Here is a 50,687-nt window from a genome sequence, read left to right on the forward strand (position 1 = left end):
GAAGGGGTGGGCACGGCCTGTGAATCCCCGGCCTGGGAGTTGAGGCGGTGCTGCCTGGGGTGCCGGGGAGGAGGAGGAGGAGGCAGGCCGAGGCGGTGCAGCAGCTGGCAGCGGGGCAAGGCTGCTCACTCACCGGCTTATTTTCAAACGCGTGCCTCTGTTTCCCGAGCGGGGAGGGAGGGTGGGAGAGAGGTGCTGAAAATCACCCCGGAAAGGAGTCGGGGAGGGCAGGGAGGGAATGCCATCCCCTGCTGGGAGGGATTGCGGGGGGGGGGTGTCCAGGGCAGTCCCAGGCCCCGGGAGGGAGCTCGGCCCTGCGGTGGGGTGCTGGGGGGCAAAAGGCTCGGGAACTTGTGGCAGTCCCGTCCCAAGACCGGCATCCCGGGGTGGGGATGCGATCCCCTCCCGGATGGTCGCCCTGTGCCCCGTAATGGGGGAGAGACCTGGGAGTACTTTAACATCTTTGCGTTCATGGCTTGTCTGTCATTTTCCTCGGTGCACAGATTTCCTGTTTTGAAAACTAGGCTGATAGCTTTGTTGGGGTTTTAAAGCCTGTAGTAGAAATAGGGCTCTCTTATAGCCGCATTTAGTATCCCATTAGTTTTTGAGGCTTGTTAGTGATTTGGGAGAGCAGTTGTAAATGCCCCCGGATGGATTCACTTTGCCCCCTGTAACTTGGATCTGCAGCGTTTGGAGGAAATGGCAGGGACAAAATGGACAGTTAATAAAAGGAACAATTGTATACTGCCTATTCTAGAGGGCACTTGCTGCCCTTCAAGAACTTTCCTCATCGCATATGCTCTTTATACAGCAAATCTTTATCTTCTGTCTCTTTTTTCCTACCTTCGTCCAGAAAATGAAACTGGAACAGACATTTCTGGAAATGAACTTGATTGGTGCAGTTGGGAAGATGTGATTCACAGTTATAATGAACATTGAAATTTGTCCCATTTTTTCGCAGTTCAGTATTCAAATTGTCTATCTCCTGATTTTTTTACCTGTTTACACAACTATGCTTTTTTTTTTTTTTTTTTAACCCTTCAAATAATGGCATCTGTTGTGTTGGATTGCCAAGAGATACCCCAGGTACATCCAGTATGTAGAAGCAGCTGTTATGCTAGAGGTATCTGATGCTTTACTCCATACAGTAAAAGGTTTAAACGAGCGTTATTTTCTTCTTATAATCCCTTTCTGTGCTTGGAAGAACCAAAGCTGTTGTCAGTGAAATCTGGAGTTCGGGGAGATCTAGTATTTCCAGGATTGGCCAAAAATAAATTATGGGGTAAAGAATGTTGCTTTTTTTTTCTCCTAGTCATGCAGCACAGATGAAAAGCTCTGAAGCTTTTAGTCATAACACTCTGGTCCCATGTTTTCCTTTTAATAAAGCATCCAGTGGGAGAATGTGGCATAATTGGTTTCTTGGATTTAGAGATCTTGAAATGGCTGGTACAACAGATAGAAAAGGAGACTCTCCAGCAGGGTTATGGTTTAAATACAGTAATATGGTGGCAGAGTCATGTTATTATTGCATGGTAATCTTGCATTTCTCTTGCAAGAAAATGCTTTCTGCATGGTTAAGCTGCAGAACAGGGACTTTCGAGTCTTGTCAGTGGCACAGAATATTAAATCTCTCTCCTTTCCTTGCATTGCATAATCTGAGTGTTCTTCTCCCATAGCAGCAGAAATGATGGAAGAATTGCATAGCCTGGACCCACGAAGGCAGGAACTATTGGAGGCCAGGTTCACTGGAGTTGGGGTTGCTAAGGTGAGTATAAGTACCTTTGGTAACGGGCATGACTGCTTATCCATCCTGCGCTGCACTTTGGTTTTTTAATTTCTACATTAATAATTTTGCTTTGCTAGCAGTTTTGTATCAATAGTTGTGTTTTGACCACTAATTTGCTTGCAGTATGTTTAAGAGGAATGAAAATGGGATCTCTATGAGCAGATGTTTTGCTATACAGAAGACTTTGGGTTCCAGTTAAGTTCCTGGGAGTTGCTCCATCTTAAGGTAGCATGTACGCCCCCAAAAAAACTGTGACAACTTTGTCTTTGGAAGTGGGAATCTCATCTGTCTCTTCCTTTCTCCAAGAATGCATTTGAGAACTGAATTAGATCTCAAGTTTACTGCGTTTGATACAGCATGTAACCAGACTTAATATACTCGGGAATTTGTTCAGTTCTTTGTGGGTGCAGTGTGCTAAAATTGTGTACTCGGTCGCATAGAACACACACACAAAAAGTATTTGAAGGTAAGCTCTCCTATATCTGTGATCCACAACCTGCTAGTAAAATCCCATCTTTGTCCTCACGTACAACTTCGTAACTGTTCAGTAGCTGCCTTTCTTGAGTGAGGCACTTAAATCATTGTGTGGTTGCTTCACATACTAGCATTAAGCTGTTAGTTCTCCAGATGTTGTTGGTAGTGTTAAATTAATAGTCTCTCTGAGCAATGAAATGGTGGCAGAACTCATCTGAAACTAGGTCAGTGATAAGGAGTTTACTTTTGAGGAAGATACTGAGTTTTGGACAACATCAAGGTAGATGGTAAAACAACATATTATTGCTAGATAATTTTCAGAAACCTCTTAGAATTATTTTGAGAAGAAACTTTGTACATGCTGTATTTCTTAGAAAAATTCAAAGCAAATCAAAACTTGAAAAAGGGTTTAGTTTGAGTTCATACTTTTCTCTCTGATCTGTACTTCAGCCAGGACTCAAACAAGGTTAAGTCTTGGAAGGGAGCGTTGAGTAAGTAAAATGTTCAGCTGTAAGGTAGTGTAGTGAGGAAGACTTAACACTTGAAGTTGTTAAGGGGTAACAATTTCGGTTACTGAAGTAAGAGTGTGGGGTTTTTTTGATCTTTTCACCCACTCTTAAGCTTTTTTTTTTTTAATCTTAAGACTTTTACTAGCATAAAAGTTTATGGTATGTAATGTATTTATGATCTTGAAAGACTTGTTTCATACAACATTACAACTTTTTATGTACTTTTTCATCTGTTTCTTGCCTCTTCTCCCCATGTATGTCACTTTAGCATCTTTAGCTGTACCAGTCTAGGTAAAGCCAAACAACTTTCTAGAATAGCTAAGACTTAGAAGTTTAAATGCTGTTGTTGCTTTAAAACAGTGCCAGCATATTCAGTGCTCACAAAGAATGTTAGGAACTATTCCTATTAAAGGAATAACCTTTTAAGAGATACAGGAAAGCAAGTCTTAATTACATTTTCAATACGTTTGGAGCAGAAAGTACACGCCCTTTCTCTGTATGGTGAATATTGAAAACTCATTTTTGTTTCTAAAGCAAATGCGTCATTTCTTGGAGGCTTTGCTTTGAACAAAGCTGTTCTGTTACTGAGTTTTATTTTTACGTTTAGTTATGCAGTATAGTGTTTTACTTTGTACTAGTCAGTAAACTGTTAAAGTGCATTACACTTATTTCAAGCAATATATATTTATTTACTTGCATACTTGCTAATTTGCAATAGGTCAGCCAACCATTGATATGAATTAGCATGACTCTACTATGTTGCAGCAAATCTTGGTTGCAATATTAATCTCAGATACTACATTCCCTCCCAGGTTGGTGCTTCAAATTCCCTCCCTACCCCCCCAAGTCTCCGTCCGTCATGCTCCGCACTGGCATTGGTAGGTCATTGTCTTAAAGGGAATATATTGGGAAAGCTGTGATACAATTTGTATGATTCAACTAAGATTTTTAGCTCTCTCCAATTAAATGTTTAAGGAAAGCTACATAGAGTAAGTTAGTGCCATCTAGTGGGACCGGGACTGGCACATCCTCCTGGGATAGAAGGTATTCTGTTGCTGTTTATTGCATAAAAGGAAGAAATGTCATCTTAGATGCTCTCCTATTGGGTGAAGGCAGCAGGCAGTTGTAACTGAGCTTCCTGCCTTCCACTGACTGGGTGTATCACTTAGTGTGTTTGGTTAGGTTTCTTTAATGTTTAAAAATACAGGGTGTATTTTGGACCTGCATAAAACTAATGCACTAGTTTACATCCTTAATAAAACTGCAGCTTTAAAGCCCACTTTCCCTCCATGTTTGCAAGTAAAGAACTGTACGTGTTTCTGAGAAATGAGTAAGACTAAGCTGATCTACAATAAATTTTTAGGCTGGAAACTAGAAGAAAAGCTTCTAGCCATCAGAGTCATGGGATTCTGGAAGAGCTTTCCAGTAACAGTAGTAGAGGACAGAAATCCTAAACTGTTTTGGAAACAGCTGTGTGCTGTCACCTCCTGTGGTAGCTGAAGGCACAACCCAGTGACCAAGGTCATCTGCAGTCCCAAATGCCTCAAAATTCTGTTGCAAGTCTGTGATGAATTATCTCACTTAGTAGCAGGAGAATATATTTCTCTAGAAGCTTGGAGTTAATACATGGAATTAAATTTATGAGCAAGGAATGTTTCTAGGCAACTGTTATACTCATGTGGTTCATCCAGGTCACTAGATAGCTTCAAAAAGCCAGTGATACTTTAGATGTCTATTCTTGCCATATGGTAAAGTGCCATTCTTCCCCAAATCCGCAAAGCAAGTCCTTGAATTAACACGTGACTATCTGACACCTACCAGTATTCCTGCTCATTTAGCTCCCGTTTATGTTTACTTACTAAGGGAAATCTAAGCCATTCACTTGAGGCATTATTCTGACTAGTAATCTCGGACATCTTCCTTGGGTCAGTAGGTACAGAAGACAAAATGTAGTTTGCTTCTCTAGATAACATTGTTTAATTTTGTCTGTTCTCATCTTCTGCCTCCCTTCCCCCTGTCTGGGTGCTGCCTTTAAGATATCGGGTGGGTTAACTCCAAAGGATTTGTGTCATTTCCACAGACTTTTCCTGGATAAGAATTGGAATAGGTAATTGTGATGGGTGAATCTCTGTTTGCATATGGCTTGTCTCAGGCTTAACCGGGGCGGATCATCACAGCCGCATGCATATCTTCTACAAGTTTGCTCTTTAAAAGATCTTCAAACGAAGTTGTGTGTGCCACTTTATTATAGCTAAACTAAAAAGGCTGAAGTATTTCTAGAGAGAGTAACCTTCTCTGTCGTGCTGTAAGAATCTTGTAGATCCAGATGACTGTGCTAGAACTGAAGAAGTATTGGTCTTGGTGGTAGCTACTGCTCCCTTTCTGCCTCTTTGAGGTATCGCGAAGAAGGAAATGAAAATGACCTGAAGAGTGCCACTGAGGCTGCAGAACATCTGCCTCCAAAAAGAGAATTGCTCATAAAAACGAACAGCATTTACTTGTATTATTTTTGCTTTTTACCCTTTGTCTGTCACTCTAGCAGTCTTGATCGGTTCAGTAACACCAGTTGTGTGGTCTACTTAACAGCATTTTTAGCAGCAAAGTTACCTAGTTGAGAATTTGTGTTTGAGAATAATCATGTCTTCCTTGGAGGGAAGTGGTGCTGCATAGCGATGGTCCTTAACAGGTGTCACATGCCACCAGAAGAACTAGTTTAATAAGAGTTTCAAAACTTAAAATTGAATTTATTAGCTGCCACAGAATGTGCTAGGACTTTATGCCAGATACTTGAAAATTGTTTGGCTGCTTCTGTGTGCAACATTACTTATTTCAAATGTGTTGTCTGGCTACTAGACCCCAGAAATAATTGCCAGACCTCAGTTCTATTTCTGTCCCGAAACTGAGGGTTAGGGTGAATTGTGTGACCCTTCTGTCCAGTTCGCCGTCAGTAAAATAAAAATACTGTTTTTTCAACCTGAGAGAACTCTTGAGGCATAATGGAAGCCAAGCAAATCCTGTTGCAGATCTGCTTACCCATCTGATATAGAGGAGGTTCCCTGTGAACATCTAATAGTAGATTACCTTCTCTTGGCAAAAAGACCTAGGTGATTTGGGGATTTCATTATTGGCTATAATACTGAGCTTTTCTAAAAGCCCAGTTAAGAAGCAGGCTATAATTCTCATACTTATATGATGCTTGAAATAAGATAAGAATATGTTAATTAAACCTGTCTTATACAGTAGCACTGGACCAGAGTAACTGGAAAACCATTCAACCATTTCACTTTGGTGTAAGCCTGTGTGGAGTCAGCACTAACTTTTAGTGGAACTAAGGATTGACTTTTTCCCTTTGAAATCTCTTGATTTGCTACAGAATTCGGAAGAACTCGGGTTACCTTGGCTTAAGGTAATGAAGCATGTCTCCGCCATTGAGCTAGCAAGAGAATTTTGCAATGCATGTTGCTCTAAGTCCACATTGGAGACTCTGGCCAGGCAGCTTGAATTCCTAGAGCTCTCTTTCAATAACGAGAAGTTGGAGAGCACAAAATGGAGACTGCCCAACATAAGAGTTGTGATCAGGCCTGAGGGATCATTTTTGGGAGCTTGGAGAGGCTGAGGAAATGCACAAGTTATGTGAGGCAGTAGACAGACTTGAAGAGGAGATGGGCAAGAGCAGTCTGAGTCAGGCCACTTTGTTATGGAAGATCCAATGGGAGCTATTATGGGGCTAAGTTGTTTCTACTGAAACTTCAGCCATTGTGCCTCATTTGTGGCCTTTCCAGGGCTCTTGTAAAGGGAGAAATGACTAACCAGCTTGTGTGAGTGGACAGATTTTACATTCTTGCCTTTGAGTAGGAGTCTTGAAAGCGCCTGCTACTGTTGCATCCACTTCTCAACATGGAGGTTTTGTTGTGCATAGGTAGGTCACGGACTTAGAAGCAGCAGTTGATAGGTGAATCACAAGGGAAAAGAGCATGCCAGCTTATCTCAGAAAGAAATTCCTTGCGGAGGAGGAAGTGTGTGCTGTTCTTGTGCTTGTCATTTGGGTAAACACTATAGAAACTATTAGCTTATTTCAGATGACCCACGTATTTTGAATTTTTGCTGAGCCCCATCACCAATTCTCTTGACAGGGTACAGTGGATGAGTGGGCTGTAAGTGATATCAGAGAAGTGCAGTATTATCCCGAAGTAGTCTATGCTAGAAAAGCCAGATGCCAGTGCAGATGACTTCTTCAGGAACAAAATTTATAAGCCCTTCCTGTGTAAACTATAGCATGTTTATTATTCCCTACTGCTACTTCCCCAGCAATATTCTGATGATAGTATTCTTTGCCATTGCTTACTTCCCCCCCCCCCCCCCCCGAAATTCGGGTTTGTTCCTTTAATTCGTTTTGTGTCATGACCACTTATAATGGTATGCTAAATTAAGTACTGACCATTTATCCAATGTCAGTTGCCAAGTTAAATATAAACAGTCAGGAATGGTAAAATATAAATTTGAAGGGTTTTTTTTATACACGCACTCACTGACTGTTAGTTGAGGGGGAGATGCTCAGATGTATAGTTTCTCATATCCATTGTCTAAACCTGTTGCTATAAGCAGTTGATAACATGAGGTTATGTGTGAAACTATGTATCTAGCTGGATGATGAGGAAAACTTGCTTTTTCTTTCTCTTGCATAACTATGTGAGAAGGGGTGCAGCTGAGGACTAGGCCATGTTCCTTAAACATCCTAGGTATTGCATCTTTATTGCTTCGAGTACAGCACGTTCTAATGAACAGTTTGTGTTTCCATAGCCAGAATACCTCAAAACAAGACTTTTTTGCCAGCTTTGACATGAACAAGATGCTTCACCTCCTTGCCTGTGAGATAGGCCTAATCCTTTACTGTAAGAGAAGTATCAGTGGAAGGCACTCTAGAAGATCATCAAGAGAGAGGAAAGCTCATGCAGTGGAAATGCCTACAAAGAGTTAATTCTGCATTTGTTCACAGTATCAATACAGGAGAGTGAACTTGCTGGATACTTACAGACATCTGACAAGCTGTTCTTTTCTGGTTCCATAACTAAGTAGTTAGTTCCTTTTCACCCTTTCTACTACAGCGTTGAGTTCAATTTTATGATTTTGTCAGTGTAGTTTCTAGAAGAAGTTTTAAAGTAAAGGGAAAATAGGGTTTGTGCTCTTCAAGAATCTGTGATGAGAACTGAACTGCTCTTTTATTGATGCAAAAAATGGATTTGATTCCAACAGCTAGGGCTGTAAATTTCCTACACAAAATAGTCGGTACAGGTAGTTGTGGTAATGGAAGTAAGAAAAACATTGTGGGGTTTGTATTAGGCATTTTTCCAGTTGCTTACAATCCAGAACTTTACATTCGGATGCAAACTGAGTGGATTTTTTTGTACTGGAGAGGATAAACTTGTATTTCTGAAAAAAATCTTACGATCATTTCTAACGATGGACAGCCTCATCAGTGTATTTCTCCAGGTGACCCTAGAATACAGGTCCATTGCTGAAACATTGACCCTTCATAAGCTGCTGATGTACCCTTTCAACCACAGTGTTCCTGAAAAGCTCAAATGTGGCATTTTGGGAGCAGCTGTTCCTGTCATTTGCTATCCATGTGCAAAATGGAGGCAGTGAGATTTAAGCAAATGTGGAAACAACTTTCATCTTCATCATCTCGGAACCCCAGCCTGTCCATCTGAGACCAGCAAACGCTGATATGTTGAGATGCTCCTGCACCTAATAAAGCTTTCACGCTTGCACAGAAGGTTGATGTCTTGGACATGCTGCTGGGGTTTGAGTGCATGAGAGGAAGTGAAGGATTTTAGAGGAGAGCATTTGTGCAGTTTATAAACAAGCTTTTTACATGGGTGAAGAGATTAACTTTCTGTTGCCACTTGCTGTAAGATACTACTTTTTTTGTTGTTTTTGTCAGTGAGGTCTTCATGTGCACGTAGCTAAGGCTAGTGTTGGTACTTCTCTTAAATCTTATTGGCCAAGGAATAAAACCCTCGCATAACCAAGAGTTGAACCTATAAGATTTGTGAGCCATTGCATTGGGTGGTGGGGAGCTTGCTTCTTTGTCTAAAAAGCAACTAAATTTTAAGCTTTTGTATTGCTGAAGAGATGAGGTAAAATATCTTTCTGGTTTTGAGCTATTTGTGTGATGAGTTGAAGGGGTAATGGTGTGGCTTAAAGAATATAATCTGCAATTTTTTCTTAAAGTAATTTGCTTTTAAAAGGGAATCCTAAATGTGTAACTTCTTGAGTTGTTCAAGTGTTGTTATTTTTTTTGTTGAAGCAACTGAGCACGTCCTTTTAGGAGAAACAGATTGGTAGTTAACATTCACAGTGTAATACAAAAGGTAAACAGAACTTTTACTTTCTGTGGGTGCCTGCTTGGAAATTGGGGTTAGTAATAGCTAGGTTGTGTCACAGGTTTAATTTCATGGTCGTCTTTGTCTTATAAATGGGGAAGGGAGAACTGTTACCCCCAAAAATAATCTACGGTGGGATTTCTCTGTGGTGTTAAGACTTCTCACCCACCCCTCCCATAAGTCTTCTGCTGAAGTATATAATGAGAAGTGGCTTTGCCTTGAGGAAAGATTGATGGGTGGGAAGTGGTTACTGCAAAAATAAGAATGCTAAAATAGATTGAATCTTTGGGAAAAGATGCTCACAAGTTATTAATGGAGAGGTGGCTTTATCATGTCATTCTTCCTGTTAATACATTCCATCAGTAATTATGAATCTTGTTTTTATATCTTTGTCAAATTTGTCTAGATTTCTTAAGTTAGATCTGTAGGAGGATACTTTCGTGTCAGAGCACTAGGCTAAAACACAGTGACTTAGCATGATTCACTTTTCTTTCCTTTTAAAACCAGGTTTGGTATGGATTTAAAAAAATAATTTTCAAAACTGCTTGGATACGTAAAAATGCAGATGTGGATCCAGTAGAGCCTGCAAAGATGCAGGCAGACTTCTGTAGGCACCTGGATACTATTTTGGTAACTCTTATTCCAGCCTCTTGAATTTGTGCTTTAGCTTGGTAGGAACAACTGCTCTGTTGGCAGGTCAGCCATGGGTCCATAAAATAGCCTAGTGGGAGAGATTGTCTTATGGGTGCCATTTGTACTGCTGTTGACACAGCTTTCACTTGTTCACTTTCTTAGTGTTAAAAAATACACATCTAAAAAAAAAAAAAAAAAATCAGTGGTACTGCCAGCATCTGATAACGGTAATTAGCTGCCTGGCCAGATGGAAGATGCCTCTGAATTCTTAGCCCAGGTCAAGCAGATGCTTGCCTGAAGAGCTGAGCTTGGAATGACTGCTACTCAACACATCAGAAGTTTTGTTTCTCAAATAGTTGTCTTAGACTTCTATGAATGCTGCCTTGGCTGTTTTGTGGATGTGGTTAAATAGAGCAGTTAGGATATAAATTGATGCAGCAATATCATTGCAAAGGCTGGATGAGTATGCTGAAAAAAGACTGTCCAACTGGTAGTCCAGCTTCATCTTGCTCCAAATGACTACTGAAGTTTTTTAGGGCCCCATCGTGTGTCTAGGTATTTGACCTGTGTTGCTGATTTATCCAGGTGACTTAGAGCAGCGTAGTTAGCCCAGAGATGCAATGTTTGATAGAATGTATCTGCCTTGTATGGAGGTTGTTTCTAACAGTCTTTGCTTGTTTTTCACTAGGGTCCATTAAACAGTGAGTCTTCCAACCAGAGCTTGTGCAGCGTGGGTTCCCTGAGTGATAAAGAATTGGAGGTAAGCAGGCACAAATCCTCATGGTAATCGGGTTTAAGGTGGACACGACTGAACTCAAAACATAGAAGGAATTGTGTGAGAGTGAGTGACAGCGTTCTTTGTTTTGGGGGTGAAAGGGACTAGTGGAAGTATTTAGTCTGGATCTTAACCGTACGGTCTTTGGACCATGCGGTGAAACAGTCATCCTTGAAGCTTCCCACCATAGCAGGCAGATTTTACCCAACCCCAAAAACACAGCATTCGTAAAGCTCAGCTTATGAAATTTTCAGCTGCATTGTGATTTATTTGCTGGTTTTGGATACAGTTTGGGCCAAATAAAAAGCCAAAGAGCACTAATGGAAAAGTTTGCTTTACCTATCAAATACTCAAGTTTGCAAAAGTCTGTACAAAGCGGAGCATTTTTATGAATTGCTCTGTGGAAGTGTGGGGAGGTGAAAATTGATGCTTTGTCCCTGTTTAATCTCACTGCTTTAGGATTAACTATTTCAAAACACTTGCTAAAGCAGCAAAATGAATTGTAGAGTTACATTTTTACTTTAAAATTCCACATTAATAAAGCAAAATCTCAAATGCATTTGCTTATGCATTTAAAGAACTTTCCACACAGTTATCAGGTAAGTTTTGGATCACATTTCCCTCTATTACATGACAGTACTGATATGATGTGTCTCGTGAAGCTAAGTATTTTGAGAATGCAGTATCTTAAACTCTGTACAAGTGAGTATAGTTAATAGTGGAAAACTGGGTATTTGTTCGCATTTTACTTGGGGTTTTTTATGAACTTCTGTGGAGTGATTTAAATTGGCCAAGCTGACATAATCAAAACTTCCATTCCTTGCTTTTTCAGTCTGTAACAGATAATGTTATGTGTAATTTTTGTTACGTAAATACTTGAATGGAAAAACAACTTAAACTGAATCTCATTAATATGGCTACAGTTCCATGGAGGCTGTAATGGAGCCTGTGGTGTTACAGTCACGCCAACGCTGTTCATGAGTTGCTCTTCACTACACAGTGAGGAGGCTATGTCACTGACTTCTACACATACAGGAGCTGGTACAGCAAGTCTCTAGATAGTTACGGAGTTTTCAGTCCCCTCATTCTAAGAGGTGCTTTGCAGACACAATAGCCACCTTTGTCTTAACATCCCCTTCATCCTCTTACCAAAACAATGACATGTCGGTGACTGCCCAGCTGGTAACATGGGACTGTAGATGTCCAGCATCCGCTGGGGACACAGCCAGGTTTAGAGTCTGGCTGTGTCAGCTTTATCCTTTTTATCCTATTAAAGGAGGCAGATTGATTTCTGTGCTTACTGTGTGCAAGTCTTTTGGCAGAGATCTTTAAACAGGGTACTTTGGACTTTGGTTTCCAAAGAGCATGAAGCTTAGGTTTACCACAAACTTTCTAGCCATCGTTTTCCCTCCCCCAGAGTTGTGTTTTGCACACTGTGGTTTTCTTCCTGCCCCCAGGCTACAGTTTAGTGGTGGCTGCAGTGACTGTAAAGCATATAGCTTGGAAATTATTTGGGAACCTTTGGAATAAGAGATGGTTTTAAAATGATGTTGGGGATGGAAATGACAAGGTATCTTTCTTTCCAGCAATCTCAGTAAGCTGCTTCTAGTGCAGTGCTTCCTAATGTTTTCAGCAGGTTTGGCTACGTAAGTGACCCTGGTGACAGGGAAAGCACCAAGCCAGGGTCTTCTCCACCCTCGCATCTCTAGGTTTGCTAGCCTTGTACAGACAGACAGGCCTGATGCTTCTGGAGGCTTCAAGCTGTCCACCTGTGCTCTGTATTGTGCCTGTGCATAAATATATTGCTGCCCACTGATAAGCTGCCCCTCAGGTCTCTGGTTGCTCAGGAAATGGCAGATGCAACTGACCCTTGACTTTAATGAGAGATATGTCCAGATGAATTGCTGCATCTGTGGCAGCGTTCTCCTGGCTGCCATCTTGGGGAGCTCTGCCTTGTTTTGTGTAAGGCTGCAGTCGTGCACCAGTGGACAGGATAGTTTTTGTAGCCATCTGCAAAGGGCTTTGGGAAGAACCATTAGCTACAGGCAAGATGAATTGTCCTGGTAGACTGTGAGTAGCTACTGGACTGCAAATTTGGATGTCTGTACTCAAACCTCTTGTCATTACTCCTCTTGTACCAGTACTGTGATTGCTGTGAAATGGTTTACATAGGTTTTTATAAGTGTTTGAACTTGTTCTGCTAACCATGTGAGGTAACTGGTCAGTAGAGGCTGGCTTGCTGCAGCTGAAATAGGAAAAAAAAAATTAACCTTACTCCTAACCATGTTCTCTCCTTTCTGCAACACATATATCAGAAGGTAGCAGCTATTTGAGAGCAGTTGTTTCTTTAAGTACCAGCAGTAGAAACAAATGCACCAGAGAAGTGAAATGGCCACTGGGGATATGGAGCAGATTATTGTGTTTTGGCATTTTCTTTAAATCTTGGAATAACTGCAGAAATGTTAATTTTGAAGTATTGTTTAACAGACTCCTGAGAAAAAACAGAATGACCAGCGGAATAGAAAAAGGAAAGCAGAAGCATATGAGACCAGTCAAGGTAATTCATTCTCCTGACCCTGCTGCAGGATTTCTGAACGGTTGGTAATTTGTGCACGTTTTGCACAGTCAGTGTCCTAGGAAACTAATGGCTCTTCTCAAGGGTGTGTCAGGCAGCTTGTTATAAACTACTCCATGATGGTCTAGTTCTCTTCTGGGAGCCTTGTTATCCTCACTGGCAGGAAAATACTCATCTTCAGCTTATTCGCACAAACTATTGCGTTTTTATGGGACAGACTGCCGAAAGGCTTAGTATGGCTTCTCTGAACTGTTGTTTTGGTCCCACATCACTACATATACAGCAGCCAGACTTCAAAATACAGGCTGTACTCTCTTCCTTGCTTTTTGAGACGTATGCCTGCCTTGTTAGAGTAAGTTCTCACCATAACAAATAGAGAACAAACTGTGCTCAAGTATAAAGCAGTCAGTACTGTCTCAGAGTACTACGAAAAACTCGGCGTGTTCAAGCCCAAGTTCAGATTTTCTAGCAAATGGTCATAGGGGCAGTTTTCTATTTCTTTCATTTTTCAACAAGGAAGTAATGAGGATTGTATTGACAGAACTGCTTTGATAATATTATAATAAGAGAAAAGGGTTAAGTTTTAACGAGCTGCTATTAAGCCACCACTAATTATCTCTCTAACTCTTATAGGAATGCTTGAGAGATCTGATATGCAGTAATTTACCTGAAGGCAGAGGAGTAAAAGTACCCTTTGCTCTGTCCTTATCTTGAAGGAAATTTTGGAGAACTATGCAACATTCAATGACATTTAGTGTTTTCTAAGTACTTTAGCAAGTGCAAATACTGTTTGATTGGATTTGACATGTTTGGAATTGAGAGTTAATTGAATTGTCAACTGTAAACCCTCCCAACAGCAGCACAAGAGCTGTAACCCTGGGGCAGTCTTTTGTTGTGCAGAAGCTTTTGTTGTCATAGGTGTTCCACCTTTTTACAGGGAAAGGAGTGTCAAAATATAGGAGTAGTTTTTCAGAATGGCATCATAACTTCTGCACTTAAAAATAATCAACTCTTATTTTCATCCTTTGTTTTCCTTTTTAGGAAAAGGCACTCCTAGAGGACATAAAATTAGCGATTATTTTGAGGTAAGCATCTTTGCATTATTTGAGAAATCTGCTTGAATTCACATTATGCAAAATCTGTAGATGGAAGTCTGTAATATGACTTCGGTTACTTGATCCATCATGTTAAATAATAGCTTGGAGTCATTAATTGACGATGTTAACATGATATGCTCAAATCTGATTAGGTAGAGGATATGAGATTTTTGGAAGTTGTTTCTTAAATTAACATTCTTTGAACAGTTCATAAAGCAATTTTTTGCTGCTCTTTTTAAAAGAGCAGCCACATAAGTGTATGTTGGAAGTTGACTTCTGTTGGAACCTGGATCTCATATGAAGGTATCTCCTAGTGTGCAAACCTATTCTGATACTGGTGCAGTGCTGCAAAAGAGCCTACTTGCAAAGTCCCGCTGATTTGAGTACGAAGTTGTTTACAGGGTTCCCTCTTTAGAAAAGCTTGCCATGGGAGGCTGGCACCACACAAGAGATGGAGGCCCCTCCCCAAAACAGCGATGGACATTCTAATAATCAATATTCTTTTTATCGTATAGTCCCTGAAGTTCTTCTAGGTCTGTGCAATCCAGAGCTCTAGCTTTTCTCTTAAGTTTGCTCTTTATTTACTGAGTAACTTAGAGTCAGAAATTAAGTGCTTATTAGTGCTTACTTTTTTCCTGGCTCAAGTTTTTTTATAAATGTGGTACACTGTGTGGCGCAGGAACATAAGAATTTGTGTACCAACTAGACCAGTTGCCCAGCTGTTTATCCATCCTGTCTTTAACAGTGACTGGCACAGATGCTTCAGTGGAGGTGTACAGTTCTTACCACTTCTGTGGTGCACAGTTAGACACATCTCATAGGGAATAGTATTCCTAATTCTTTCCAGTAAATAGTTGATCTGTATCCAAGTGTGCAGGTTTATATTTATTTGTGTTAAAATGAAAGATGTACTCGGTGCATATGTGAATGTTTGTCTAAAGTACTTACTTTTGCTGTTGTTTTTGAAAGCAGTGCATGAAATTTTAAGGTTTTCCTCTTAGCTCAACTTCAGTTTGTTTAAGTGAGTCCCTGGAGCCTGTAAGGCTTCATTTTAAGGTTAATGTGTTTCTTCTGTCTGTTAAATTTGCTTAAATATAATATCTCTGTGGAATTACCGATGATCAAATCTGTTCCTTTGGCCAGTTTGCTGGGGGAAGTGGCCCAGGAACCAGTCCCGGTAGAAGCGTGCCGCCTGTCGCCAGGTCGTCACCGCAGCATTCCTTATCCAACCCCTTGCCGGTAAGTGTTCTCCCTGGGGACAGAGCTGGTGGCATGGCATTGATTAGATTGGTGGCCGTGCTTCAGACGGGTAATAAAAGGTTCTGAAGAGAAAAGAAGTGTCTCTTGGTGAGTGATTTGGCTTATTCTCTATTCAGTTCTTTTTTTTTTTTTTTTTTTTTTTTTTTTTTAAGTTTAAACTGGGTTCAGGCAGCAAAGCCAGATGTCTAGGACGCTCTAACAGTGGCTAGTCCAGTTGTAACTGATATGAATATCTGAGCTTAAAGCATGCAAGATGAATGTTTTTAGCATGCTGTGTGGTTACAGATAGATCGCTGTCCTTAGTAAAAGGACATACTGGTTATCTTGTATTCCATTGTAGCTCATGAACTTCTCCATCAAGTTGGGAGTGTTGTATGTTTTTATAGCACAAGTACAATAATACTCTGATCTTGATTGGACCCTTTGGGTATACTGAAAAACATGCATACCATAATTATATTGGGAAGGTCTTTTACTTCTGTTTACATGCATGTGACTTGTAAGGAGCATTCGCAAAAGCTTGCAAAGAAATGTGTATAAATGCACATCTGTTGCTTTTTTGTTGTTGTTACGTAATTCCATTTTGCTGTCGCAGCATTTCTGCAAGATATGAATGTGAAGAAATAGCCAGTATTTTTAAGCCATTTTAGCACAGAGGAGCTAACGAAATTTCTTTCAACTAGCAAAGCAATATTCAGAGGCGCTGGTGTCTGAACTCTAGTTTTGATCAATGCCTGGGCCCCTTTTTAAAAATTTTCAGTATTTGTTGAGTGCCACGAAAGTATGGAGCATTGTGGGAAAGGTTAGTATTCCGAAAACCAAATGCAACGTCTTTACCGATTACATTATTCTGCAGAGACCTTTGCGCAGTTCGTGAATGTGTACTGAACTAAATCCCAACACTGCATGCTCTGCTCGGAATTCAATATGCGTTGCTAGATTTTGGAAGCTTTGTAATGCTGCTTTAAGAGAGAGCTTCACATATGCTTCTTGATATTTTTTATGTTTATAAAAATTAAAATATATCTTGTTAATTGAATGGCCCTTCCTTCTATCTTATATTAATTCACTAGTACATCTCTTAAAGAGAAGTTAATGAAAGAAATACCATCTCTGAATGTTGCAGACACATGAGGTATTAGGGACAGTTCTTTAGCCCAGCAGATGAGATATACCCTACAGGTGTTTATAGTGGGACAAGTGGATTCTTCCTTTGGTTTTCTTCTTCTGCACTTGTATGTATTAAGTAGGTAAAAGTTTGAACAGAGTATTTCTCATGTGGTGAATACTGATATTGGTTAGTTTCAGCTAGGTCAGTTTGTCTCCTTACGCAGGTGCTCTTTGTGTTTCTTATCTTCTGTTCTTTACTCTTGCAGCTAAACCTGTAATGTTGGCTTATTCACAACAAACTATTATGTGCATTTGCAAGATCTATCCTCTTCTTACAAACTGAATATCAATGGTTTGAGCTAAGCCCCCAAAAATGGGGGAATGGGTGAAAATTGGAGAAGATTGAGTATCTTGCCCATTACAGATGTCAGTATGGTCCAGGAAGAGAGCAGAGTGTTAAAATGTCTTTCACAGTGAGACAAACCTCCTCCAAACCTGTGAGTTAATCTATACTGTACTGGAAATTTTCTGCAATCAGAACTTGCGGAGGAATTGTAATGGCTTCAGAATGTTACTTCTTGTCTTCAAATCTCTTGACTGCTTTGAATTGCCTTGCTTCTCCTTTGATCAGAATGATCTGCAGGTCTTCAGACTCTTGCAAGGTCGCTGTCATATACAAGCATTCTTTTGGGGAAGAAAGCACACTCTTGACATTTGTAATGTTAGCCAGAAAATATGCTTCAGGTTGCAATTTAGGTTTTTAAGAAAAACTGAAGCCTGACCTGACTGTTTACTTTCTATGTGGCATACGCCTGGCCCGGAGTTACGGCTTGGAAGGGCTTAGATGATTATTACCCAGACTGCCAAGTTTTAGCAGTGATGGGCTGGCTTTTAAAGCGAGGGCAATGGGATTCTGAGTGCTGTAATCAATGTAGCTCAGATGATTCTTGTTCTTATTGAACCCAGTTCCTGTATCACAGTTGGAAAATGAGTATACTGCAGGAGAAAAGAGCTGGCCTTTAAGAGATGTAATGCATCTTTAAAAGATTTTGGAAACGCATTAGTACTTTGCTTATCTTGCGGGAGATTGGTCCCAGCTATAATGACAGAAGTGAGCTTACTGTGACGTCTGGCTCCTAGACGTGGTTAGGCTGCTGACATTTAGCAGTTCTGACTCAGTTTATTTCACCAGAATAATGAATGTATCGAGACATTGGCTGTTCTAAAATGAGTCCTTAAAAAATATCAAGTAGTGTAATTTTGGATGCATTGACCAGAATCACAATGCACTAGAGTTTTTGGATCTACAACCTATTTTGTCCCATTGGCTCTGAAACACATGTGTTTGCAAAGGAAGGGTGTGTGTTAACTGACAAGGAATTCTGTCCTGTGTGTTCATTTGTTACTTTAATTGTTAACTTCATCTACTTTTTGATGTCTGCCATTGGAACAATCACTCCAGGAGTCCTGTTTGAGTTATCAGATCCTCACCATGCCTCCTGCCCATTCCTGAGCTGCTGCTTCACTGACAACAGTTTTGGCAGAGTCAGAGAATCACTTTAAAAAAAAAAAAAAAAGTTCATTGTATTTTTTTTGACTGTGTTACAGCGGCGAGTGGAGCAGCCGCTGTATGGGGTAGACGGCAGCACAGCAAAGGAACCGCAGGAGGAACACTCTGCTCTGCCAACGCTGATGTCGGTGATGCTGGCGAAACAGCGGCTAGAGAATGAGCAGCTGGCACAGAGGGGAGGTGGCCTCTGTTTTACTTTTGTCTCGGTGAGCAGCTCTGAAAAGATTTGAATCCTAAGGGATGTTTCTAGTTAAGGGATGGGGAATTTGAAGCTTTTCTGCTCAAAGACAGTGGTTCTAGTGCAGCCTGGTTTATTGATGACCAAGTCTACCATTTTCTGGTAAGTTCCTCTTCCTTGTGAAGAGTTGTAGGTCCCAGGCTTTGCTTGTTTAATGAAATGATGTGACTTTTAATGACTCAAAATCTTATGTAGATCAAAATAATAGGCTACAAGAGGCTAATCTGATAGATGCAAAAAAGCAAAAGAACAAAGTAGAGTCTTGCTGTGAGAAGTGTTTGTTTTAGCCTTGCTTAATCTCAGCTGACATGAATTATATCAGGCTTTTAAAAGCTTTGTCTTTTAGCAGGTTGGGCCAGGCTTCTTGAAAGAAACTGACTCTCTTGTTTTACTGAACTAAATCTCTAGAGCATTCTTAAACCTTAACATGAAAGTATGGTACCCAGGCTAGGCTGCACCTCCCATGTGAATAAAGATAAGTGTATCTGCATGGGCACTAGTGATCATGCTGAGGAGCATATAACAATACCCTAACTTTCTTTTACAGGCCCAGCAAGGCAGCCCATCTTCTACCGGATCAGGGAACACTGAGCATTCCTGCACTTCCCAAAAACAGATTTCCATCCAGCACAAACAGTCACAGGTATAGCTCACTAGACGATACATCTCTTGGATATGAGATTGAAGCTTGATGCAGATTGTCTTCCATGCCAGAGGGTGCCACTTGTAGTAGACATAATGTTTCTAGTGAAAAGAGCCAATAGTCCCAACTCAGTCTGTAACTACTGATTGAAGTGAATCACTCTGAACTTTGTTCCTTATCCTGTAAAGGATGCTTTCAGTTGCTGCTACTGGAGTTTGTCCAGTCTGTTACCGAGGCTTTTCTGTGTCAATACTGTGGACAGTTCTTCAGCTGTGTGCGAATGTGCTGAGGAAAGGAGCACCTTAGCTCTGTCTGCTTCAGTTCTGTTGTATCCTGAATGTTCTTCCTCTCTCTGTAAGTGAAGATGTGAAGGAAACCTGAGTGATAGTTGTGAATGCCTCTATTCAAGCACTGGGTCATGGGTGCATCAACACTGCTTACAGTACAAATATCCACAGTCTATCTGGAAGTCCTTTGACCTCTGCGGAGTACACCCATGGAATAGTTTGTCCTGTCAAGGAGGAACGTGATGTATTCCTGACAGTGCTTCTCAGCAGCTTCACTGACCTGGACTCAAGAAGAGGAGTAGCTCTTTTGACCGTACTGCTGTCTTTTTGGTGCCTTTTCAATTTTTAAGATTCTTCTTGTGGCTTTATGGCAAGATTTACTTTTAGCTGTGTCATCTTCTTCTGTTGCTTGTAAGGATGTTCAGCTTTATTTGCAATGCACCTTGCTTATTTCTTCTCCAAGCCTGCTTTTAATCTTCTTTTGATTTTCATCTCTGATGTCCCTGTGACTGACCCTTCCCTTGAGTGATTTTTAAACAATCAGTTTTGTGTCAATCATTTTCTCACATCGGTGTGTGTCAGAGATGATTTTAGTGCTGGGGGAAGTTCATTCTCCATTTCCCCAGCAGGTGGTACAAGTTCTTTGTGCATGAAGAAGAGCAGTTCTACCTCTGGGAATACTTACTAGCCTAAGTCTCTGAGCTGTTGTTACTAGGGTCACATTTGTTGTCTGTATTGTTAAAATGCTGGTCTGTGAAGATCCCTGTTTCTTGCTACTGCATGGAGAATTCTTGTGTGAGAATGATGCTATAACTCAAGAAACTGCCAGAGATATCTTTCAATCTTTGCTGTCCCAATACCCATGCTTAAAATAGTGGTCTCACCTGCAATGAGCAAGATGTTTTTATTCTTTTCTGTGCTTAACATGGTCCATCTTCTTTGAAAAGGGCAAGACGTTACCTGAGTGTGCTTTCTGCCAATGCTCAGTTTCATGATATTCTCCAGAGGTCTAGATGTAGCATACACTTCAGGCAAAGAATCCAGGAAGATGCTTGGCTGCGTGATGAGGATATGTATACATTCTTGTTTTTCCCTTCCAAACATGTTTGGAGTTGATAGGTTAAAAAAAAAAAATAATCTTCAGTGATTTCCAGTTTGAATCACTTCTGGCAATGACAAAAGCAAGTCAGCATGAGCATGATTTTCTTAGCATTTTCAGTCAGTGCTAGGGCCCTCCAAGTGCTCTGAGGCAAGGTGAGTTGTGATGAAGTCTCATGTGAGAGCATGCATCCTGAAACATGACTTCATCTGACACAGTGGAAGCATGTCTGTGCATTTGGCAAAATGACATAAGTCACTTAAGAAACTTTCTGCTGCTTAGGCGAGTGGATGCAGCATAGGTTTTCAAGAGACAGCCTTCTTGTTGCCTTCAGTGACAAAGGCTTTTGTCACACATGCTTCCTGCAGGCTGTCAGGAAGTGTAAACTAAGTTAAGGCAGAAGTGAGGTGACCTGCCCAGGCCTCCTCTTTGTCTTTTGGGATTTAGGCTCATCTTGCTTGATGTGCAATGCTGGCTGGTGTTCTTTTTGATCTTTCCCATACTGGGCATATGTAGAGAAGCAACAGTCAGCCAAGTTTGTCTCTTACTTCATGGTGTTGGCTTCCAGGCAAGCCTGAAATTTGGAGAACAGTTATATAACAACTCCACAGGTAAGTGTCTGCTAACTCTTCTCAGAACCAAGGTAGTTCTTGCTAGCCATAAATGTGAAATCTGTGTATGCAGTCATGGGGAGAGATTCCTTTGTGTTGACTTGGGTATTTTAGATGCTGTGTTCATGTACTTACTGACTTCTTCCCCTTTTCTTCTTTCTTCCCCACTCATTAATGAGAGTGCTGAGTTTGAAATATTCCCACTGCTAGAGAATGTAGTATATGTCTTTTGTCTTTTGTTCCTGGGTATGACTCTCACTTCATTGGTGAAGGTATTTGAGATGTGCTGCACCCCATAAAACTTTCCAAACAGGTTTCGCTCAAAAACTATAAAGCTTCTGTCCCTAGTGAGCACTAATACCTCAGTTTTTAGAAGCAAAGGCTTGCACCTAATATTCCTGCTGTCGATCTGTTATAATATTTTTAAAATGGAGACCTGTGTTTTCTGTCAAGACAACCTTAGAACCCACAGGTGTTGTCTTTTCTCTAGCAGGTGGTTGTCTGTGCCCATGAAAGATCTCATAAATTTGATATTCCAGCTGAGGGTTGGGATTTGGTGGGGTTTTTTTCCTAAGTGTTTTTCCTGTACAAGCTATGTTGCACTGCAGGAAAGGACAGTGAATATCAGAGACCACCAAGGAGTGGGCAGAACTCAAACTATAAAAACAAAATTTGCAGGACACAGAGGATAGATATTGTAGCCCTTTATGAGTTACCAGTTTGTGTTCTCCAGAGCAGCTTTGTGCTAGCTGACTGAATCTCCTATGCTGGAGGAGCCCACCATGCAATAAGAAAATGAAGAATGGAGAAAGTTCTTCCCCCGACTGCTAGGATGCAGGGGATCAGTTCCTCCTTCTTAGGCCTAACTGTTCAGAGGGGGTTACACTGTGATGTTACAAGCCGACTATCTGAAATATCATCTGTTTTTCTTAAATGTGGTTTATGGTGATTTTTTCCCTACAGTCTGACCTCACAATGGAAAAAATATCTGCACTAGAAAACAGTAAGAACTCTGACTTGGAGAAGAAGGAGGGGAGAATAGATGACTTGCTAAGAGTAAGTATTTAAACTGGGACAACTCTTCTAAAAGCTGCTATTTAAAGATACCTAGAATGCATGTGCCAGCGAGGCTGCAGAGCAGGATTTTGTATACCATTTGTAGAACCAACACTCGCAGGGTAAAACAAATCTGGTCATCCCTTACTTGCAAGATAATTGTCTGGCTTGTAGATACTCTGTTTGGGCCTGCTTGAATCCACAAGCAGTATAGCAATGAGTGTGGCTATACAGTGCAGAGTCATCATAGCTCAGCAGTGTTGTTGGCCTTTCTTTGATCTGTTGCACACTTGCGTATTTTGCTAGCTAACCTAATGTTTCTCTGCAGAATTACTCCCCTCTTCTAAGTACTGAGGAGCTGACTCTGCTTTTTGTTTAGCAGCGTGTTCAGTAGCCTCTCAGTAGACTGGGAAGTTGTATTCTGAAATGCTCACTCATGAGAGTCTGTGACATGTACAGAGATGAGGAGAACATTTTTTGGTCAAACCGAAAGAATAAAGCTTCTCTTAACCCATTAGTATTCTTCAGTAAAAGATAAATACCTTTAAATCAAGGATCTTGTCTTAATGGAGGAGTTCTAATTGATTTAGCTTTCATCAGCTGGAGAGGCATCTCTTGTGAAGTGTTGAAAAGGATTAGAAAACACATTAAAGGCAGAAGAGGGAAGGCTCTCTGTGTGTGTCTGGTCTCAGCACCTAAAAGAGCTATAACAAGCTCATAGAGACATTCACAGGGGGATGTGAGTTTGTGGAAAACAATCCATGAAGCAGGAAATAGATATTTTTATTTATTTATTTATTTATTACCATTTGCTGTTTAATCAGAAGCCAGTCTATTGGTTGGAAGGGGGATGGTTAAATTTAACTTTTTATCAATGAAAATGGTTGCACATAAAATCGAGAATGCAAAGGGAGTTACCCCGTCCTTTTCCTCTGCCAGTATTGTGGCTAAAGAGGGAGGATAGTCCAGGGATGACTAAGCTATTTTGAGACTTAGTAGCTGTGACAGTCTTAAATGTTTAAAAAAACAAAAATAAAAAAATCCTTGCACTTGTGTTTAGTCTCTTTGTACCTTAGTTCCTTATATGTAAACCAGGATGATAGCACTCTCCTGTTCTAGAGGGATAATAAGATTTGAGTGGGTTAAAAATTGAAGAGCTTGGCTTGGATGTTTTGCTAAGAGGAACCTAGTCTTTTTTTCTTATCCTGCTGGTTTGCTTTCTTTAATCTGATGCCTAGAGCTAGCTGGAGAAACTTCTTCCTCAGTGATGCTTAGTTTGGCTCTTTGAGTGATTTAAAGTCAAAGGCTTTTCTCTTCTGTTCACTTTTAGGCCAACTGCGATTTGAGACGGCAGATAGATGAACAGCAAAAGATGCTGGAGAAGTACAAGGAGCGGTTGAATAGATGTGTAACGATGAGCAAGAAGCTTCTTATAGAAAAGGTGAGCAGGGGACTTACCACATCTCTGCAGTCACAGTTCGTGTCCTTGAAAACTTTTCTATCTTCTTTTGAGCAGTGAAAAGCTGCTCCTATTGCTTTAGTGATAAAAGGCAACTAGAATTCTGTCTTGAATTATTTCTCTGCAAATAGGAATGTAATCCTAAGACTGAAGTGGTTCAGAATATTTTGGTTTGGTTACTTTCCACAGTCTCAAAGAGTGGTCTCCCTTGCTTAAGTGAAATAGTCAGCTCTAAATGCAGTAGGCATTACTTGATTTGGAAACTCATACACCTGAAAAGCAACATTGTCCAGCTCTGGCAATACAGGAGCAATATCCCATTGTGCAGTGAAACTGCCAGATACACTCTGTGACATGGGCAAGTGATTTAGACCTTTCCTTCTTTCAGATGGCAAAGTTGGGGATCGGTGCTTCGTATAACACTCAAAACAACACATTAAAGACACTGGGGAAAGTGCCAGGCTGCTGTTTACTAGCATCCAGCCTGCTTTGGTGTTGAAAGATTTCCAGATTTCCTGATGGTTAAACAATGTGGGGGTTTGATTGCTCTTTCACCTGTTGGCCAATTACATGTATTGTTTGTGGGCACTGGATGGGCAAAACTACCAGGGTGCTGGCCAGTACATGCAGTCTGTTTGAGTTGATTTTGTCACAGAGCTGATTGTTCTTGGCTGAATGGGACTCCTCTTTCTGGGAGGATTTGTAACTCTGGGCTAGGTGCTAGGTAGACCTGGCATTCAGGTTGGTGGTTTGTAGCTCCAAGGAGGAGCTTTGCTGGTTCATCTTTAATCCTAACTGAAACTTTGCTGCTCTCGTCTCAGGCCTTGGAAATTTTCTCTCAGTTACCGGAAACGCTCTGTGACAGACACCACCACCAGTTTTTATGCATGTTGGTGACCCAACTGAGATTGTGTCACTTCTGGGAGTGGTGCGAGTCTAGGAGTGAACTGGCTGATTGCTGTACCTTAGTCTTAACAGTGATTCAAGGTGCACTTTCTTCCTTCATCTCCTGTTTGTGTGAATAAGGGCCTGATCAGAGGCACGTCTGGAGTCTAGCTAAGTTACCGATTCAAAGGGGTAGTTTTAATCCTACTGCTAGACTGATTTCAACTGATCATAGAATGGGTTAGCTGCCCAAGCAGTAATGGGGAAGGAAAGGTGAGGCTGAAAAGTCACAAAGGAGGCAGTCAAACAAATGCCTGTCAGATCAGTGTGAAGCACCAGCAGTAATTTGATCAATGATTTTCAGCTGGGTTTCAGATAAGCAGGACTGAAACAATGGAAAGTGGTAAGAATTGGTAGTGATTTAAAACACAGCACAGCTCTTAGCTGCTAATTTATGGCTTCTATTTTTACATGTGTTTTGTTTTGTTTTCAGTCAAAACAGGAGAAGATGGCATGCAGAGATAAGAGCATGCAGGATCGATTGAGGCTAGGTCACTTCACTACGGTGCGGCACGGGGCGTCTTTCACCGAGCAGTGGACAGATGGCTATGCCTTCCAGAACCTCATCAAGTGAGGACAGAGTTGTCTTTAACTTCAGAGGCAGAGACGGAAAAACTAAGCAGTTGTGTGTGATGTCTTGCATGTCAAAATGTGAGAATGATGTGACTGATGCATGAAAGGATCAGATAGGAACTCAGCTACTGACAATGGGGAATGTTTTTGCACTGAAGTGAGAAATACGTTTCCACTTAAACCTCCAGAGACTTGAACTGGAATCAAATTCTTTGAGTTGACCTCTGGGTTGGAAAGCAGTAGGCTGCCCTGTTGGGTATTCTTAGTGCACCTACTTGGCTGTGCAATGCTTAGGGTGAAGGGGTGGACCAGATTCTCACACTTATTGTGAGTCAATCAATTTGATTTTCATACTTGCATGTATTAGTCAAGGAAGGCTAATTAGCTGGTTTTTTTTTTTTTTTTTTTTAAGTGGAAAGTAGAGAAGCTTAAAAGAAAATCCATACTATTTAACTTTTTTTGCCTCCTGGTAACAGTGATCAAAGAGGCTGCAGAAACCTGGAAATGAAGATCAGAGACCCTTTTATGCAAGATGTTAATGGAAATATCCAGTCAATTCCCACCTGGCCTAGACCTTTAAGTAGGACTTGGCAAATTAATTGCAGTAGAGAACACTATGTTTGATCCTTTAAAATCATATCACTTCTCTGTAGTCTGATAGGGAGGTGCAGCTCTCGTTAGGCACAGATTAAGGAGTTTATAATTCTTCCTTAGTTCGTGCTGTAAGACATGGAAGAAATACTTCTGGAATATTTACCTGCAGTCTCAGTCTCTTTTAAAAAGTGAATTAAGTATGTAAATGCTCAAATCATTTAGTCTTGAAATTTCAAGAGTGCTTTTATCCCTGTAAAATGTTTTAAGCTGATCTTTTTATCTTGGAGGAGAGACTGTTTTCTTAGTGAAATTGGGAATGGTGTTGGTTATGTTTCAGAGAACTAAGGATAGTTTAACTGTACCCTTGAAGTATAAGGATACTTTCTCAGACAGCGCCAGACTTCAGAATAGTTTTAACAGGAAAGTCTGAGATTTAGAACAGAGCCTTCTAGGAAAAAGTGTGTGGAAAGTTAGTGACTTACCATGGATCGCTGGGTTTTCCATGAAGTTAGCGACTCCTTGGTTTTGGATATCCTCTGCATGAATAAAACCTTTCACTTACTGAAAGGTTTCTGTAGGCCAGGAAAAGAATCCCCTTTTATGTAAAAGTACCTTTAAAAATCTGAGTCATAATATTTGGCACATCCCCCTTTTCTGTACAAAAATATTTTGTTACTAATCTTACAAGTACAACTGATTTGAAATTCATTGCTCCAATCTGTTAAGAACAGATGCTGAAGACAACCAAGTACCTACCATTAGTTATCTGCTTCATGTTTTTTCTACTCTCTGCTTTCCAGGCAACAGGAAAGGATAAATTCCCAGCGGGAAGAAATAGAAAGACAACGAAAAATGTTAGCAAAACGGAAGCCGCCTGCAATGGGACAGACCCCTCCAGCAAGCAATGAGCAGAAGCAGCGCAAGAACAAGACCAATGGAGCAGAAAATGAAACGTAGGTTACGTGGCCTTCTTGGTGCATTGCAAAGCTGCATGCTTTGATTAGAGCACAAAATATCTACTGGGAAATGGAATCTTGCCCTTGCCTCTAGGCTTCACTCCATGCACAAATGAATATTGTGGAATAAGCCTGGCATTCAGCAACATCTGGCTGCAGTTCTAAATAGTTTTCATTGGAGTAAAACAAGGATCATTGCCGAGTCCAAACTTCGTATGAGCTTAACTTTTTTTTTTAATGCAGTAACTTTTTCAGTATTCCTGTTGCGTCAAGTTTGAAAAGTGATGTCTGTCTTACTTCAGAATTGATTTAAGTATCACTGTATGATATGTGGTGCTGTTTTTTTACGGAAGAAAAAATTGTATGCATTTAGAAGCCTTTATTTCCGTGTACTTTCTGGTGAGGCTTTTCAAACAATTGATTTGGTATACTGAAGAAAAAAATGTTCTCTGTAAAGACTGCATTAAGCATTGACCTGTATCCCCAAAGCAGTCCTTCGCAGATACCCGAGTCAGGGAAATTGAAAGGTAGTTGAAGTGCTACTCTTTCTTCTTACAGAAGATTCCCCCCGACCACCTCTTTTGACGTTACTGATGCTCTAAGGGTCCCAGTGTTCTTAGAGAGGAAAGCTGTGTCTCACAAATTTAGAACATTATTTTTTTGGAAGTTTCTGTGAGTTGGAAATACGTTAAGTCTTGATTTTATTGCTGTTGGCTAGTATCATAACTCTCAATGACACTTTTCTTTTTGCACTACTAAATCTCTTGGGCATGACTTGACCTCAAAGTTCCTGGAGCCCTTTGAATTCTTGGTCTTGATCTTTAAAAGTGCATATGAAGCAAAAGCTCCCACTGCCTTTTGCAGTCACAGCAGAGATGGCACATGACTGGGTGAATCGTGATATTCAGGGTACTCTCAGCCACCAGGGTGGTGCCCCCAAATAGGATGCTGGTGCCTGCAGATCAGATGTACTGTATTGGAGGGCACTGTGTGCTTTCTGCAAATAAGTAGCTTGAATAGAGACATTAACCCCACGTTCCGGCCAAATGAGCTTGAAAAAAAAAAAAAAAAAATTCTAAAGCCATCCTTTTGCACTGCAGCGTTTGAGTTGGGAGAAGTAAATTGAATGGCTGTGCATGGATATTTTGAAGTGTTGCTGTTCCTTGTGGTAACCTTTCACTTCTAAGGGACAGGATGACGCTTTCCCCACTTCTGTAAGGATGTTTTTCTCGGCAGACTGGTGCAGCTGTAGTGTGGCTTATTCTGCAGACATGGCAGCACAGGTCTTGATGTGCCTGGAAATCATGATAATGTCTGTGATACATAGTGAGCTTCTGTCTATGTTGTGAGCCTGCCTTGACGTAATCTAGCTTTACCTGGGTTTGCTAGTAAGTGTTTTTGTGCTACCAGGTCATTTTCGCTGTGTTTCTTGCTGGTTTATCATTCTTTGCTGATATATTTCAGGGTTTTATCATCGTGGCATTCTTGATAAAAGCTGCTTGCCAGTGTATGTATGTAGTTCATGTGGAGTGTTTTAGCTTATGAAAACATTGTTTTTGCAAGTCAGCTGAAGCAACTGTACGGTCTGGCTACTTGCTTAATCATTAGTTATCCTGTAAATGCGTTTGTTGGACTGATGTGTATCAGGTACAAAATTTTCTGATTTTTGGAGGGAGGTTTTTTTCATGTGGAATTCTTACACAGGTGGTCTTCTAGGCAAGTTGAATATAAATGTTTCTGAAAGTTGAATAAGAAGTGGACAGCCAAATTCCTTCATTTGGGTTTTGGTTCCTCTTTGGATCATGGTTGTTGCTGTGTATTAAAAAGGAGAGAAAAGTCCCATGATGCAGATTTAAACATGCACTCTACTGAAACTAGTTTCTAGCCTGTGAATGAGAAAAAGATTTTCATTCAGGAAGATTAATCTGCTGGGGCTTTCTGAGGTTTGTTAGGGCAGCTTGGGCAATCTTAGAGTCTTCAGCTGCACTAGAAGTAGTGTATTTCAAGCATGTTTCTGTGAAACAGGGCAGTGTTTGTCTTAGAGCCTCCTTGATTTTGTAATACTTGCTTCTAACAGGCAGCTATTTTGGGCAATGTTAGCCTGGTGGTACTCATTACATCTCTTGCTTAATGAGTAGACTGTTGGTGTTTAGCCCTGTATTTCATTAGTGCACAAGAATATGTGGAAAGCTTGTTGCTGGTTTATTCAGTTGTCTTTCTATTCCTTAACACAGCAACACCAACCAAAGACCTAAACTTTTGGGATGGTCTTTTAGATTAGCTGAATCTGAACAAAATTCAGGCTGTCGGGGGAAGAGTGGGGGAGTGTGTGTGAATTAGCATGCTTTTATACGAAATGAGACAACATGTAAACATTTGTAGTACCTGCTGTGTTTTGTATGTATCTTTAATTTGTAATAAGCGGTTCCTTACGGTTGAGATTCTTTCAAAGGGAACTTGACTTGTGAGTTTTGCATTAAATTTATCAGCTAACAACTGCTTTAGCACTTACTTCAACTATGTGGACCCCACTGCATTGTCAGCAGTGGAGAGAAGTTGGGGCATTTCAAGATGAGGACTTAATCAGCTGAATACTATCTCCTTTCAATTTACTGTACAGTGAGCCAAGGTCCCACGGTCCTGCACAGATGAAGGATTCAGTCCCCTCTTGAAACTAGTTGTAGTATTGATGCTGTGGAGACCTCATACACTAATCTTTGTACTAAGTACTATGCAGAGCATAACTGCTGCAACAGGAATACTCCTGAGATATGCTTTGAATTCAATTTAGGTTCAAAAAACATATTTCTCTGCTGTCACATGCATGTCTTGTTTACAAAGTAAACAGATGCAGTTGATTCGGGCTTCATAGCTTTCTGGTCACATGCGTGATGCTTTTACCAAACTCCTTGTTGGTAGTAGTGAGAAAAGTAATACAGCGATTCATTTTTCTAACCTTTTCTCAGCACTTTATTACATTTCACGAGTGATGGGTTCTGTCATTATTTTAGTGTAAGGCTGTGCTTTGCCTCTGTCCTACATGGCACACTTTAGCTATAAAGGACATGGAAAACATTGTGAAACTTTTTTTGACCAGCCACCTAGGACGGAAACTTTGCATGTCATTTACCATCAATAAAATGGGGATTATTCCCCTTATCCTGTTGCTTCTCATAACTGCGCATATCGTCGAAGATACAGTAAGGTGAAGTAAATTTCCCAAGGTTTCCCTGGAAGCCACTCTGCAGAGCCTGAAACAGTTCTGAATCCCAGGTCATTGCTCTGTTTGTAGTAGCTCTGTGGCCAGGTGTACTACTAGTCCCAGAGTGAATAGCTGGGTTGAATTATCCAGCTTTTATTACAAAGAAAAATTTGAAAACAAGTCACTAAAGCAAACTTTAAATGGAAAAATAAGATGTGGAATACTTGTGCTTCAGTGTTCCATATTTAGATTAGGGTTTAGCTTTCTTTGTTAGAAGTCAGTCACTAGCCTAAATGGGTGTTATTAGGGACTTGGATTTAAAATTAATACGTGCTTTATCAAGGTTTAAGCTTTTGGTCTCCTTTAGACTGATTATTAAAAAAAAAAAAAAAATAGATTGCAGAGTTTACCTAAAAAATTTCCTGCCAGCTGTTGACATACTCTGTGTAGTTGTCACTTCCACTGGCGATGTGTATTCTACAGACTGTTCACTTTATCACATGTTGAAACTTAATGCATTGGATCTGTCTCTTCTATGCAGGTTAACATTAGCAGAATATCACGAACAGGAAGAAATCTTCAAACTCCGACTAGGTCATCTTAAAAAGGTGAGAACTAACTGCAAAAAAGGCTTTTAGGTAGGTTTTTGATTCGGTGTTCTATGAACAATAGCATCTCTGTAGAGGTCACTACTGTTTGTTTGAATTGAGAGGGTTTTGTTGCTTAAAGTATGGCCAGGATTTTGTAACAATTTTTTTCCAAGGCAGTGGTATTCAGGAAGGATGCTCTTCGCTTCAATAAGTAGATTTCTTTGTCCTTACAGTTATGATTTCATGCAGGGAGTTCCACTGTTTTGATGCATCTTATTCTATCACTATGACCTGCTTAGTGCTGGGCTCTGTACATGTCTAATATGGGGGAACGTGAAGGAATGGACCAAAGGAAGAAAATGACAAGAACACAACAAAAACTGCAACCATCATTGACTTTCCTATTTCTTTGAAGTATCAAGTAACCAGCATTATCAGTAACAGTCCAATAAAATCTCTTGGGCTTTTAGAAACTAGTACTGTTCAGGTAGTTGTAATGCACATTTGCTTTCAAATACATTGGCTTCAGTAGGAACTGTACCTGCAAGTGAGATTATATTTAGATAAGCTGTTGGTTACCTTTAAAGATAATAGTGTTTGCAAAAACTTATAAATAAGTTTTCTGGGACGCTTCAGCAGATGAAGTACTGAAAAAAAAATAGACGTCTTCTGCCATTTCCTGGTTAGCTGTGATCTCTGCTAAGGCCAAAGAGTTGTCTTTCCCCAACGAAACAAAGAGGAAGCATGCAAATGCATTGCGGGAGTCCCCCTTCTTTTCTCAGATGGTGCCTGAGCTCTACGCTTAGTTTTTCCCTGTAACCTTGACACACAAGTTGAATGCAAGGCCTCATTAATGCTACTGTACTCCTTGTTATTTTCAGTGGGAAGGGAAAGTTAATGCATGCGTGGAATCTGCTGGCACTCTGCCCATTGTGTTTTATTGACCTGTGAGCAAAGATAAGTGATATGGGCACGAGTATGCTAAAGGCATGCTTGCTCTACAGCTTCCGCATTGCTAGAGTGGATTAATTGCAGGTCCATCTATGCTGGCATGTAGTATGCCAGCCTGGAACAGAGGAATCCATTTGGAAATGGACCTTAATGGAAAATGAAGTAATGTTCTGGGATCGTGGCATTGTCTGAAGCTGTGCTTATCCTTCTCCACTTTTGGAAACTGGCTCATTCTTTATGCCTAAAAATAGAACAAGTTGAGAAGGGAAGGAACAGAGTCACAAGGCAAATGGGTAACTATGTCCCTTGAGTCATATATACCAAATAATACTGCTCAAGGCGCACGTTTTACTTGAGGTTTGCAGCCCTGTCCACAGCAATGTGAATTCTAGTGTCGTGTTTGAGGGCACTTAGAACTTCCAACTCTACGAACAGCCTATCAGAACTTCCACATGGCACTAAGTTACGCTCTGACCTGTTCTACCACTTACTGCTAATAGGACCCAATGTTGTTCTTTCACATTCTTCATCCTCTTTGGATGCTGCCCCATCGCCATGTGACATCATGACATCCCTGTTCCTTACTTCTGAGGGCTTTCCTCTTTCTCTTGTCCCAGCAGAGGCTGAGTTCCTACAAAAACAGCTGCATAGCACTTAAATCAGGGAAGGAGCAGGACCAGAGGAACAACTCTTCTTAATTACAGAAAATGTAAAAACAAGAAGGCATAAAGATATGTCTGCTTCTGTCTGTGTGTAGGTTTAAACAAAACTGCTGAGTCAGTTTTCATGCCTGTCACCTTCCACCTGACTCTTAGTTGACTATGACCGTCTCTCTAATCTCCCAAACAAGTTATTTACCATTAACTTCTTCACAAGTGGAATTACATTTGTGTTTCTGTAAATCAGGCAGAAATGCTAACTGCATTATCTTACAGAGTGTTGTGTTTTCCTTTTGGTTTTCCCTTGTGCAGGAAGAAGCAGAGATCCAGGCAGAGTTGGAACGGCTAGAGAGAGTTAGAAATCTACATATCAGGGAATTGAAAAGGATACACAATGAAGATAATTCACAGTAAGCACATGGGATTCAGGGACAAGAACGTATAACAATTTTTTTTGTTTGTCCCCTTCATAATGGAAAACACTTAATCTTTTTTAAATTGGTGTTAAAACTTAATATGTCACCTGATTGGGGGGTAGCACAGCGATATAACTTGAAGTTCATGTAAGACAAAGGCTTCCAAGTGCATCAAGGTACCATTATGTAGTCTTTCATCAGTGCAAAGTGATCAAATAGTATCAAATCTGTCAGTTGTTAACACAGTTTTAATATTTTTCTGTCTTAATGTAAAAATGTTGTTTCTAAGCTGTGTAGTAGCTGTAACTTATTGTGCAGTAGATTGCAGTATTTCTGCCAGTGTTCTTAAACTGTGTCTTTCTTGCCAGATTTAAAGACCATCCAACGCTAAATGATAGATATTTGTTGCTACATCTTCTGGGTAGAGGCGGCTTCAGTGAAGTATATAAGGTAAATTTGAAGTGGCAGTCTGTGGTGTAATCTGAATCTGCAGTGAAATATTGCAGTAAGCAGAATTTTTACACTTGTTTTCTCAACACTGTGTGTGGTTGTGGAGGGAAGAAGGGAGGACAAAGCACATGTTGCATCTGGCTTGTGTTAGACAGCAGGCTTGAGACTTTTAGGTTCTGCCCTTGTCCTCAGAGGTCAGATTTCCTGCAAATGTATGTTTCAAGAAAATATTGCACCAAGTCTGCAAGTTTTGTCAGGACAGAGAAGCAAACCACTTGTTTCTTCAAGTGCTACACACAAATACCTTAAATAGTGAAGTTTTATTGAGTATGGCTTAGCAAGTCTGAATGTCACCATAAATAAGAGAAAATAGCTCCAATAATAAGAGCAAAGCCTTCATTTCCTGGGGGATAGAAGGCTTTTTTCTTGTGTCTTCATTTTACACTCTGAAGTAGCAGACTTAGTGGTGCATGTATAGTCTTGGGACTTCCTTGGAACTGAGGATCATTTGTGTGTCAGCAGTCTTGCATGGCCAAGACCTGTGATACTTTGGTGCTTGCTATTTGACTATTATGCTTAAAGCCTTTCCAGTTCTAAGTATTCCCCATATGTACCCAGTAGTTCCTATTTCATGTTGAATTTGGCTAGAATGAAGATAACTATGCCAATGCAAATATTGGAAACTTCACGGTAATTTATTATTTTGATGCAATACAATAATAGATATCTAAACCAGGGGGGTCTGGACTGCTCAGGTAGTGAAAAAAAGTGTGATCTGCGTGTAAGTACTCTGAATGGCTCTTTGGAGCCTTTGCTGACTAAGTAGAAAGCCTTGGCTCCACAGATGAAAGCAAGAGGGTATGAATGCTTTATACCTGACTGCACTTAAGAGTTGTAACTATGTTATTAAAACGAAGAAATGCTTAGCCCTTCTTCTCCAGGGTCTTGGCCAATCTATTGAGCATTAGGAGTTAAGCATACAACTTTTGAGATGGTCACAGTTTATCCTTGTCTGCTTACAATAAAATTTTGCCCCGTCTTATAAATTATTAGCTATTGCTGCTCTCGGAGAAGGTAAGAAATTTCTGCATTTCTCCAAGAGCACAGTTGCAGTGTCCATTCTTTAAAGACTGTCTAAATAGCAAGAAACACGAGGGAAAAATGCGGCACAAGATTTATGCAGTTCTGCCATTGAATTCTCCAGCTTCTAAATAAGCTGAAAATTATGCTCCAAGATGGAGAGCTGAGCTACCAGTGTGAAACTACATATTGAAAATCTTCTGTATGTTTTGTTTGTGTGTTTTTTGGGTTTAGGGTTGTTTTTTTAACTGAGTGTAGAAAATGAGTTAGGTGGCTTGGGGGAATAATGGCAAGGTCTTTCCCAGTGTGATTAACTCTATTTTGCTAATTTGGCCTTTCTGATCCCATTGTAGCTCTGGTGGTAAAATGTCAGAATAAATGCGGCATTAGTTAGAGCCCATGGGGAAGGTCAGATCAAAGCACAGAATATTCAATTGTTTTCAGAGTTGCTTGGTTTCATTAGTGAAACTAATTACATCAAAATGTGGGTTTGCTCTTCACTCAGTATGTTGTAATGCTTATTTCCTGGGTGGGGATACTGGTTTGCTAGAGCTTGTCTGCTTTTGCAGTATTAACTTGAAGTTGTGATTCCTACTGATTTTCAGCTCTTCTCTCTGCAGGCATTTGATTTAACAGAACAGAGGTATGTAGCTGTGAAAATACACCAGTTAAATAAAAACTGGAGAGATGAGAAGAAAGAAAACTATCACAAGTAAGTAAGGCTCTAAAGCAGCCAGCCATGTTTCCATACTCCTCCTGTGTTTGGTTATCCAGTGCCTGCAAACAGGCTGCCATTTTTTTTCCTGTGTTTTGCCACACTTCCAAAGCCACTCTCTGTCCCAGTAGCTACTTGCAAAAGTTATGGTCAAGTTAGAAATGTTTTAAATGTGTGCACGCGCACACACACACACATGGTTTTGTATAAGCACTACAGCACAAAGTTTTAAAGCACCAGTAGTGCTCTATGAAGAAAGTGGCTTCTCTTATCTGAAATGTCTAAGCTCTGCTTTTGTGGGAAACAGCTGTTCATGCCCATCTTCCAGGTACACACCTGCATTGTGCTCCCTGAAAGCCTTCCCCTTCTCTTTGTTTCCTAGAATACTTAATCCTTTCACAGATGATTAGGACTATACCTATGTCATGGCCTAGAAGGGAGGTATAAGAAGCCTTTTCTTGTTGGTAACACTTGCTCCCTAATGCCATGGATTAGATAAGCTCTGCAGAATGACGGCCAAGCCTTCTCGACAGAGCTCCAAAGATAAAGCTGTGATATTAATTCCCCAACGTGTCACTGGGACAAACTAAGCTGAATTTGAAGCCTGGAAATTGGGCTGTTGAACATTATGGAGTTTTTCTAGAACTTGCTGATTTTTGTATTCAGCTATCTTGGATCCCTTAACTTTATTATGAGGTTATTCTATTTTGGCAAGCAGTACCATTAATCAAGATTAGTTATTTTGTAGTATTGCCAGCGTTTGAGATGCACTCAGATTCTGTGGTTCTCAAGATCTGTACTGTGCTGTTCCTTGTTTGCTTGCCTTTTCTTAAGCTGTCTGAATAATGTGCATGGGTTTGATTGAAGTTGGACTGCTGTGTGGTATGTCTGGGTTCGCTATCTGCAGAACTTAGAATTAAGTCACTTGTATGACTAATGCTCAGGCTTTCCTATTTTCAGACATGCGTGTAGAGAGTACAGAATTCACAAAGAACTGGATCATCCTCGAATAGTTAAGCTATATGACTACTTTTCGCTGGATACTGACTCGTAAGTTATGTTGCTGTGTCCTTTGACTTGGTTTGACCCATTCAGTACAAAGTATTTGGTCTCTTAAAACTTTACAGGAGAGTCTAGAGAATGTCCACACCAATGTGACAGACTGTGTTGCAGAGATCTGAGGCAGTTTCAACATACATTGGTTTTCTAGAGATGCTAGCTCACAAACCAGTATGCTGTATTATGTCAGATGTGGTGCTTTACTAGTAAATCCTACTCTTTGTTGGCCTGGGCAAATGCCCCAGCTGATAAGCTTTCCGCTTCTGGATCTACCACTTAATGGGGGATCTCTGACCTTTGTACTATTGAGCATTGAGGACTGTGCTCCTAGTAGCTTATTTTTAGAAAGGGATTAATAGGCTGGAGGACTCTTAATTTAATATATTGACCAAATAGGTGAGTCTTACAGACAAGCAATAACAAAGTGTTCTGGTTTCCATCAGGTGCCTTAATTACAACAACTACTGTTTTGTCTTCAGGTTTTGTACAGTGTTAGAATACTGTGAGGGAAATGATCTGGACTTCTACCTGAAACAGCACAAGTTAATGTCGGAGAAAGAGGCACGATCCATTATCATGCAGATTGTGAATGCTTTAAAATACTTAAATGAAATCAAACCTCCCATCATACACTATGACCTTAAACCAGGTATGTTGTGCTGCTAGCTGACGTGCTTAAAGATGCTAACTAAAGGTAATGGGTTATAAGTAACATGGGGAAGTTTACTTTGGTCAGACAGCAAAAAGGAGACAGGGTTGTCTGGGAAAACTAACTTGCAAGACGAAAAAAACTAAAATGTGTAGAACATGCTGTGAAAAGGATATTGTCTCCCAGAATTGCAACATAAAACAAGGAAGTAACGTTCCAGAAAAAGTAGCCTCCTTGTTCAGAATGAGCCCTTGAACCACCAAGTGTCTGTGTTTGGTTTCTTAATGTCCTGCTTGTATTCTGCTGTTGAGAGCTTCTGTTATTGCTTCATAAAGGTTCCCATAATTACTAGTGTGTTTCATGTTCCCATTCTTCTGGCTTATTCTTTCTGTAATCATCTGCCTGAAAATTTGGTGGCAGAAGCTAACCTGGAAGTGTTCAGTTTTTTGTATTGTGTGGCAGCTCGCAAAGCTGAGGACATACAGTCAAACTGCTCAGGTCTGCCTTTGGATTCAGTAGCATCTGCCATGTAGAAGGTTCTGTCTAAATGTTGTGCAGATTTCTCTTTACCATTGGGCAGAGTAACGAGGGGAGAAATGGAAGTGTTCTCTTTTGGGGTGATGCATATTGGCTACATAGCTTTTTTCCCTAGTGCAGTAAAATTCAGCCATCTCTTTGGGCAGTTATCCCTGGCTTGTCTCCCTGTACTGATGGCACTTCATCAGCATTGTGTAACTGGTATGTGATGTGGTTTATTGCATCAGCATGAGGAATCTGTACGGGAGGTGGTGCTGTTGCACTAGTTCTAGTGACCCTGTTTCTTCCCCCAGCTGCCAACTGTTATCATGTTGTCTGAGCATGCTGCAGAGCTCTGCCTACAGTTGTCTAAAGTTGTGATTCATCCACTGCCATCACGCACGATTCTGCTGCTTTATTGTAGGCTTTGAGAAAAACAGTGATGATCTGACTTCTTGATCCTTGATGGATTTGTAAGAGACTCTTGCCTAAGCAGTAATTGTCCTTTTTGAGCTTAGAAAGCCACTGGGGAGTGCTGCCAGGAAGGAGAGAGTTTCTGGCTTGTTGAGAGGCCAGGGCAAGTCAGGACTTCTGGGCAGAATGAGTCATAAGTGTGTATGTGTATTTCTCTCCTTAATCCTCCTTTTTGACCTGCCCTTCCAACGGGACCTTTGGGAGGGGTCAAAACAGCACGGGCATCAAGCTCGTTTGGCTAATAGGGCTCAGAATCTGGAGGCTCCAAGTAATGTCAGGCCACTGGGTCATTCAAGGATGGGCAGATCAGTTCTAGCACTTGGTGGGAGCCGAGTTGTCTCTGGAGCTTGGGGTACTGAGTGTTAAAACATCTACCCGAGGCTGCTGCAGCTCACTGTGTAGGTTCCTTGTCCTCTTGTGGAAGGTGCCAGAGTTCAATGCAATTTTATTCTTGTTTTTTCCTGCTACATGTGTATCCTAAGGGGCTGTTTCCTTCCTCTGTCTAGGTAACATTCTTCTAGTCAATGGTACTGCATGTGGAGAGATAAAAATCACAGATTTTGGACTTTCCAAAATCATGGATGATGACAGCTACAACTCTGTTGACGGCATGGAACTGACATCGCAGGGGGCTGGTACTTACTGGTAAGCGTCGCCTGGGGCACTTGCGAGTTACAGATCAAGAACAGTTTATAAACAGCTTTGGATCTGTCATCTCTGTATGTACTGCCATTGTCTGTGACAGCTTGAGACACTAGAGGTTTGAGACCCTGGAAACTGCTCTTGTTGTCACACAGCTCCTCTTGAGGCTGGCAGCTTTGTACTTTTCAGTGGGTTAGTGTTTATACATTTGAAAACCATCTCTTATCCAAAGGGCCTGGTGAAAAACTGCATATGCTGCATGCTGCTGAGATAGCAAGCTTTGGAGTGGAGCTTGGCTGCTATTTCACAGTCCATAATGGCACTGTCTAACAGTTTAAGCAAGGAGGAGGAGAGTACCATGCCTATATGGAAATTCAGGTACATCAGGGACATCGAAAGAGTATGCCGCTGAAATGAGGTGAAAATCCATAGTTAGCTCTCACAAAAGATGTACATCTCACAGTGCTGTCTATAGCCAGAGCTTCTCTTTCAAGTGTCACACGAAAGATGTTTTCAGTAATACTTTATCCTCAGTGCCAGGTGTTGTCACTGCATCGCCCGTGACTGAGAGTAAGAACTACGGTGAGTGCCACTGAATGTGATTCTTCAATATTACCCAAGCTGCAGACTGTCACTATGGGCAACAGCTGTACAGGAATGTTTGTTAAGGCATTCTGTATTGTACAGTTTTGTTCTGTTCCTAAAAATGAAACTAACTGTAGTTTGAGCAAGGCTGAGCATCTCTAACTAGGACGTGGCATCTGGGGTTGTATTTCTAGAAATATGTATTTTGGCTGTGTGTTTCTATTGTGGAATTGTTGGCCAAGCCCTTTTAACAACAAATACCGGTTCTGAAGATAAAAGAAAATGGGATTATGTTATGTGCTCTGGTGAAAAGAAACTGACTGTGCTGACTAGCTTAGACCATGAGTGTCTGGAGAGTCCTGGGGATCACTGTTCCCAGAAGGGGTATGCATTGGTGATCTTGGCCTGAAGATGCACAGGGATGAAATTGGGTCCTTCGAGTCCCAAGCAAACACCTGATCACAGAAGCTCATTCCTTCCTTTTGTAAAGGAAATGATTGAAAGTATTTAAAGATGCTGCTCATAACCTGTTGTCACTTCCTTTTAATCAGGTATTTGCCACCAGAATGTTTTGTGGTTGGGAAAGAACCTCCAAAGATTTCAAATAAAGTTGATGTCTGGTCAGTGGGAGTCATCTTCTATCAGTGTCTCTATGGCAGAAAGGTAAGAAGGCATTTACCTCCTTTCCTAGTGGTGATTCCCAAACCTTTTGGGAGGCAGCCCTGGCTTCTGCTTCCTTCTCCTCCCCAGGCTTAGAAGGTGCTTCTGCCTTGTCTCCTTGCCATCAGTTCCAAGACAGAGTCCATGTTAATGAAGTGGGGAGAATTTACTAGGTTGTGTTTTGCTCTACTTGGGACTTCCTTCAAAAGCAATGTTGTGCAGAACATCTCTTTCCACTGGGCATGTTCCCACTGAGGCCTTATGGGCAGGACAAGTATATCGTTCGGGGCCAGACACCTGTGGTTCGTGCTCTGGCATTGTTTTGTGACGCTTTCAATGCACTAAGTCTTTGTCGAGCTTGGTACTGCTTGACAGCTGCAAGTGTTCTAGGAAAAAAAAAGTAGGTACAAAGACCCACTCCAGAAGTTTTTAGGATGGGTTTTGGAAGGGAAGAGTCTGGATCAGGAAAAGGTGATTTGTCCTCAGAAAAGTAATCTGTTTTATGACAACAGAAGAAATAGGTTGGAGCAGGAAAAGGATTCCATCAACTCTTGTTTTCATGAGTCCTTGGTAGCAGAGTGTGGTGAAAGCCTGGGCTGACAAACACGCTGTGTTGCTTACTATTGTCAGTCAGATAAATGGTAGAACCAGCCCAGCAAAGATTGAAGTGGGTGAATCTCCTGTGAGCTTAGATGGATGAAGGCCCTCTTGCACGTGCTGAAGCTGACCTACGAGGAGTGGAAGCAGGTGGAGATCCCTTCTGTCTGAGCTGGAGACACGCTGGGCACATTCCAGCTTGGTCCCTTTTGTTCAGTTTAAGCACAGGAGCAATGTGTCCTGCTCATCTGCCTGGAATCTGTAGCACCTTCACAACATTCATGGGCTTCTTGCCCGGAAAAATGCTGATGTCAAGTGATGATAAACAGTAGTGTTAATGGGTTTTTTAAGGCCTGTCATCAACCTTTAACAACTGTCATCCATTTTTTTTTGGTAGCCCTTCGGTCACAACCAGTCACAACAAGATATTCTGCAGGAGAACACAATTCTGAAAGCTACCGAGGTGCAGTTCCCTCCAAAGCCAGTAGTCACGCCAGAAGCAAAGGTAAATCTTCTTGCAGCGAGTTTGACTGCACTGTGTATGTCAGTGGTAGGCACTGGCAGTTCCATCCTCTTGGTTTCCCTAAAACCAGCAAGAGTTCTGTGTTTAATGCTTGCCTCCTGCAGAGTGGTCAGTGGCTTTGCGTTGTTGTAATTGTCAGACTGAGAACCGAACAGAGTGCAGGGTGTGCCTCTGCCCGTGCTTTCTCCTGATAAAAGATGAGCTTCTGGTGTAGGATCTGGGCTGTCTCTGTGGTCACTGGGGAAGGAATTTTAGTGCTGGGGTTGTCAGATTGGCCCCGCTCCCAAAGAGTTATCTGTCAAAGAAAGCTTCCTGTTTCTGTCCGTCTACTAATTCTTGTTTTGCCTTTGGGGTATCTGCAGGCATTTATCAGACGTTGTTTGGCCTACCGAAAGGAGGATCGGATAGATGTCCAGCAGCTGGCCTGTGACCCATACTTGCTGCCTCACATCCGCAAATCTGTATCTACAAGCAGCCCAGCTGGAGCTGCAATTGCATCAACCTCTGGATCATCCAATAACAGCTCTTCAAACTGAGACAGTGTAATAGGCCAAAAACTGCTTGAGAAACCGGCAAAAAGACTTTCAGAAACAGCTTTGGAATAGAGGAATCCGCAAGGGTCTCAAGAAGCCTGTACCAGGTGCTTTTTTTCTCTTGCTTTTTTCCATCCATAGAGCATGACAACATCAACTCTCATCAAGAAAACCTTCGGCATCTAGGCCAAGCCATGTGGATAGGAGATGGCTTGAGGTTTATCCAGTAAATGACCACAAAAGGATGGCTGCTCTGAGCAAGGAGGGGAAACTCAAGAAAATACAAAAAGACATGGTTCCATGTACTGTGAACTTCTGAACATGCAGCCTTGGGGAATCCAGGACGCCGTGTGTGCTTCATATGAAGAATGTGGACTTTGGAAAAAGACTGGGCTAGTCCAGTGTTGATATTTAAACATTGTTCTTTTTCTTTTAATAAAGTTTAGGTAACATCTCCTGAAAAGCTCGAAGCACCAAGGTTCAGCTGGGGATGGTATATGACTCTTTGCCCTTTGGAGGGGAAAAAAGTTGATCCTGCCTGTTCATGGCACTAGAGTTAGTGTTTTACCCCTAATTAATTTCAGTTTTTTAAAAATAACAATTTTTTGGAAGAAAACAGTTTTCTGGTCTGAAAGTGAAACCCTTATTAGCAGGTTCATGGCAGTGTCCATTCTGTGGATGGTGCAGCTTTCTGCTCCCTTGGGGTGGCCTCTTATGAATAATTCACCTTCTCAGGAGGGCAGCGAAGCCCATAGAAGAACAGGCCTGCGTAGATCTCCTGTGATCAGAGTGGATCACAGCTCAGACTGCCACAAGGTTTTCAGCTGCTGCTTCATAGCTCTCACAACAGTTGCGCCTTCTTAATTTATTTGAAGTGCTGTTCTTTTTGAAGACACACCCTGACATGTTCACGACATGCTCTCTGCTCTCGTGAGCATGATATCTGTTGACTGTTGAAAAGGCAGGCAGCAAACGGGGAAGAATCAGAGCACAGCTCAGTTGATCACAGGTGTGATCTGTGCTCACGCAGTACTGTACATATCTTGTTCATGTTATAAAAATCCGAAGCTGAAGACTTGTCTGCTCTTCTCAGTTAGGTGACTTGGCAGCAAAGCTTCCTCTCTCTCTTAACACTTTCCTTTTAAAACTTGCTGACTTTCCTAACTTGCTGCCATCGCTGCATCCAATTTCAGATGAGAGGGAATGAGATAATGTTCTTGAAGGGAGCAAACACCCTAATTATTATTCTTGTCTCCCTTCTGTAATCTGCCTGGAGGGGTCTTACACCTTCAGCTGGAGTCTGCCTGCTGTGAAACGCAAGCCTCTTGTCCCCACTCTGCCCCCTTTTCCCCCCACATTGAAGGAAAACTGAAAACACACACAAAAAGCACAGCACTTGAACATGTGGCAGCCAGGTTGGAGTGCTCCTAACATGTGGCAGGAGTTCATAGCCAGAAATATTTAAAGATGCAGTGTTCAAGAGCAAAGTTTGTCTCAGAAGGGAGCTGAGCAGTGCACTACTGCAACTCAGGGTGTTGTTTAAAAAACAAATTACCCTGTGCCCACTTCCTAACCCAATACCCAGACCACTGTGGTGTGGACTATCCTCTGCGCAGCACCTCCAGGATTGTACCCACAGCTCTGGCAGCGCGTGGGCTGTTTGGGGCGCTCGGTACCCAAATGGCGTTCTCATGGCAAGTGATGTTCTCTGTCATGCACTTTTGGAGAGGACTACCACTTGTCTGCCTTATTGTAAGCCATCATCTGCAAATACACTGCTTAAACCTGATCAGGAACTCGTGGTTAATTGAGAAGTGGAGGAGTCTGTTGAAATTAAGCAATGGACCTGGGAAGTGAAGAACTCTGCTGCTCTGATTTTCATTACTATTTTTGTAGTGACTCTTGGGCTTTTAATTGGATGTATTCACCTGCAGCTGCATTAAGGTGGTCTCTAAACTGTAGTGTTTTAAACAAAGACAAGAAATACTGCATCTTTAAATCCTCAGCCATAATTTCTTAGCCCTTTCCATCCCTACTGCTCTATTCCAGAAGTTAACTGTTTAACAAGCAGCAGTTCAACATGTCTATTCAGCCTCTGTCAGGCGAAATCAGGGTTGATGCTTCATCCTGTTTGCTGAAACTGATGATTTGGTGTCTGTCTGCATCAGGGAGAATTCTAAAAGGGTTTTTTTCTATCCCGGTCCCGTTGTTTCTTGGACATACAGTGTGTGCTATCTCTGTGGGTGTGATTAGTTTTGTGTCAGATGCATTTATTCCTGCTGTGCAACACCCATCCAGGGGCCTGGGGACAGCGTTGGGCTTTCCCAGGGCTGATAGCGGTGAAGAACCCTGGTAGAATTCTGGCTGCGACACCTTCCTTGTTAATATGGGTTTCACTTCCAATAACAGACCCTATTGCCACACTGTTCATTTACTTAAAGAAAAGTGTATGAAGAATTTGTAACTTAAACCAGGCCAGACTGTTTTGGCTCTACCCAACAGATGAGACATGGATATTAAAATAAGTTTTAAGAAACTGATTTGCTTGGCTCTTCCTGTTTTGCTCTTCATAGTGTTGGCACGAGCTCTCTTGCAGTGGCTGTGCAGAGGTGATGCGGGACAAGATGAGGAAGGATGGAGGAAGGTTGCATTCAACAGCTCGGAGCAGTGAGATCTCTGCATCAGAGGGGGGAATCGCTGAAAATTACTAGGTTTTATTTAATTACTGGCATTGATTTTGTTCTAGAACATCAAGACAGACGTCTGAGGTGGGTTTGTCCCTCGTTTCCAGCAGAGTAGCAGCTGCCTTTAGAAGCTATATATGTCCAGGACACAAAAAACACCTTTTTTGTGTCAGTTGATGAAAATTTGTGTCGAACACCCATGCCCTGGCTGGCTGTACTGAGAGCCAGTGGCTGCAACCTACCAGCCGCAACCCGGTGGGCACCCGAGGCTCTCAGTCATCCAGAATAACAGTGTTGAGCAGCGATGAGAAACTCGGCTCCTTTAATTTCTTATGGCTGAGTCTTGTCAGCTTTAAAAAAAACATACAATAGAAAATGAAAAAGGACCTTGGCAGCTGAAGGTGTCAAGTCTGCTTATATCTGGACTAATAACTGAGGAGTGCCAGTTCACATGCCCAGCTCCTCCGCAGGCGTGTTGCAACCTCTGTGCGGGGCATTCCCGGCCACCCCTGCCGTGAAACGGGGCCGTACCTGCCTGCCAGAGCCCCGTTCCTCTGGAGGAAGAGTTGCTGGGGATCAGGATTTTGCTGCAAACCTGACGTCACCCTTGCTGCACTTGAAGTTAAAGACAGCTTTCGGCTGAGCGCGAGTGAAACCGAACACCGAGAGCAGCTCGGCTCCCTCCCCACTGCTGCGATTGATTATTTTTCAGCCCCTGGTGCCAGTTTTGATGATGCGACACAGATTTGGGCAGGGGGAGGCGGCGGCAGCGTTTCAGCAGCGAATGCACAAGCATCCTGCGGTGACGGTCAGGCCTCCGGGCCAGGTACCCACCACGCCTGCATGGCGTGCCCGGGAGCAGGGATGTACGCAGGATTACACGCTCAGCTTGACGCCAGCAGGAATGAGACTTACCGAGGGGCTGCCTCGCTGGATGCTTCGCCTCCTACGTTAGCGGTTAGGAGTCACGCTATGAAACGAGCTTCCTTCTGCCAAATGGGCCAGTCCCAGTTTATTTTGTGACCTGGCAAACCCTCGACAAGAGGTTTGCTACCGCTTGCCAGTGCCTCCCTGGGGTTTGCTGCCGGAGGATGTTATTTTCTGGGTGCTACGCGAGCCTGGCTCGAGCAGCCTTGACTTAAACCTTCCCACCCCCGGCACGGAGCGGGAGAGGAGATTTGCGGCACATGGAAGCAGGACCCGGCGCAGTCCTGACCCCCACCCAACCCAGAGGTGCCCGTTCTACCACACGCCGACAAATTTTTGCACCGAGACCCTGAATTTCCCCCGCCGCACGTGGCTGCGCCCTGGCCCCGGCGCTGCCCTTGGGTGCAGCCGGGTGCCCCGCGGCCATCACCCTGGGTGGGGGGCAAGAGGCCAAGCAAACGCCGAGCCCCTCGGCCTCCCCTCGCCACGTTCACACCCAGGAACGTGGGTCTTGGCCACAAGGACGCTATTGTCTGTGCCGGGTGAGGGAGCAGGAGCCAGGACCAGGGCTGAGACACACTCTCGTTTCATGCCTTAACTGCGTGGGGGTGCAAAGGACGGGAAAAGCTGCTGGCGCGTGCTGCCTGGTGAGGAGCCGCACGCTGCTGCCAGCTCCGCACGCTCCTCCGTGCTCCTCTTCGCTCCCAGCCCCGCATCTTGCCATGGGATGGGTTGCCGCAGCCTTTTCTTCTCCCTCCATCCTTTGGCTGCAGCTTGGTGTTTCTGTTGCTCCTCATTTCCAAACGCTGGCCGGCTGCTGGGTCAGCGCAGGGGAGGCTCGGTGCTTCAGGCTGATCCAGTAAAGCCTGAAAACGGAGGTTAGCCACCATCCGCCCCACTGGTGTGGGATGAGCCTCACCAGCCCGCAGGCAGCCCTGGCCCGGAGCTGCTCTCCCATTTGCTTTTACTTGGGCTGCAGGGACGGGGCAGAGAGGGGTGCTGTGGTCCAGCTGGAGCTAAAAACGCATGGAATGGAGCTAAAAATGCCAGGGATGCTGCGGGGAGCAGCAGAGCGAAGACGGGAAGAGTCGGCCTTGTGTGCAGGCCAGATCTCTCATCCCCACTCGAGCAGCCACGGGGAACGCAGGCAGTGGGTTTATAAGGTGCTTGGCTCTGGTTTGCATTCACGGGAAGAAAAAAAACAGAGCACTGCTCAGCCCTGTGTCCTCTCTTGACCAAAGCTGCCAGCTGCGTGGGAGCCACGAGCACACGCTGGCCGGGGTCCACGGGACACGGGCTGCCGTGTCGGCAACCTCCTCGCTCTTGGCCTGGCTCAGCTCCGCATCGAGATCAGGGCTCAAAACCTGCTCTGTTCAGCATTGGCTCATCCCAGCTCCTGCTAATCCTGAAAATCCACCCGCTCGCACCCAAACCCAGGAGACCGGCTGGGATTGATGCCAAAAGCCCTTCAGGCTACAGGGACCGGTGAGGGACGGAGGTGGAAGGGGACGTGCCCATGGCTACGAGGTAAGGCAGTGGCAGAGGTGGAAACGAAGCATCTGGGGCCAACTGTGTGGCCGCTGGACCACGCTGCTCCTGCTGGAAAGGGCCGTGGGACAGGGTGGGATCTCCACTCCCCGGTCCCATCCCTGCTTCCAGCAGGAGGAAGATGCCGTTCGGGATGTGCTGTCCTCCGCCGCTCTCCAGCTGCCTTCCCTCCCCGCTCTGCAACCCAGCTCTGCTAATTTGCTCTTGAGTCATGCAGAGAAAGTGTTTTTTTCTAAAAGGCGAATTTCTTGCAAATGGCTGGAATTCCTCTCTGCTCCTTTCCAGGAGCCCTGGGGAGGAAGGAGAGGCAGCGGGCTCAGAGGGCAGTGCTGCTCCCCGGGCAGCCCCTGGCTTCGTCTCGCCCCCGCGGCGGAAGGGCAGGGATCTCGGCGCTGGCCCTCCCAGGGCTGGAGCGCCCTGAGATTCCTCGTGGCAGCTTTGAGCGAGCACATCTGGTTTTAATAAATTATTTGCAGCTTGAACTTGCCTGACTTTTAAGGGCTGCAGAAGAGAGAGCAGTAAAGAGCCCCGAGAGCCTCAGCGCGGGGTACCCACAAAGGGACCCCCTTTGCGGTGCTGGGAGGGAAGGGGGTTGGGGAGAGATTTGGGGAAGGGGTCTGGGGCTGACCGAGCCCCTGGAGGGACCCCAGCAGCCGGCAAAGCCCCGTCTGCTTCTTGCAAGGGCCGAGGGGACGCTCGGTTTGGAGGCAGGGAAACGGCCCTTCTTTTTGGCCGGGATCCTTCTACCCGCAGCTGGGTGTCGAGCGAAGCCGGGGCTGATCTTAAATACTGTGTTTCTGCGCTCAGGCGAGGAACACGGGGAGCAAACTGCAGTGCAGGCGAGGGTGCTTCCCCGACACCCCCCTGCCCGGTGGAGCCCCGACCACCAGCACTGAGACTCCTCTCCCAGCACGAAACCCATTGGCACTTGGGAAAACCAAACCTTCGGGAGCATCAGCATCACCCCGGGCGCCCAATGGCCACCAACATGCCTGGGGCCGTGGAGGAGCTGAGCCCCCAGGCTCGTCCTCAGGGCGGGAGGGTGCAAATACAAACTAGTGCCTTGGGGATGAGTCCCCTGCCGTATTCCCGTGCGGATTTCCCCACCACGCCAGGGGACGTGTCAAGCCCCACGTCCCAGCGAGGGGGCTGCAGACCACCCCTCTCTACAGAGCCCGGCAGCGAGCTTCAGCGGGGGGCGAAGGCATCTCCATCGCTGGGATTGGGGCTCCCCTGGCCGTCCCCCCTCCTGTCTCCAACGCGGGGAGAGCGACGTGGCCGCCTTCTGCTGCTGCTGCCGGCGCGGGGGAGAGAGGAGCCAGCAGACGCCAAGACGGCCTCTTCCCTAAGCAGTGACCTCAGCGCGGCAGCTCCTGCCAGGTGGCTGTTGATCTTGGCCTGGCCGGTCCTTTTCGGAGGCCAGGATGAGGCCGAGGCGGCGCGGACGGAGGGCTGAGCTCGCGGCGGAGCCTGGCAGGTGCTGCCGGTCCCCGGCGTGCGGGCGGTCCCCGGCTGCGGTTGCCGAAGCGAAGCAAAGCGTCCGTGGTGCCGGCAGCCCCTCGACGGTCACTGCCTGCAAGGCAGGGCTTTGGTCTCCAGCGCTGTTCTCCTGGAGCCCCCCAGTCCTGCGGAGAGCCATAGGGTGAGGGGAACATCCTTGGAAGAGCACAATGGAGCAGGACATGTGGCCTCCCTGGTCATATAATGTACCCCCATGTCCTCTCTGGGCTCTAAAATAGACCCTTTGGACCTGCCAGTCCTCAGAGGTGGCTGGTGGGTTGGTGCAGATCCTTCCTCCAGAGCATCTGCCCTCAAGCCTGGTGCTACGGCCACTGCTCTCGTGGTCCGTGGGTCCCCAGATCCTGTCCTCTAATGCCTCTGGCACAAGCAAACTTTAAACGTGCCCTGTATCAGCCCCAGACTTAGTACTCACAGGGTGCCTTGCTGCCATTGAGCACCCCAGCTTCAAATCTGGGTTTTTCTTTCCCATCCCGAATCCCACAGCTCATTAGTGACACTTAGTTTCCAACCTGTGGGAAGTTGAGCATCCTGACTGACCCATTTTCTGCCAGTCCTCCTGACCAGGGCAGACCTCCGGCCAAAGGTGGGCGAGTGGCACGGATCCATCTCTGGAAAGGTTTTCCAAATCCTTCTGCAGGGTGACTTTCACTCGAGCCAATGTTGTTTCACCCTGTCTCATCATAGCCCCTCCACTGCGACCACTCCCCATATGGTATGTTGCTTCGGCCAAAAAAACAGCATTTATTTTTCCAGCTAGGGGACAGATACAGATGCTCCGACTGCGGGAATCGGCCACAGATGCTGAACGTCCCAAGGGCTGGCTAAGCCCGGGACGAGCCCATCGCTCCCATCCATCGCCCGGTGCAAGGAGCTCTTCCGAGAGCATGGCCGGCGGCACAGTCGGCCGTCCCCTACACACGGCCGCGTCCCCTCGTCTGGCAGCAACTCCTTAGGGCCAGAGAGGTCAGACAGCTTGGAAACATCCCAGGGAAAGGGAAAAATGCATTTCCTCCCGATCCACTCCAACGAGTAGCAACTCAGCTGGTACTAAACCGGATTAGGAGGAGAGTAGGTGAGGAGCTGTTGGCCCGCAATGGAGGAATTAATTATTAGGAAGTGCTAATTATCTTCTAATCACATGCAGCGTAGGGGCCTCCAAGACATGGGGTGAACCAGGCCAGGAGGCGGTGATGCTCCATGGGATCTGAAGCCTTTTGACTCTGCCGTGTCTCCTTTGCATGGGATTTGCCTCCCGGAAAAGGGTTTTCAGGCTTGTCCGGCATGGATGGAGGGTCCCACTCGTGGGACTTCACGGCTCCATCGCGTCCAGCCGCTGGCACTTTGGTGGGTGGCGTCGCCCAGGAGTGGTCTCCAAGGTTTAGGGATGGGAGCAAGGATCTGGGCAATTCCCTCCTCTCCTCTGGGCTGTTGTGTTCGCTACCCACGGGCAGCCGCCGGCACACGTCCAGCTGTGGAAGGCGAGCGAGGCTGTTCTCCCAGCGCTGCTTCAATTAAAAAATAATCCCTGGCTTAAAAAAAACCCAACAGGCCAGATGCTGATGTGCTTAATTGGGCCCCCCCCCGGAGGGTTTGCATCCCCAAAGCCCGTCCTGGCACCGGTCTGCAGGTCCTTCCTGCCTTGCTGGGAAACAATAGATTCATTTATTTTTGCAAGAACGGCCAAACACGTGGCTGGCTTACATGCATCCCCCTGCGTCGTGCCGTTTCGGGGCCAGATCCTGCTCCCCTGCTCAAGGAAGCGCTGCCATCATCTTGGGCTGATTAAAAGCATCGTCTCGCCTGACTTTTCTATGTCAGTGTTTGCATGTCAAGGTCTGATGTCCTGCCCAAATCGAGAGGAAGCTCGAGGAAGAAGTGAGGCTCCTCCATCCCCAGGGATGCTCCCACGAGATGGGCACCGCAAGCATCACCCTGTCCGCATCGCTGGGACCAAATCTTTGCACCGTGCCGCAAGTGTTCCCACCTCCCCACTCAAAGCTTTCTCGATCACTCCAGAAATGGAGGAGAACCAGCTCTCCAGCTCCCGGGCAGGGCGATGCCCAGCCGAGCCAGTGCCTGGCTGCCCGATGGGATTTTTTTCCTCCCAGGTTTCAAGGATTTGGGGTTTTTGTTTGAAGCAAATTGCGACTTTCAGTCTTCTCCAGGTGCCTCGGGGTGACATGTTACCTCCAGCCAGACCTCTGGGGAGGTGTGAGCAGCCGCACTGGTTCGGTGCTGGTGGTTTTTAAGGTGCGAATGGTTTTTAGCACCGAAGAAACCCCCCCAAGCAGGAATCTGTGGTGCCCATGTGGCTCCCATTGCAGTGGGCCTCCTTGCACAGAAACCGCCCAACGGCCGTACAAAGCCAGGAAAATGCTGATTTCCAGCATTTTCCACATACGCTGCCGTCTTTGGGTGGCTTTTGGGAGGTTGGGCAGGCCTGTCTGGAGGGGAGGTGTAAAAAAAAAAAGTTTAAAAGACATTTAAAAGTTTTTAAAAGCCTTTTATATTCAGCTCTTGGGTATGGGATATATTTACATTGGATACTGTGTGATGCTCTTCACCCCACGCTCCTCAGCAAGTACCATGAGGCTGGAGCGCTGCACCAACAGCCCCACAGTGGAAGGTGCAATGAGCTGTGTCCGACCTCAGCAGTCCCCCATCCACAGGTAAGACGGGAGCTGCCCAGCTCTGTGCCGCAGAGATGGATGGAGGAGGATTCAGCTGGGCTGGCTCAGCAATACTGTACTTGGGCTGAAATAACCCCTCCGAGCACCCAGAGGTGCAACCGAAAACACGCGCCAGCAGCTCGCAGCGGCCCTTGGCTCCTCGCGCCGGCAGAGACGGATTCCCACGCTGAGGTCCGGGGCAGGGGAAGGTGTTTGCTTGCGGCACAGCGAGACCTGACGTGGGGCTGGCGGCACCGTGGGCATCTCCCACGGGCCCTCGGCTTTACTCTGGGGGCACCGGGGCTGCCTGGGGTGCAGGGGATGCTGCATGGCCCTTGTGCGGGGGGGACCCAGCCCTCCCCGGGGGTTTGCAGGGATGCACCAGGCTGTGCACCCCTTCA

General features: G+C 43.8%; 1 protein-coding gene across 4 annotated transcripts; it reads left to right on the forward strand.

The window, feature by feature from the left end:
* The first annotated feature begins 1,487 nt into the window (after positions 1–1,487).
* Positions 1,488–41,213, forward strand: TLK2 (tousled-like kinase 2). 4 transcript variants are annotated; one of them, XM_010561360.1, is made up of 22 exons: positions 1,488–1,765; positions 3,582–3,647; positions 10,477–10,548; positions 13,051–13,120; positions 14,180–14,223; positions 15,379–15,474; positions 18,214–18,381; positions 18,961–19,056; positions 22,017–22,109; positions 23,440–23,550; positions 24,947–25,083; positions 26,481–26,633; positions 30,380–30,446; positions 32,351–32,448; positions 32,823–32,904; positions 34,605–34,696; positions 35,660–35,749; positions 36,238–36,407; positions 37,904–38,042; positions 39,176–39,287; positions 40,279–40,386; positions 40,767–41,213. In XM_010561360.1, the coding sequence occupies exons 1-22, from the start codon at positions 1,685–1,687 to the stop codon at positions 40,938–40,940; spliced, it is 2,319 nt and encodes a 772-aa protein (XP_010559662.1). In that variant the 5' UTR covers positions 1,488–1,684; the 3' UTR covers positions 40,941–41,213. The 4 variants fall into 4 exon arrangements, with proteins under 4 accessions (XP_010559662.1, XP_010559665.1, XP_010559664.1 ...); XM_010561363.1 differs by lacking the exon at positions 18,214–18,381; XM_010561361.1 differs by lacking the exon at positions 3,582–3,647 and having other exon boundaries at positions 1,489–1,765.
* Positions 41,214–50,687: the final 9,474 nt, after the last annotated feature.

This window comes from Haliaeetus leucocephalus, unplaced genomic scaffold (genome assembly GCF_000737465.1).
Source record: "Haliaeetus leucocephalus isolate CR32 unplaced genomic scaffold, Haliaeetus_leucocephalus-4.0 Scaffold144, whole genome shotgun sequence".
In the NCBI taxonomy this organism is placed as follows: Eukaryota; Metazoa; Chordata; class Aves; order Accipitriformes; family Accipitridae; genus Haliaeetus; species Haliaeetus leucocephalus.

Coding starts and splice junctions, on each gene's coding strand:
- TLK2 (XM_010561360.1), top strand. CDS start 1,685: ATGATGGAAGAATTGCATAGCCTGGACCCACGAAGGCAGGAACTATTG. Junction 19,057..22,016: donor TCCAGCACAAACAGTCACAG/GTATAGCTCACT, acceptor TTTTCCCTACAG/TCTGACCTCACAATGGAAAA. Junction 30,447..32,350: donor GACTAGGTCATCTTAAAAAG/GTGAGAACTAAC, acceptor TCCCTTGTGCAG/GAAGAAGCAGAGATCCAGGC.